At 37.8% G+C, this 72,089-nt stretch overlaps 1 protein-coding gene across 2 annotated transcripts; it reads right to left on the bottom strand.

Annotated features, from left to right (window-relative positions):
* Positions 1-29,314: 29,314 nt before the first annotated feature.
* On the bottom strand, positions 29,315-67,011 carry TRUB1 (TruB pseudouridine synthase family member 1). Of its 2 annotated transcripts, XM_036898830.2 has the most exons (8): positions 66,682-67,010; positions 63,524-63,622; positions 59,938-59,993; positions 52,620-52,701; positions 44,472-44,544; positions 43,108-43,247; positions 32,675-32,731; positions 29,315-31,922 (listed from the first exon to the last, which is right to left on the bottom strand). In XM_036898830.2, exons 1-8 carry the CDS (start codon positions 66,965-66,967, stop codon positions 31,663-31,665), a joined length of 1,053 nt encoding a protein of 350 aa, XP_036754725.2. In that variant the 5' UTR covers positions 66,968-67,010; the 3' UTR covers positions 29,315-31,662. The 2 variants fall into 2 exon arrangements, with proteins under 2 accessions (XP_036754725.2, XP_036754726.2); XM_036898831.2 differs by lacking the exon at positions 32,675-32,731 and having other exon boundaries at positions 66,682-67,011.
* Between the last annotated feature and the right edge of the window lie 5,078 nt (positions 67,012-72,089).

The raw sequence follows: 72,089 nt of genomic DNA, 5'->3' as shown, positions 1-72,089 counted from the left end.
TTGAAAATTTTTACCAGTTTTTGGGTGGCTGCTTTCTTTCGAGTAATAATGCTTTCACCTAAAAACAAACAAAATAAATATGATCTTTGTGATTCTGTTGAAGAAGGAAGTAGGACATTGTGAGCATGCTTTCTCACCAGCCTGTTCTTGATAAAACCTGGTTTAGGTTGGTTAGGACTCTGTGACTGCTTGTCTTCCTGAGTAAGTTACCTTCAGCTTAGACATAATAGAAGCCAAAATCCTTCAAAGAGATTAATAAAGACCTCTGTTACACCGCCTTCAAAGCATCTGCCTGCTCTCAACGTCATGCACTAGCTCTCATACTAATTAGAGCAGAACAAAATGGTGCCTTTCCTTTTTGGTAGAAAATTAAAAATCAAGAAACTGTTTCCCCCTCTTTTGATGTAACCTGACACTACTGTGCATATGAAGAATCTCCTGTATGGAAATGAAGAATAAAGAGAACACCAAGGTGCTAATTGAATTCATATCGTCTCCTCTCCCAGAAGCCAGAAAAACATAACTAACAAAGCAGTTTCAGTTCTCAGAATCTACACAACCCAAATGGACCCTTTCTCAAATTAAAATCCTTTTTAAACATCTAAAACTGCTGCAAGTCAGATCTGTTACTTAATATTGCTGTGTAGAAATGTTTCTGTGGAGGAAATTCCCAAAAAGGAAACAGGGATATTATTTAAGCAAATAATTTGTTTTATCACATAACCCATGATATGAAATCTGTGAGGGCCTAATTAAAAATTGCCAGGAGCACTCAAATCAAGTCAAAATAAAGAACAAAGATGAGTTTCTTTGATGAAGATAGGTACGACATGTTTAGTTAACTTGAAAGCTCTCCACTCAGTAAGAATGTCTGCATTTAAGTTTTAACATTTGTATTAAATAGTTGTAATACAAAACTATAACTCTTAAATAAATCTTCAATAGCAGCTACTAATTGTCAAGTACCTGCCATACCAGATGCTATTCCTGGCGCTTTTTGTAAATATACTCTTCGCTGTAAGCCATCAGTATCCCACCTTACATATGAAGAAACAGAGGCTGAGAGATGAAGTCATTCAGAGTCGTTCACTAAGTGGCAGCACTGGGATTCGAATCCAGGTCTAACTAATCCTAAAGCCTATGCTTTAAATAATAAGAAGCATTTAAGACTATGAATTTGACAATAAGGACAATTTTGACTACATCCCATAAACTTAAATATTCATTCTCCTTGTTATTTTCCAAATTGTCTGTTGCAGTTTTTATTTCTTCCTTTTCAGACATATCTCTTGAGGTCTTACTTTTTTTAAATGTATGGCTAAAAGTTGTTACACTGGAGAAGTATTAGTATTTTTTGTTTATTGTATCTCTCTTAACTATTTCCTTCTACTTCAAAATACTGCTCATCAAAAATCTACTATCCCTAGTTAAACATTCTGACATTTTTGTTTCATTCTGGACAGGAGAATTAATAGGTGGTAATAACTAATTAAGAGATGATAGGTGGATATGAGGTTTAAACAGACTAAGCAATAACTAGTATTTTGGCTTTGTTTTGTTTTAAATGCTTGGTAGCAACGTAGTAGACAAATCTGGAACAAAGTGAAGACACAGCCCCTCACCCTCAGAACTCATAGTGAAAGGAGGCCATCATAATTAAAAAAGTGATCTGAAGTCAGCCATGACATAACCTTCAAAGATTACAAGAAATCAGGAGGAGAAAAGGCCTTAAAGAATGTGACTGCACAACTAAATGTCATTTTGACAGCTACTTTCTTGGAGGTACATTTAAGATTATTTGAATTGTCACTTTCTCTAGGAAGACTTCACTTTAATTACACAAATACTGAATATTTTTTGAGATAAAAATTGTAAAGAATTTGCTTTGAAGTCTTTAGCCTTCAAACATGATTACGTGAAATCCTCATTGCAGAAACAGTGAGGACTATGGAAATAAGTACGATCTCGGCCTTATAAGTGCAGAACTGTGAATGTTAATGGTGACTTGTACCATGAATCTTTTAAAGGGCCAACGGAGAGGCTTTATTATATCAAATATCACAGATCGGGGAGCTCCCTAAGGGAAATAGTGATAAATATTGACACGATGCCTATAAAGACAGCAAGGCAAAAATAAGCCAAAAGTTTGAGTTGGCCATTTTAATAAGCTGCCTAACCTTTCATTTAATTGCCTTTTTGAAGCAAACCAGAAATAAGATCTGAATGCAAAATGTGCTGGTTAGTCCTGAACATGGTCGGAAATATCTTCTATAAGGAAATTTAAAGTGCAATTGCTTTGTTCTCAGCACAAGTGCAACCAACTGAAGGAAAATTGGATTTTGGTCTGCTAGTGGCAGTGTGTGTCTCTGTGCAGGGATGGGGGCAGAGGGTGGAGGGGGATCTGGAACGAGTGATGAGCAGCCTGGAACAGTAGAAAAAGCAAGACATGCATTCAAATCCCAGCTCTTCCATCTGGTTGTTGAGGATACTACATTAAGTTACCAAACCTTTCTGAGCCTCATTTCCCCTCATCTATAAAATGATCCTATTAATATCTAACTCGGAGACCTATAGTTAGGATTAAAAGACATAATACATTCATTCAACCAGTACTTATTGAACACTATGGGTGAAGCTCTGTTTTAGGCTCTGAGAACAGCAGTGAACAAAACGGGCTGACATTTTAGTGCAGGAAGACAGACAAGATAGAAAGTAAGTCAAACAGCATGAGGTGAGAAGTAAGAAGAAAGTGTGGCCGGTTGAACTGCTCATACCCGGTGGTAGCGACATCTCCCATCCCAGAGACTCTGACCCTTCTCCAGTCAAGACAGTCCTTTGTTTCCTCCCCTTGGCACTGCGTGGAGGTTTGTGACTTTGAGCCAGTGGAATACGTGGCAGTGATGCAATGTGAATTCCAAGACTGGGTCGTAGGAGACAGTGCAGCTCCCACCTTACCTGCTAGAACGCTCACCTGGGCAGCCTAGCCACCACGTAAACAGCCCACTACCCTGGGGCCTCCATGCTGTGAGGAAGCTCACATGCAGAGACCACAGGGAGGGACCCTAGACTCTCTGAAGGGACACAGAGATATGTCTGTGAATCCTACTTTGCTCTCATTCTAGCCACCATCTGAGAGATCCAGAAGCCGGAACCTCCCAGCTGAGCCCTTCCAGAATTCCTGACTCTCAGAGATGATGAGAAATAAAATGTTTGTTGATGTTTTTTAACCCACTACATTTTGGGAGCAATCTGTTACATAGCCATGGGTAACTCGCACAATGGAGAAGGGGGACAGAAAGCATAACTTTACATAGAGGAGAGAGAAGCGGCACTGAGGCGCCGACCAGTGGATGGGGAGAGTGGGGCGTGAAGGAAGATATCTGGGTGGGGCTGCGGCAGGGAGTGTCCCAGGCAAAGAGAGCATGTTTGCTGTATTCAAGGAACAGAGAGACGCAAGTGTGACTGGAGCAGGTAAGGGAGGCAGCTAGGAGCAGCAGGTGAGGTCAAAGGTCAGATAGTCTAGGGTCTTGCATGTCATCGTAAAGACTAGTTTTTACTTTAAGTTGAGAAGCGACTGGATGGTTCTGAGCAGATCAACAACAGGGCATGATTTGTGTTTTCATCAGAATACTCTGGGTGCTCTGCTAAAACTGGTACCCTGATGATTACTTTCAATTACAGCATTTCTATGAAAAGCAAAGGTGGGTTCAGTAAGGTCAAGTAATCTATCCTGTCACAAAGCTACTAATGGCAGAGCTGGAATGCAAATCTACATTATCTTTCTCAGGTCCTAAGAGAATGAGTTTTACAGCAACTTTACAGCTTACCCTAACCTTGGGGCTGGTGGTTACCATCGCCTGAGTGCTTCTTGTGCTGACCCCTTTCGTGGAGGATGTAAAGCGTGATAACTACAAACTTGGACTCTGGAGCCAGATGCAGTTTAAATCCTGGCTTTACCACTTAGGTCCTATGTGACATTGGGTGACTTACCTACTCTGTGTTTCAGTTGTTCATCTGTAAATGAGGATAACTGTACCCGCCTCAGAGGGATCTGAGAGGTTCAAACACAAGTATCCAGGCGCTTAGCCCAGTGCCTGACATACAGTAAGTGCTCAGTCAGGTCACCCTGATTATAAACACAGACGTCCAGGCGCTCCCCAAATTCTGCCTCCCTCACGTCTGCATTAGACAATCACCCATCCTACCCTGAAACCCCTACTTGCTGCCACCTCCACCCACAGCCTCTTTCCTTTCTGGCTCCACAGCATCTTTCCTCACACTGCCCTATTAGAGCTTCTCATCTCACCCTCCCAAGGACTTCTACTTACCCCCTCACAGTGATTTCCAACTCCTCTGGGACCACTTTGGCAAAATCTTAGGAGAACAGACCTTAGGGGAGCCGGCTTTCCTCTGCCCCCTCCCGGCTCCTCCCGCCTCTGCCTTGGGTAACAGCTTTCCTTGGGTGGTCCTCGTCGTCTGCATATTCCACCCATTCCCCAATCTGTTCTGCTGCTGGAACTCTCTCACCTTCCTGGATGAGTTAGATGCTGGTTCATGGTCTTTTTCTCTGCTGTTATTCTGGAGGACATCCAACATCCCTGCTAATCGTGTTCCCCACGCCCCGGGCTCATGGTTCACCAAGCTCTCCACTTTTCATCACCTTTACCTTGACCTCCTGTCAGTCACACCACAGGCATGGCCAGGGCACTGCCGTCATGGTTTCTCAGCGCTGTCCCACCTCGGTGACTGCAGGAATCTGCTCAGGTTGCTGGAACAGAATACACAGACTAGATGGCTTATAAACAGAAAGTTACTTCTCACAGTTCCGGAGGCAAAGAAGTCTAAGATCAAGGCACCGGCTTCGGTGGCTGATGAGAGCCCACTCCCAGGTTTGTAGATGACTGTTGTCTTGCCAGGTCCTGATGTGGCACAAGGGACAAGGTTGCTCTCCGGAGCCTCTTCTATAAGCTATTGATGAGGGCTCTGCCTTCATGACCTGACCACCCCCCAACCGTCCTACTTCCAAATACCATCACATTGGGGATGTTTCAACATACGTATTTGTGGGGGACACATTCACTCTACAGCAGTGATCTACGTGGTGGAGGCAAGAGTGCCGGCTAACAGTCCAGAGCCCTGACATGCTGCTAACGGACTTTGCGGCTTGAGCAAGTCACTCTCCCTTTCTGAGCCTTAGTTTTCTTTGCTGAGGAGACAGAGCTGGGGCATCCACTGATCTGGAAGCTTTAGTCTAGCTTATCTGTGTAACCTTGAGCAAACCATCTAAGATTTCTCCATTTTTCTTATTTATTTGTAAATTGAAGTGGCTGGAGGAGATGGTCTTTGATGACTCCTACAGGCTTGAAATGTTTACGGTCTCTAAGATTTAAATTCTATTTTGGATCCCCTGTCCTCCTTCCTGGCCCCTACTTCTTCAATCAGAAGGGAGCCGTTTTTTGTTCTCACTGTGGTTCGGTCTTCATCACTGGCCTTCCCACCTCCTCCCCAGTACATGCTGAGTCCTTAAGAGCCCACTTACAGGTTCCCAGGTATCCATATCTTCTCCCTCTGTTTCGATCTTAGTACGGCCTTCGTATGCAAAACCCTTGCCCACTTCCCCAACACAGCTCTGAGTCCACCTTCATAATCCAGCTCAGAGTCACCAGACACCTTGTTTCATTATCTTCTGTCCGTGTCCGTCGCTTCCTGTTTATCTCTATCATAGCCCTTGTGCTGAGATCATCTTTGAGACCTAGGATGGTATCAGTCATTTTTGTGTCCCCAGCTCCTAAAGCAGGGCATGGCACATGGCACTTGGGAACCTGCTACTCAGTAAGTGAAGCGATCCCAGCACACCAACAAGGGTGCCTTGTCTCTTGAGTTATGGCCTTGCAAGCACTGAGCAGCATAACTGCAGAGGCAGTAACAAAAGTCTGCTTGGAGAGCACTTTCTTTTTCTCGATCCTGAGTGTCCTGGGTGCTTCTGCAGCATATAAAAACACAGGCAAGTTGGGACCTATTTCCCCAGGTTGAGGTTACATAACATGGTATTTAGCCTTTTGATGTAAAAGTTGCCTCCTGCTATGAAGAACCTTGCGGAGGGGAGGTGTACTTATTTGTACAAGAATGCAGGAACTGTTACAGTTAAATTGTGTTCCTCCAAAATACAGGTTGAAGTCCTAACTTCCAGCACCTCAGGATACAACCTTTTCTAGAAAGTAGGGTCATTGCAGCTGTCATTAGTTAAGATGGCAAACTAATGGCAAACTAATACTAATGCCTTGACTTCTGGAAGTCCCAGAAGTCTTCCCAAGATTCTAAATAATCCCTGTAGTTGAGAAAAGTAAAAATTTCCCTGAAATAAAATATTTTGAAGACAGAGACTGTCAAGAATGGGGGCCCAGCAATTCCGCAGCTGGGGAGGAGGGCTGGTTCTGGTACAGCTGGTGGCTAGCCTGGAAGCTCATGGACATTCAGCCACTCAGACAGTCCACCGGGTGCTTCTGGGGAAAAGGACTGACCCTGGGCATAGGAACAATCAGCTGGTACTCTCTACAACTGCAGCAGTTCATGGCTAACGTTCATTCTGGTTGTTCAGTGCCCATGCAATACTAATATTTAAATATTTTGATATCAAGCCTGCTATAAATAGTAAGTTTAGCATGGGGCAAGAACCTGGCCTGGCAAGGGTACTATTATCCAGATCCAACACACCCACACAGGGCCAGTTTTCAAAAGTGACATCGTGCACATGACAAAGGTCCCAGTCTTTCTCACCCTGAGATTTAGGAGATTGACACCTTACAGTAAGTTCCTGGGTTGAGAAAAGAAAGTTCTCAAGAAGATACTGGACCTCCTGCTGATGAGGGAAAGTGCAATTCAAACAGTTAGAAAAATAAAAGCAATGTTATTTTATTTGTTTCTCAAGTTTAAACACTGGGTGATAATGGCAAACACAGAATGTAGGGAACAATAACATTACCTGCATGCTTGCCTGTGAAGGATGAAGTGTTTCAGGAAGAATAGATGGGAAACTCTATTATTGGAAGGTTCAGAAGAGATTTTCTGAGACCTGTAGTCCAGTCTGTTGAACCAAATCTCTGAGCGGACTTCAAATAAAATCTCCTTTCTTCAGAAGTGAAGCTATTGCTCAAAACCAGCCAAGAGCAAAACAGCCATATTACAGCAATGGAAATTGGCCAACTGTTTCCATGCAGAACTGAATTCAGAAAAAATATTCATTTTTCTCAGCAATAGCTTGTCATCAGCTATAAGTTCTGCTTGGAAAAAGCCAAGGGATGCTCACAGTCCAAGATTTCATGGATAGAACATGGATGCAATAATCACTCCTCCATGAGCAAAATAGACAAGCCAGCAAAAAGTGATTATAGGGTTCATTTGCATCCCCTGCATACTCACGATGGGTATGGTAGTGTCTAGCTTTGTTATGCCACCTGCTTCACTGGGCCCTTGGTGGGCTCTGCTGGGAATATTAGTGCTGCGGATCTTCTGTGTTAAAGTGGGAGCTAGCTGTGTGTACATATATACTGATACGCACTCAGTAAAGTGCTCAAAGCACACTGGCTGGTATATTACTGAATGCATAAAGGGGGCTTTAAAGGATTATAACTCTTGAGGATGGTGGCAAACAAATATGATTTTCCTATGCACCAGAAAAGAGCATAACTTTAGGGAGAGTGACAAAAGGTAAAGTCACAAAACTGAGGATCAGAATCCTATAATTATCACCCGATGGTTTATGCTCTATTTCTCTGCCGTGTTTCCTTGTTCAGGTCATTGATGATCCAATTTCTCCCTTCTATAATGAACATAGAAGCCCTTATCTCCAGGGGTACTGGACGCTCTACCGAGTTAATGTCTCCTATGGGAATTCATCAAAACTAAGGTGCAAAAAGAGTGAACTAAATACAAAGTGATGAAGGATTATTACTTACCTTTTTTACCTTCTTGGATACTATTGAATAAGTAAGAAAGTATGCTTTTTCTACATATGAGTCTTATTTGCCCCTCCTTTTCATAATTCCTCTTTTTCTTTTCCCTTGATCTCTTTTCCATGAATATACACAAAAGACCGGCTGTACCATTTTTTCTTCTCTTTCAGATGCACTCATACAGATACCTTAAGGGCAAGATGATAGAAAAACAGATTTGTTCCTTCAACAAATGTCTGTCTATTTCTTTCTACAGATAAGGTACATGTTAGCTATTATGGAAGATAGAAAGTTGTGTAGAGCACCATTTTTGCCTTTAAAGAGGCTAAACTCCTTGGGGGCATAAAGGCATGGATACAAATAACATAATCAAGTAGTGTGAGTACCAAAAATATTCATGAAACCAAGTCCTTAAGCTTTCAGAAAAAGGAAAGCTCTTGAAATTAGATCTAGCTTTTAAAATTGGATATAGGCATGGGAAGATGAGTGCAGGATGTTCCAGAAAAAGGCGAAAGTGTGGGCAAAGGCTTGGAGGGGTGGTGTATTTGATTTCCACTGGTGACAACAAGCAGTCTAGTTGTGTGCAGGGGGTTGTCCATAGTGGTCTGGTAGCATTTTAGGCTGGGAAGTCATTTAAGGTTTGGTTGAAGAAGGCATTAAGTGTCAGGTTAAGGCCAAAACAGTAATATTGATAACATTTTTTTTTTAGCTTAAAAAAATTACTATGAACTAGGCACAGAGCTACTCTGGCTGATGTGTTTCCTCCCATTACATTCACAAACTTTGGTGCCTTTAAGGGCTTTTGGAACCCTTAGGACTCAGCAAATACCTTGTATTTGCTGAGGCAAAGGGCAGCTATTTCTATTTCACTTTTTCTAAACACGGAGATGACAAAAATTAGAATATTCTGTATATACACCTGATAGCACTTGTGAATTAGTTGGCAGTGGACAGACTAGAGACAGGAAAACAAGATAAAATGTGCTGACAAAATGTTTGGCATATCATAAGCGCTCAGTAAATATTTGCTGGATGAATGAATAAAAGCAGGGAAGGAAATATAGGAAGATATTGTCAAGGAATAATTGACAGCATTTGCTGATTTAAGTCATAGAAAAATTCAAGGTTAAAAGTCTGGGCTCCTGGGAGAAGGGTGGCAGCTCTAATAGGAAACAGGAAAAGTTTAAGAACTGATTTGGTGAGAGATCGTGGACCAGATATTTAGTAGGTGAGATATACTGAAGAGATACAATGGGAAATTGAAAATGGGACATTTGGAAATGGGAAAGTGGGATTTAGGAGAAAGACTAGAGTTATTGACATAGAGGTAATAAAGTAATTAATACACACTTATGGACAAGATGGTTTAAAGAAGTCAGTGAGGTAAGGCAGATTCAGGGAAACAATGACATTTAGGGGATGGGAGGCGAGAAGGAAGCTAAAAATTAATGGAAAGGTTGGATTAATGGAAAGGTTGGAGAGGAAAAGAAAACCGCTATCAGATCAGTTCATGTCATAAAAACTAAGTGAAGACATTTGAGAGGAGGGGAATGACCAACACGGTCCAAGGAAAGGTCTCTGTACCTGGAACTTCTCAGTCACCCTCGGAAAAAGCTTTCAAGCAGTGAGGGAAGAAGTTATCTGGATTAAGGCATAAAAGGATGGGGAAGAAGGGGAAATAATGATGTAGACAAGGCTTTCAAGAATTCCAGCAATGAATAGAACAAGGGAATCAGACAGTAACAAGATTGTGAAAAGTGTCTGTCTTTGTTTTTTCAAGGTTGGGAGAATTCTGAGCATGTTAACAGGCAAAGAGGCGAAGGGGAAAGAGTTGGAAGACGGGCAGCTGATGGCGGGTGGGGGGTGAGAGGGTGAGGATTACTGTCATGTGAAATTCTCAGAGTGATTAAAGTCATACTCTTCAAAGCTGGAGATATAGTTAGTGAAAACAGACTGGCTGAAATGTGGACATAAGTTTTGTAATTGGACAATTATTGCATTTCAGGCTGCAGCTTAAGAAATCCCATGAAATATGTTTTACCTGGGAAAATGCTCATGTGAAAGCAATTAGTCATCTGGCAGAAGACAAAGCAACAGTTCTTTCAGTTGACAGAAAACACAGATGTTTACTACCTTGAAACAGTGTTAGGAGCCATTATAACATTAGGCTTTCTGTACAGCCCTTGAAACTACCAGCTGTAATGCTTAAAGGAAACTATGTAACATCCTCGGACTCTACATAAAGCAGACTAAAACTCAGTCCTCGCCAACAGGAGCCTAAGGAGGCATGAACACCAAAGGTACGGTAGCGTCTGTCCTGTGGCTTCCTGGGACAGAAAATGGACATGAGGCAAGAACTAAAGAGACCTGAATGAAGGATGGACTTCAGTTAATAACAATGCACCAGTATTGGTTCATTAATTGTAACAAATGTATAAACTAATGTAAGATGCTAATAATGATGAACACTGCCTGAGGCATACAGGAAATGTCTGCACTGTTCTCTCAATTTTTCTATAAATCTAAAACAGGCTTAAAAAATAAAGACTACTAGAAAAAAAAAAACTCAGTCCTAACGTCAGGGCCTAGAAACCACACCTTAACTCTAGCCATTTTCATTCTGTTAAGACATTAGAGCATACATGCATGAGCCTCCTGGAAAATAAATGAGGATTTACCACACGTAACTACACACTAGTAGGGTATGCTCATCATGACACTATTTCTCTGCCTTGGGATTTTCTTACTAAAGTCAGGTCTGAACACACTGTTTTGGCTACTGGAAAACAGAGTCAGACTGTGGCCCACTTCTGCCAGTGCTCACAGCACATGTATTCGCTTAGTGCAGCGGCAGAGAACCACAGGCTCTAGAGAATGCTTAGTTCAAATCCTGTCTCCACCACGTTAGCTATGAAATTGGGCCAGTTGCTCAGCCTTTCTGGGTCTGTTCCTTATCTGTAAAATAGGCATGATAAGAGTGCCTGGGAGTATGTGGGGGACAAATGGGTAAGGCAGGTATAAATTTATTTAAAATTAAAAAAAAATCTGAATGTGTTACAGATGTGTGACATACTTCAGTGAAAGGGGTGGAGCAAAATTTACCCAGTGACTTAGCACATGGTAGACTATGACTAGAGGCACCGGGCAGAAGCCCTGTCCTCTAGTTAGGAACGCTGCCTCCTGGGGGGCCACTGGTTCACGACGCTGATCCCACTCTGCACGTGCATGCTGGGACCGAGCAAACAAGCAAGCAGAGGATGGATGGGGTAAAAAAGAAGAGAGATTTTCTTTAAAAACAGAAAGAAGTACAACTGGAGCCCTTCCTTTGTACTGTGCCGAAGGCACAAGAGAAAACAAGGTCTAGCTCTTTCCATATGGCCACACTGCACTATACTTTTTGCTTTTGTACTTGATCTTCCCTCCTTGCATGTAGTATTCCCCACTTAATCTTCTGAATTAATTTGTACTCCTCAAAAAAAAACTTGTGCCTGCTTCAGAGGGTTGCTGTGAGGATTAAATGAATTAATATATGTAAAATGCTTAGGATGGTACATTGTAAGAGCTCCGCAATGTTAGCTATTAATTTGTGGTACTTTACGCATTAGTCTCAACCTTTGCTTTATTCATTTCCCAGCCCTCATTTTGCATGTGCCCCAATGTGTCCTTGCTTATTTACTTTTTATTCCCTTTATTCTGTCCTTTTGGGTATACTTCATTAAACCATTTTGAGTCTTTCATTATGTTAATCTTCCCCCAGGTAATTGATGATTGGTTGTGGAGCTTCCTCCCCTCAACCCCTGGTGGTCACCATCCTACTTTCTATTATGATTTTGACTAAGTTCCTCAAATATGTAGAATCATACAGTATTTGTCTTTTGTAACTGGATTATTTCACTTAGCATAATGTCCTCAAGATTCATCCATGTAGTACCATGTGTCAACTTCCTTACTTGTTAAGGCTGAATAATATTCCATTGTAGGCGTAAGTATATCCCACTTATCTACTTATTTGTCGATGGAAACTTGGATTGCTTCCACATTTTAGCTATTGTGAATAATGCTATGAACACAGGCATGCAGATCTCTCTTCCAGACTCTGTTCTCAGTTCTTATGAGTATATACCTACAGTGAAATTGCTGGATCATATGGCTGTTCTATTTTTTTTTTTGAGGAGCCACCATACTGTTTTCCACAGTGGCTGCATCACTTTATATTCCTACTGACAGTGTACAAGGGATCCAATTTCTTCACATTCTCTCTAACACTTGTTTTTCTGCAGCTTTTATCTTTTCTTTTTTTTTAATAGTCTCTATACTAGTAACATGTTATCTCGTTTACTTTAGAGTTGCATCCCTAATGATCAGTGATGTTGAGCATCTTTCCATATGCTTTGGGACATTTCTATTTCTTCTTTGGAGGAAAGTCTATTCAAGTCCACGTGGTCCATTTTTGAATTCAGTTATTTTGTTGTTGAGTTTCAAGAGTTCTCTTTATGTTCCGGATATGAGTTCCTCATTAGTTATATGACTTGCAAATATTTTCTCCCATTTTGGGATTGACTCTTTATTCTGTTGATAGTATCTTTTGATGCACAAAATTTTGAAATTTTCATCAAGTCCAATTTGTCTTCTTTTGTCTTTTGTTGCCTGTGCCTTTGGTGTCATATCAAAGAAATTACCATTAGATTTATTAGCAATTTTTGCAGTACAAAAACACAAATGTTATATGCATGGTTGGTGATAGGATGTAGTTCTGTATCCTGACATTATTTTAATATAATTTCAAAATGTATGGTTTTGTTTGTATATATATTTTTTAAGCAACTAAATTCAGCCTGTTGAAGAAAACGGTTAACATGAAATACATTATTTTGCTAAGCTATGCTGAGATCATTTTTATATGCTTAAAACTCCCAATATAAACTGCATCTGTTGGTCCAATAAACAAACTGAATAACTCAAGTCTCCAAGCAGGTTTACTCTACTAATTTTGCCTGGTGATAACGGATGTCAGCATTAGCTCAACTTTAACTGTGACCTCCTAGGCAAAGAACTACTAATCTGATGCTTGGGGTTTAAGGTTTAGCTTTCACGGAGCCAGAAGGATGTGCCCACTAATATTTTAAATATGAGAGGCTCCTATGTTAAGTGGGAAGATTAAATGCACCATTCAATAAGCCAAGTTCTATATTAATACTCCTTTAGGGAATCAATGTGGAATTTGTTTAAAATAAAATTATTTAAAAAATAAAACTGCTTTAAAAAACTGGGTCTGTTTTATAGTTTTGCATTATTGGTTCCAACAAATAATCTTAACAAAGATTTTTTTCATTGTATTTAGCATGCATAGAAATCTCTAATCCATCTCCAAATTATTCAGTATAAGAAATGAGGTACGGAGTAAGCTTATTACTTTCCCAGTGACTAGCCAATTATATCTAAATCAATTACTGCATGATCAATTTTCCCCCAGTGGTTCACCATGTTATGCTAACTTTATATTACATCACTTCAAGCATTTGAGTCTGTCCCTGGACTTGATGTCTCCCTCGTTGATCTGCTGGCTTATTCCTGCACCCGTTCTAATTTAAGGACTATTAGTTCATAATACATTTTAATATTTTGTATTTTCTGTTACAGAAATTTAATTTAACATTTCTTAGGATTGGAATCCTTTGCTGTGCAATGCTGGGAAGGACTTAGAATGGTGTGGATGGTTTGCAGGGAGTGCACTTTAACCCTTTTATAGCACCAAACTTCTCTAATACAGTAGCTTTTTTTCCTTCTCATCTAAGACAGTTGAGTTTGTAAAGTGAGTAGTAAGAAATCCTGACGTTCTGCCAGGGAACTGTCTGCTCGCTTTCTCTCATTCTGCCTTCATAATACCTTAATTATATCAGCTAAGCTTTACACTCTTTATACTCTATTATAAAGTTGAGCTTTAAACTCTTCCTAGTTTGGAAGAGATGGGCAACCGTTCCAGGTAGGCTCAGCACCTGCTATGGATTTATAGTTCTTTGAATTTCCTGTTAATTCTACTCACAGCTCTGGTTACTCAGAAAGGATCAGATAAGAGCTTTTTATAAATTTTGTTCCATAAAAACATATGAGTATAAACAATGTTTTCTGATGTTGTTTTCTAAAAATATGTCATTTAGGTTATTGTTTTGTTTCTCTCATACCTTTTTTTTCTTTCTTCTTTTCTCCCTGTCAGTTTTTAGCAAGAGTTAGGTAACTTTGCATTGCTATTAGTGTACTACCTAGCTTACACTTTCACTCTTACCATTATCAATTTTTAGCTCTTTTATTTTATTCAGTAAAAGGTGAGTGGCTTCCACATCTTTCCATTTTCAATAAAGAGGGAGAAGCAGAAATCACAACATAGAATAAGCTCTGAAGATGTAGAGCCCAGAAGGGAGGAAGGGAGGAAGGAGTTTATGCCTTCCCTGTTGGGTGGTTGTCAGGAGGGGTGTCAAATCCTGCTATGCTGTCAGAGAATCTATTTCCTGCAGGAAGAAGAGGAACTTTCCATCTGCTCTCTCCTTCCTGCTAGGAAAGGCCCCTGTGTCTCACTTTGCAAGGAGGGGATGACTTTCCAGTGCACTGTGTACTCCAAACTCTGATTCTAAGAAAGAGAGAGAGAAAAGGAGACCTGGTAAAGACAGAAGTGTCAGTGGGCTCCTGGAGTCAGAGGCCTTCCTATGAAACTGTCAAGATGGACCGAGAGGCCCTGGGCCCTTCCAGTGAACCAGTCTCTGAGAAGGAGATGGTGACAGCCCTTTCCTCGGAGCCTGGTTCCATGCTGGCTTGACTGTTAAGGTGACCTGGCAGACTGTGAGTCCCAGAAGATGATCAAACTCCTGTGCCAATGAATGGATGTGGAAAGACAGCCCTAGGGAGCAAAAGAGCTGGCCTAGAGTTTCCCCCTCAGCTGGCAGCTCAGAGGCTGCTTCCTACAGGAAGCCCTCTCTGACCCCTGGGCTGGATAGGGAGAATTCTTACAGCCAGGGTCCCCTCCATCCCAGTGTGGATCAAGCTTCATCAGACATGTCTTGTCCACTACTCCTATGCTTCATGGATGCGTCTATGTCTGTTTTACCCCTTTTGCAGCCTTGGGCCAGTGACTCTATCATCCATTGCTCACACCCAGAGGGGCCTCCTTCCTTCTACTTTCTCCTCTGTCCATGTTGGGTACACATTAGTTCCTTGCACTGTAACTTGCATGCTTTCAACAAGACAGAAGTGGTCAATATGCTTTGTGAAATATTATGGAGGATCAAAATAGTTAATTTGTTACTGGCAGGCAGTCAAAACACAAGACATAATGGAAAGAGAAGCTGTTATAAGCTCTATTAGAATAGCCAATTAGACCTAGAAGATAATGAGACACAAGGAGCTTGATGACAAGAAGTGAAAACTGGTCAATAAAAATTAGACATATGCATTAAATCCTAAATTAGGGAAACTGATAATTTGAAAGAACACAATATCAGCTATACTGAACATGTTTTTTTTGCAGGAATAAGAAAAGAACTAGAGAACATCCCACAGATACTCGATTATTAAAAATCATACTTAAAAGCACTAATTCCAAAATATATAGTAAGATAGATATGAAGGCTTGAGAAATAAAAAACAAGATCTGAGACAACATAATCTAATAGTTCTCCGAAGAAATTCAACACTGAAATAAGCTCTTTTTTGTCACACATAGCAAAAAATCTCCCTACATTGGGCTTTAGAGTATTTTCATGGAGTATGATTTTGGAATCACACTGGATATGGTGCTATATGTACAACTGTTGACAAAATTTTTAAAAAGAAAAAAAAAAGCAGATTAATTTTATCAGATTCATGTAGGAATACAGACATAAAGACCAATTCATTAGCTACATGTAGGGGTTCATAGCCTCATAAAAAGGCTATCAGTGTTTCTATACTTAGGCTCCATAGTCAGAGCCTGCAGGCTCTTACACAGGGTTGGGAAGAAAAGCCCAGTGACACATCCCAGCACCTCACCATCCCGCCTGAGAAAAGGTGGTAACTGGGACCACTGCCAATTGCCCCCTTACCCAACACTGGGCTGCTGAAGATGAGGATCCTGCTCTGAAGCTCATAGCTTCTCTCATTTCCTGTTGGAACCACAAAGGTGGGGCCTGGGCTGAGCACACAAACGTTCAAGAGGCACCAAGTCCAACCTCGACATCTATAAAATTGTTCTTTCAAGAGAATAAACAAGGACACCCAAGGCCTTGGGGTAGCTTCTCTGTCATTGGGTCCTAGGTGATTCCAGAGAATCATTTGCTGTTTGGCCCAAAAGAACATGACTGTCAGAGGTAAGAAAGTCAGGTGAGCTGAAAGCAGCAGTATTTAAAGACCTGCAAGAAATGAAGCAGAAAACAGCTGCTAGAGCAGCAGCCCCTGACAATGCTGAGCAAATCCTCCCAGGCTATTAGCGCATCATTGTATCACTCTACTGAATCCCTTAGTGTAGTTCTGAGTTGTTTCCCTCAGTCTGGGATTACTCCTTTACAGTACTGTGCTCCTGAGGTGTTGATAAATCAAATGAGTACCTAAAGTGACCAGTACAAAATCCAGCGTATGTACGCACCCAGTGAAATGACGAGAACCATGCAGTATTTTGCTGCAATTAGGATCAAAAGACTAGATATGCACATAGAAACAAGGATAAATCTTAAAAACTGAGTTGGGTGAACAAAAAAAAGATATAGAATGCAGTACCATTATGTAACTGACAATACAGATTGACACAATTTGTAAGAACACATACAAATAAGTAAGAACACATTCAACGTATTAGAACAATTAACTATGGGGGGCGAGGGGAGGGGGTCAGTGAGAGAACAGGAATGGGGAATAAACATATGAAACAAGAGCAGGGATTGGAAGACATGACAATGAAAACTTGCCAGGAACTGAGGGTATAATTAACTCAACTCCCTGCATCTGAGGTTAAAAATAAAAGGATAATAATAGTTATTATTAATACTCTGAGACCTTCCACATCCTTTCATCTGTAAAATGTTGGAATACCCTCCAGATGACACCCTTCTTGCACTTGCTCAGGCAGGGGGCCATTTTCCTCCAGCCTTCTAGGCGATTTAACACACCAGGGAATAAGTATATAAAAGGGCACAGTGCTTTCCTGTGTAGCCATTCTGGACTTCAGAGCTAAATTACAGTCAGTTCTACACATGTGATCTGATCTATGAAATTGGGGCAAGTTAGAAAACTGACACAGTAAAAAAAAAGTGATTTATTATATTGTTACGATCGCTTACAAGCAGTGGGACAACTGCCCCTTTTTGCCCATTAATTCAAGGCAAGATTGACCTAACGTGCCTATTATCACAGCCCTCAAAAGCACACTGTGGTCTGATGGCTGCAGGAGCTGTGTGCGTTCCCCGTCCGCGTGCAGAGGGACACAGTGAGGAGTTGTGGCGTCCTGGTGGTTGCAAGCTCTTGTACTGAGCTTGATCAGTGCTGGCACAGCAGAAAAGAAGAGATCGAAAAATATTTGGATTTCAAAGGTAACATAAGTTGGAAACACAACTACTGGCCAAGTCTGAGAGGTTTGGTGCAGACTGGGGCGGAACCATATTTTTCTGCGGACGGCTGAAAATGAGTCTGGTGTCAGTCGCGCTTCTCTCCTCCTTTACTCAAGGTTACCCACAATTCTAATGATCAGTTCTCTTTGGAAAGCAAGTAAATGGATTTGGAGGTTGAGGTTCATGTTGTTCTATCAGCCATTATGGGACTGAAAATGTCGTTCCCCTCCCACCCAGCACCTTGTTTCCTGCTTGCAAAGATACTTCCGGATGCTGCACAGGTGCACTGGCACTAAGGTAAACGCCGTCTGAGCAGGCCTCAGAGGAACCTTTCCTGCTGCGCCCAGCAGTGCTGGCCACCTCTTCTTGGACTACAGTCCTATCCCCGTTCTTCTCTGACTCTGACTGATGCTCTCTGACAGCTCGTTCTGTTCCACTTTCTCCTCCCACCTGCCTCATCAGACACTCCTGTGTGTGTTTCCAGTCTGTGTACAGACACGTATCAGAATTTGGGAGTTGAATGCAGGGTACGAAAACAAAGCAACGCTTTGTCCCGTTGCTTTAATTTCAGTCACAATATTCAATATGACTTGGATTATAAATAAATTAAGGGAGGATATGAAGTTCTTATGCTCATCAAAGGGAATGTGAGTTTTTCAGTCTTAAGAAACCTGGATTTATCTGTAGATATTTTTAGGAGTTTAATCTCCCGCCAGTGATCAGCTCAGTGATCTGTTATTGGTGGGTCTGTGTCTTCCACACACTTACTTTTTCTCTCCCCACCAATCTCACCCAGTTACAGCTTTAAGTTTTACTTTGTTTTAAACAATTCCTAATTCTTGCCTGGGTTCAAATCCTAGCTCTACAGTAATCAGCTCGTGTAATCTTAGGCAAACTACTCACATTCTCTGTGCCTCAATGTCATCTGTAGGGAGGAGACAACAGCACTTACCTTACAGGGTTTCTATGAGACTTACCTGGGGGTAATGCAGGGGCAGGCATGCAGTAACTGCTCAGTAAGTACTTACTGTTTTTCTGGTCCTTTGGCCTGGAATAAGGCACACACCCAACAAACCCTGCAAATAATTTCAGCAGCTTCTGAACATATTATTTTCAAGATCATCACTAACTCGAGTTCTCCAGGTCCAATGATCACCTCTCTGTTCTCGTCTTATTAGTTCCCTCAGCAGCAATGACCTCCTTCTTGAAATACTTTACCCCTTGACTCTCAGGATTCCATTTTCTCCAAGCTTTCTTCTTCTACATCAGCCTGATTTGGAAATCAAGACTCAGAGACCATTTAGCTTCTCTATCTGCACTCTCCCTAGAATGATGACCTGACCCTGTCCTATGGTTTAAAACGCCCATCATACACTTAAGAATCTCAGCTCTTCAGCCTCCATCCCTCCCTTGAGACTCACCTCACTGCCAACTCTTGAATATCTAGCACTTTTCAAACGAGCAAATATACAACAGAGTCTGAATCTCCTCTGGACTTCCACCGCTGCTTCTCCCCAAGTCTCACCCCTGCCAGCTGTGTGGAGAGCAAACTGGTGCAGGAAGAGAATGGGGCACACTACATGAGTGCAGCAGTGAGATGTGTATGGCTTGGACTGGAGTTGTGCAGCAGCAAAGATGAGCAGTGAGCATATACTGATTCTTTCGGCAATGGATGGGGTGAGGAGCCTAGGAGCCAGGTACCAAAGGCAGCCTAGGAGCCAGGTACCAAACTCAGTGTAGGCACGACCGGCAAAGTTAAGAGAAAAAATAAAACTCACATCCAAGACTTTTCAAGGCAAAATTACAGGGCAGGTCCTGGGGGCCCAAAAGAATGTGTCTTTTGCTGCCTACCATTGAACAGCTGTGGCAGAAAGAAGACTTTTTTCATGAGAGGGTTTTGAGGGAAGCCAAGTTACAAAGTGAATCGAATGTTACATAGAAGGGTGAAGTTATCACAGATCCTCATAACCAGATGTAATTTCCCAGTTCTCTAAATTCTCAAGGTACTGTATATAGATATATACAATCCTTGAAAAATTTTTTAAATTATAAGATACTTGAAATGCAGAAAATTATAGACTAGTGTTATAAATATCCTTACACCTACCACCCAGCTTTAATGTATGTAACCTTTTTAATGACACCTACCTATATACCACTCTATAGAAATAAATAAGGCAGGGGCTTACTCCCCTCTTTGTATCTTGGAGGCACCTTATACAGTGCCTTATATATACTCTATTATTTGTTGAACTGAATACATTCTTGGAAGACCTCAAAGAGACCTTCAGGAAAAAGGGAAGTGTGGTAAGCAGCATATACTATTCTTACAGATTTGAGAGGCTGCAGCTATTTTTAACAGTTATTCCTTCTGTTAATTCAGAAGGAATTACTGTTAAGTGAAAATAGGATGGTAGCTGCATCTTGTGGCACATAACAGTGAAAATATATGTCATTTGCTGACATCCTTGACTATATAATTTCTGATTCTGAAATCAAAGCCACCAGCAACCCAAATCCCAGTTTTCCTAGCAGGCTATCAGTTTCTGTGCTCTCCTACATGCTAAATTTATTTGATTTATTAAGAAAGATGTTTAGCCAATAACAACAATTTACCACCAATGATAAAAGGTTTATTATTAGACAATGATTACATCCTTTATCAAGTCCCATGCCTTTTACCCGCTACCAATCCAGAAAAGTGTTGTACTGCCTGAAATATTAGAATTCCTACCTTGACACAGAGCTACATCAATGACTTACCAGAATTCCCAGAAGAATTTGCTGTATATCACGGTAAATGAGACCTTGACTAACAGTGGCAAGCTTCCTAGTTAGGGTAATGGCTTCTGATTTGTCCTGGATGGTCCTGATTTATACCTGTTGTAGATCAATTAATGTCTCTTAATTATTTTGGCACTCCTGTTTCACTCCCCAAAGCATTTGTGTTTAGATGATAAATTATATGATCACCCTATTAATTACCCCATCAAAGCTTTTTATATCTCCTCATTGCCTTTTGCGGTTGGGCCCTCCATTTTTTAATATGTGCAGTGTCCTCACAAATGGACTAAATAAGACTGTATGCTTTGTTATAGGAGGCCACACTACACATGACAAGTCTCACTTTTTGGCAAGCTTTTGAGCAGAACACAAACTAAACTAAATCCATCCAACCAGATGTTACCATCCCAAATAGTGCTGACACAACACAACTGACTTTCCATGGGGAAAGAGTAAACCATCAAAAAACAATAGGAACTAAAATTTAAATTACACAGTAAAAATGTTCAACATTCAAAGTCCAGGGCTATGCTTACTAAATTTAAGTTAAAACCAGCTTAAATTTCAAAAACAACAAAAATAGATGGATTTCTCTCTTTTACTTCATCTGCATCGGCTCCAAAAATGAAAAATAATACATTAGAGTAATATATAGTTATAACCATATTTACAGCCCAGCAATTTCAGCCCAGTTTTCAGCAGTAACACTTCATTAGAATCGAACATTTCCTAGATGATTTAAAAACACAAATGAAAATGTGGGACTTTAGGAGCTTTTGTGAATATAGCTCTGACTTTTATTTTCAAAGAAAAATGAGATTTAACATTAAAAAAAAAAAACCAAAGAAATGCCCCCAAAGGTTCTTTAAAAAAAAAAAAAAAGGATAATCAACCTGCTGTACACATTAAATAATTCAAATCAATGAGCCTTTTAAGCCCTTAGCAATGCATGAACCAATAGGGGAAAGCAATCTAACACTTCATGCATTTAGGGGATTGCATTAGGAAGACTTTTAGTCTTGCTTCTGCTTTTATAAATGCAAATGTATGCAGAGCAGACAGATTGGGATCTGTACAATTTAGCAATGATCAAAACTTGTAATTTTTGAAAATGGGACAGATGTCCAGACTAGTTATATTAAAATGCTTATTGAATAAGAAACCAAATAAACAATCAAATTCCACCTCCTCCTTAAAAGGGAAACACATAAACAATGCCATCACAAATTAGAATAAGTTATATACCATCTTGTTTCTTCCACAGATTCTTAAAGTTGAGAGGCAGCCTAGGGTACTGGAATAAATATTTCTAGTATGTATCACTGCATTACTCATCTTCCTGTCCCTAACACACAGAAATGCGGGGAAATGTTTCCCCATTCAAGGACTAGAGATGGACTAAAGGTTAGAGATCAGCTAGGTCTCTGGTTCTATGTACTATGGTCGCCTTGAACTACAGACAGGAAAGCAGCCCGAATAGGAAGTAAACAGTGAATAGATATGTGCTGAATGAATGCCATCTTACTGTTCCACTCACTTAAACCTGTTGAGTGTTCACATATTCCCACACTTGGAAGATCATGGCTCCGAAGGTTTATCTGATGATGTTGAATGTCTAGAGTGTGCCAGGCACTGGGGATATGAAGATGAAAACATAGCGTTGGCTCAAAAGCCCAGAGTCTTGGGGGAAGACAAGTAAATGGAGTGCTCAGTATGGTCATGAACATATGGATGAGGTTCCTTGGCAACAAAGAGGAGGATGGGTTAATTCTGACTGGACCACCAAAAGGCTTCATTACTATAAACTTTGAGTCTTAAAAAACTGCTGGATGCACAAGGGAAAAAGCCACCTTCTGCACAGAGATTAAGTAAGCTCCATGGCACAGAGAAACAACTTGAGGGAGTGGGAGGCAAAGAGTTGCATGCATTCAATCAATCTTCACTGAAGAATGTCTATATGCCAGGTAAGGTGTGAAGACCAGGGATAAAGTAAAAAAAATAGTCCTTGCCATACTTTATTCTGTAGGTACTAAGAATTTAAACAGAGGAATGACATGATGAGCCATGTTTCAGAGCAGCTGCTCTGGAAGCAAGGTGGATAATGGCATAGGGAAGAGGCTGGAGGTGAGGAAGCCTAATCACGGCTCCTGCAACTGCCCAGGTAAGAGACAATAAGGGCCTTAGCTAAGACAGAGACCCTGGGGTAGCAAAAGGATGTCTGGTCATGAAACAGACTCAACCGAACTTGTCCGCCATTCAGCCCCTGCTTCATTTTTAGACAGCTTCAATGGTTACATTACAGGGTCCATCCTTACACTGAGCTGCAATCGGTCTCACTCCAACTGCCATTTTCTGGCCTAGTTGTGCACTCTGGAGAAATTCAGACATGACAGGTTCACAAATACTGGGTCTGTGTTCATGCTTGACTGCCATCAGTGAAATTCAGACAAAACATATTCCTCCAGCAAACAAAAGAACAGAGTTAGGGCCTATATTCCCAAATGCTCCTTAAATCTCCTACCCTAAACATTCACCTGCAAGGTGAAATGGGATCTGGAAAAGGAGAGAAGACTTAAAAAAAAAAAGACTTATTTTAAACTTCAGCTTCATAGATGTTTGCTGGGTTTCGAAATCTTTCACTTTATGCATTACCCCTCTGCAAGATTTTCAAACTCAACCAAGAGGAGGTATTTCTTCATTCAAGAGAACAGGATTTGGTCACTCCAAAGGCACCTAGACCTCTGTGATGGTCAGTGTCTTCCATGAACAAGAGAGAGCAGTGAAGGAGAGGTCAGTTGCTAGCGGTTCAACAACCCTGCCCTCTGCTCTTTCACCTGAGAAAGTCTACCTCCTGAAGCTGCCACTAGAGGCCTAACATTCTAAGAATTTTCCTGGATTTCCACCTAGTTTTAGAAGAGTCAGTCCTTCAGCTCAGCTGGACCTACATCGCCAGAGCATGATGTGTAACAGCGGCGTTTATGCGCACCCTTGCAGGCGCTGGCTGCCTGAGTGGCAGGGAAGGCTTTCCCGAAGGGAGACCAGGCATTAATGTGCTACTGAAGTTTGTTCAGGAAAATTAAAGTTTTTTATTCTGGAAGTCTCCAAACACACGTAAAAGTAAAAAGAAGAGTAAAATGAACTCATATTACCATCCTTCAGATTCGGCATTGTCAATATTTTGCTACACTCGCTTCACTATCCATTTTTTCCCTTGCTCCCTCTCTTTCACTCCCTTTTCTTCCTTCCTTTTTCCCTTGCTGTTGTATTTTTAAGTAAATCTCTTACATCATGTTGCTCTACTCCTATATTTCACAGTAACAAATGACATTTTCTTATACAACCATAATACCATTATCTCACCTGACCAAGTGAATAAGTATTCTCTGTCATCTCCTAATTCCTGGTTCCCAGGGAAGTTTTAGAAATCATAAGGATTAATATTTCTATTGCTTCTCAGGGGAAAGCCATGCCACAGACAGCCTTAATAGACTATCAGGAAATTTTTCTTTATACTCAGCTTAAATTTTTATCCTATTACTGCATGTTATGCCCCCATGTATTTTGTTTAAAAGTTAATCTCCCTTTTGAATGTTTATACTTTTCAGATATTAGTATACATTTAGCTTGCTTTTCCCGAGTCTTTGCTTAGCTGAGCTATACATATTTAATTCTTTTAATATTCCCTTATTAATCAATGCCAGCAGCCCCTTAATCGTTTTGGAGCTTTCCTTTGAACCTCATCCAGATGGTTTCCATAAGCCTCGGAATGAGGAGCCCAGAACCAGATGCAGTGTTCCCAGAGCAGTCTCACCCAAAGGAAACTGCTCCCGTCTCTTCTCTGAATGCTCAATCCCAAACCACAAGAGCCTTATTTTCTGTCATATTATAACAGAAACAAATGTCTTGTTTTTTGCTCTTACTCCATTACTTGTTGGCATCACACCATGTTTCATTCCTCCCACTAAACATCTGTGCTTCAGATCACTTTTCTCCAGATGTAACATAAACAGCATGTTGGAATCAGAAGAGTACAGAGACCCAGCTCTGCCACTCTGGCTATGTGACTCTTGGCACGCCACTCCAAATTATTCACCTAAATAACAAATACTGATACTTCCTACTTAACAGGATTGTCAGAGGGCCAAATGAATGAGGTAAATGGAAGGGGTTTAGTAATTTTAATGGTGTTTGTGTGTATGTGTAGATAGATATATATACACATACATATATTTGGTAAACTTTAGTACATTTCATATACAAAAGATGAACATGTATATTCTCTAAAGACTTTTTCTACTTGCATCAATAGCCTATTGCATCCTTTAATAATCTTTGCTTTCAGGAAATTCTGTTTCAGCTCAATTCTTCCCACCAAAACAGTATCTTATATGGCATCTTTGAAATATACACTTTGAATACAAAAACCATGAGAGCCTCAGATTTATCTTTCTCTTACCTTATATACCTTTTATGTTCCTTACATAAATCAGGTATATGGTATTTGCTTCTATTGCTATTTGCTAAGTTCTAAGAATCATGCTAAACACTTTACTTAAATGATCTAATGTAGACTTCTTAATTTTATGAAGTACTCTTAATATCCTGTTTACAAATGAAGGAGCTGAGGCTCAGAAAAGTTAATTAACTTGCCTAAGGTAATCAAAGATGCCATATGATGTTAAGCAATAGAGCTTGGAAAACCTACAGCTTAAGAGCCCATGCTCTCAACCATGAGCATGATTTAGTATTTCAAATAATAATTGAGAATCCCTAACTATAGATTAAATTCAACAACCTACTATGTGCCAGACACTTTGGACAGAAGTGAAAAGGCATGGTTCTTTCCAGGAGGCTCACTGTTTGGTCGCAGAGGAACTCGTGGCTGTTGAAAGAACAAAGCATGGTAGTCACTGTTATCGTAGGCAATTATACCAACTACCCAACACCCAAGAAAGTGCTACTCTCATAAAAGAGAATTCAGATTCATTCCGTTTAAGAAAAACTATTTGATGGCTATTGTTAATCATTTTTTCCTCCAGTTCCTTGGCCCTCAACAGTCTAATAAATCACTGAATACCATCAATTTTCCTTTAAACTGTCCATTCAGACATCCATTATCTGACAATACTCTAGTTGGGAGTTTTTTATTACCTCAGTCCTAGATTACTGCACCACACCCAGTTCAAACTGGGCTCTCTGCCTCCCATTCTATCTCTTCAGTTCTTGCCATACATCACTGCCAGATTCACTCTTTAAAATAAAGCTTCCATAAGAACAAGTCCCTCCTCTGGAGCTTTACTCAATTCTGGCTTACACAGCTCCAAATGATGTAATACCAATCTGGCTTTCCAACCACATATTGACATAAGTGCTCCTCTTCATCCAGACCATTCTTTCCTGACTGAATATGCCTTCCACTGAACAGTGCATGTTTGCTGCAACTATTCTTCCCCCTGAACTGCTCTTTTCTCTTAGCTCTTTGAATATTTATCTATTCCTCCGGGCCTTCCTTCTCAATGAAGCTTTCCTGATCACTGGCCATCCTTTCTCCCACTCTGTTCTCAGTAGAAGCTCAACAGATGTTTGCAGAAAGTAGTTATTGCTCCATTAAACATCACTAGCACTTTGTGGCAATACACTCACTGATATTTTTGTATTGTCTTGTACTCTTATCTTTTTATGTGTACATTTCTTGAGTTCCCATCTCAAGTATGTGGAAGCTTCTCAAAGGCCTGGACTTCAAGACTTCTTTCGTATGCTATACAATTTTTCCCCACACAAAGGCACTTGTGAATATTTGACAACTGACATATTTAAACTATATAGAATAAAATCACCTAGTCATCACCTTAAATGACATAGCCAATTGTGAGCCAAAATATTAATGACTTAAGATATCTGACCTCTTAAGTCCCACCCTTACTAATGCATTAATTTGTAGTTGGAAAAAATTACTTTTCTTTTCTATGCCCTAATTTTCTCACCTATAATGGAAGAATTTAAAGTCAAATAATTTCAAAGCACCCTGAATACACAAATGCTAATTTATTATTAAATGATTTGCCATTCGTCAGTGGATCAATAGATGATTTTCTAAGGAAATAAAATTAACTACAATGTTATGGTGTTGCAAGTCAGTTAAGTTTATCTAAATACTCTTTTGGAGAGTTCCATTTCTAGCAAAAACAGTGGACAAAATAACCTCAAAACTTTCACAGCTATAAAAGCTGGAAAAAATATAAAAGCATTATTTAAGGTTATGTTTCCACTTAGAATGTAGAAATTCCAAGAGGATGTCAATTCCACCCCATAAGCAAGAAAAAGCTGGAGAACTTCCTGAGCCCATCAGAGAGCTGAGGTTATAAGGCAAAATGAACTCAAAACCATATGGCCTAAATATCTACTATTTAGCCCTTGACGGAAAAAGTTTGCTGATCCCTAGTCTAAAACAATAAAATAAAGACAAGAACAAGAATTTTTTATAAACTCTATTATAGGATTTATAACATATGTAAAAGCAAGATGTGTAGAAACAGCTTAAAAGATAGGAGATAAGAAATGGAAATATAATGATGTAAGGTTTCTACATTATATATGAAGTAGTACAATGAAGGTAGTAAGTTAAAGATGTCTATCATAAATCCAACAGCACACATGAAGGAAATTTTTAAAAGATATATAACTAACAATACTTAGATATAATGAGCGAGGTAATGGAATACTAAACACTCAAAATGGAAAGCTAATCAAGTGACCACCACTCAGTAGAATGGATAAATGGTATATTCACTCAATAGAATACTAAACAATGAGAATAAATTGCCTAGGCAACATATGAATCTCACATTTGTAATTTTGAACAAAACCAGAGTAAGAGAGTATATATTGCATGCTTCTGTGTATATAAAGCACAAAAGCAGACTAAATTAATAATCTGTAACATGAGAAGTGGTTACCTTTGGTGATGGAGGGCGTGTGTGGCTAGTGATGGGAAGAGAACCTCTGGTTGGCTGCCAGTGGACTAGTATTGTGTTTTCTTGATTTGGATGCTGGTTACATGTGTTTGCTTTGTAGAAATACATCAGGCTATATACATTTATTTATGTTATGTGACATTTTCTCTATAGGTATTAAATATTGGTAAAAGTTCTATATATAAACATACATAAATATTTATAAATATAAAAATGTATTAAAATCATAAATATATAAGCTATATATAAATTAAAACCTGACGAAAGAAAACACAAAAAAGAAGAATTTCAAAAAAAAGATAATGTTCTCAAAAATTTTTTAAACACACTGATTATTGAAAGCAATATATAGGTAGCCAAACAGTAAATTGTAACAGCAGAAGGAAGATTTCAATATTTGGAAAAGAGATTCAAGGGAATTCCTCCAGATGTAGTACACACAGATAAAGAAACGGAAAATATGAAAGAGTAATTAGACAGATAGAATAAATATAAATCAAATAGGACTGCTAGATAGAAGAGATGCAATATTAAGAGAGACAAAGGATGAGAATTTCAGAATTGATAAACTATGAAAATTCGGGTTCATCAAGAATGAATTTCTGAACAGAATAAATGGAAATTACCTACATTCAGAAACCTGCTATTTAAGTGTTGGAAAAGTTCTTGGAGATAAGACTAGTCAGTCCATCCCCTTTGTTTCAAAGATAAGAAAAACTGAGGCCCAAAAAGGTTAAGTGATTTGCCTACATCAAAAAGTTGATTAATAGTAGAGACAGAAATAATTCTGATACGTTGTTTTAAGGGTTATGGATAAGAAGAGCAAAATATAATTTCTGACTTCCACTTTCCTACTGGTATCACCATTTATAACAGCAATATGAAATACTCCTTTCCATAGAGTATTTAACTCAAGTTGAAAATATGAAGGTATATTGATTCAAGTGCCATGTAGTACTATTTAACAAATGGTATTTTAATGAATGATTAGGCCAAGCTAGAGCCAATCACACATGCCTTAAAGAAATGGTTTCAAGATAAGTCTTCTATTTAGATTTAACTACTAGTCCATTATAATCATTTCAATGCATAAACTTTGTATCTATTATTCTTCTATTTGAATGTTTCAACATTTTCCAGTGCTTTTTGAATCACATTATTCTATTATATACGTCATGATATAACATAAATTACTTTCTTGCTTTGAAACAGAACAATTCACCACCTAATTGAACCTCTAAATGTCCACTGTAAGTCTGATACAAATTTCAAACTGTTCAGAGAGGCATAAAATGTACTGAAGACCTGATATAAAGCACTCTTATACAATGAATCATTTCTGATGATGGATCAGTAGCTTGTAGTAACTCAGGTATTTAAGATGAAAGATCTAGTCAGTATAGGAAAATGTGAGTTCAGCCCTTATTCAAATTTTATAATTTTTAACTAGCAGAGAGCAAATGTGTATTATTTTAATGCTCATGGATTTTAAAACTATAAGTAAAACAATTCTCTGACCACTTCTGATGACTTTTAAGACAATAATGTTTTTCAGAAATACAAAAACTTCAAAGTGTCAAAATGAAGTAATCTGGTATGTTTCAGGTTGGAACAGTTTTAGGTTGCTAATACATCTCTTTCTTACAAGTAAAACAAACATGTCATGAAGCTGTAGGCCTAGGAATACATAAGGCACAGGAATTTCTTTAATATTTTGAATTAAGTGAGAAAGGCAAAACAACAATTGGTACTTAAATACTAGACTTTCAGGACAAAACTAACTTGTTTTATGGCTGAGTCTTAAACTTTTCAGGGCATCTTGACCAGTTTCACCTGCTTATGAGAATTAAGAATAATATTTTAAAGTTTAACATTTTTTAAACTATTCATACGCATAAATCTAACAACTATACAAGGGGAATAATTATTAAAATTAGCAAATTTAGTGAAAATGAAAAATGGAAACAAATTTAAAAAACAATAGGTCATGAAAATACTTCCACCCAATATTTACTGTTGAAGTAATTCATATAACTTATAAACCATTAAGCATTTATTTATACAAACGAACAAAGTATATGGAAAAGTCACACAAAAGCAAATTAGAGCAATTTCGAACTTCTCTTATACTTAATAAATTAGCAACAACATGTAAAATCCCCAGCCAAAGCCGTAAACTTTTAGTGAACTGATATGCTCAAAAGGTGACAATGTAAAATGTTACAATTCTTTGGGAAAGCAGTAAGGCAAACAAATTAAAAACCATAAAATAGTTCATATTACCCCACTTAATAATCATATCCCCAGAAATTTATCCTAATAAAATTGAAATAAGTGTTCATCAATAGGGAAGTAGTTTAAATAAAATATGAAATGACTGAATAATAATTATCAAAACTAATACAAGTAGAGTCAGAAATGAAATTTTAAAATAGCCAGTTAAGAAGTATAGGTGTCTTGAGACTGTAATTATATGAATAAGAGAAGTATAGGTGTCTTAGGACTGTAATTATATGAATAATAGAAGGGAAACTAGGAATACAAAATTCAAGTTCTCAAGTCCCTGCATCAGGATGGTGAAGATTATGGGTAATTTTTCCACTAAGCAAAATTTTTCTCAATTAAAAGAAAAAGATTGGCTACCATTTTATGAAGTCACTTGTCTTTTCAAATAATTTTTATTCTTCTCCACTAGTAAATTATACAAGTCAATGTTTAAGGTGAAAAATAGAGTAGAAATGCCCCAGTTATTTTCTAAAAACTAAATATTTCTATATTTAGACCTTAACTGGTAATGCATAAAGATATACTATAACCTGTATTATTCCAATCGAGGCAGTCCCTGAAACTTTCGGTTGACACAAACTGCAGAGCACTAGATATGAATAAATTGTAAACTTTCCATTTATAGCTTTGTGTTTGGTATTTTATTAACGCATCAAGATATTAAACTATTTTCCTATTATCTTCTGTCATACTAAGAACTAGTTTTAAGATTTTTATTTAAAATATGTTGCCAATATGACGAAAATGCTCTACTGAAGCATAAAATTTTTATATTGAGTTGTAATTAGGCTAACCACAAATAAAATCATGTTAGTTTACATGTTTACAAATTTTCAAGTTAGACGTTGCAAGCATCAACCACCTTTAAAAGGTAATCCATAACAATTTTAAAACTCCTATTTTATGAAAATGTTAATGATTACTTCTTTTGAAACTATATTTGTTTGAATAAATGAACCAAGATTTGAACATTTCTACAGACTGACTGCATAATTATATTGCTTTCCCATAACAAAAATATGAAAAGCACTCATTACATATGAAATTTCCTATTTTATAATATAATTATGTTTTCAAAAATTATGTTGAAGAGAGGGAACTTTCGTATGTTATTTGAATGAAAATGTTTGAGAACAGCTGTTTTTAAATATTTAGAGCAAAAGAGACTGGAAACGCAGGGCAGCTATCTCAATATTTATAAATATCATTCGAAAGAGCAAACTAAAAAAACTGTTTCATGGGGACTAATACCCTATAAAAAGGTACAAATAAATATTAAAGAACAAAGAAGTTTTTCACTGAAGACACATTGTTTTGTTTACTTTTAAAAATCAAGTTATTTAGTGACTTGGTACAAGGGTAGTTGTGTTGATGAAACTATCAGGAAAAGATATAGCTGCCAAAATATAAGCCATAGGTCTGTCCTCTAAGTTAATGGTAGAGGTGAAGTTAATTAAACATTCAGTCTTCTATTTACATCCTGTTAGTGAGAGCAGCAATAATTTGGTTTACTTACCAATACTTACTATAAAAGTTTCTTAGCTTCCATTACTAATCTAAATAAACATACCTATTACTAAGTACAGCTTTATCAAATAAATTTTCTTAATAATTGTAAACTTTCTAAAACATAAGAAAAAGTGAAATAATGGTCTTTTCAAATATAGTTAAAGAATTTCATGTAATAATGCCACTAGGAAGTCGAAATAAAGTCAAAGTAACACTAGTTTAAATTAAGTTTTGTGACATAAAAGAAATGTATCATCTATTTTTTTCTTTGATTAGAAAATGTGCTCAATATTTTCCTGGCTAAGACTGAAGAGAGATCAAAACCAGAAAGCTGATTTTACTGAATCCCGTCTAACTACACAATAAACATCCTAAAAGAACATACCATAGTATGGCAAAGAACTGAACACCACCAAGGCTATTTATAATGTACATCAGGTAAATTGTTCACTACAGAAATTAACTGATGGACATTTTTCTTCATGTGGAAAAAAAAAGGAATAGTTGTTTGTCTTTTGCACATAGCTCGCCATTCTGCACACAGGATTCAAATGTCAACCAAGAAATGATGATAATTCCAAGCCAATCTTAGAATGTCTTAATTATATCATCTTCTCCCTTTGTTTCATTTAGAGTTATACATTCACAGCTCAAAACTTGTCCATTAGACTCCTCAGATTTTGATTTTTTAAGAGCCAACTCTGCTGGGAGAAGAGATGAACAATGCTCAAGAGACTGTGCAATGTCACCGATTGTCCATCTGTCTTCAGGGAGGGCGTGCTCCTCTAGTGTGAATGGCCCTTGTCTGGTTCGGGTCAGCTCTAGCACATTGGCGCAGGAAGAGAGTTCTACAGCAACAAAAAGTGTAAAGAAAGGAAAATCCACAAGAAAAAGGATTCAGTACTTTGGTCTAGAATTTTTCAAATGACAGAAGAACTTGCTTCAAACCTCTCAAAACCACCCCAAATCTAAAATTATAATAATCTAATACAAGAAAGAAGAGCCTTGAGATAAATGACTGAGTAGCAAAATAATATTTAACAACTCACCTTATAAATTGCTTTAAAGCCTATAAGGAACTTGCACACACTTTTTTTTATTTAACCCATAAAACAACCCCATGAGGTAACCATTATTCTCACTTTACAGATGATGTAATATAATGTTTCCAGTGTCATGCTGCCAGCAAATGGTGGAGCCAGACCTGAAACTTCCTAGTTATTCATAAGACTATGGCTTCTGGTTTTTAAAAATTTGACTTGTGTCAGTGAAAATAACTTTAAGAAGGATAAATCTTTTTTAAAATCCCTACTTTGAGTTAAAATATTTTGTACTTGGAAAACCGTTGGTCCTTACATTCGTTATTCCCATCTTCATTTTCTGCTCCTCTCTCTCTCCTCTCCCATTACAAGCTTTTCACTGCAGCTGCTGATGCTGACAATGTGCGCCATAAACCTACAATGCTTCTAAAGCTGATGGCAGCGACAGCACAGTTCCTAAGGCCAGAACTCAGAGATACAAAAAACAGAAAATTCCCTCTTCCCATCGCAAAGGAATATTACTCTCTAAATGATAATTCAAAATTCATCTCTACACTTACCTTTGCCAATGTCACTGACCAAGCTTCTGATATAAAAACCTCCTCCACATTCAACATCTGCAATGTTTACAGTGACATGGTAAATTGCTAACCTCCTATAAAATCCACTTTACATAGAAATGATGTCCCTAAACAAATATAAAAATGCACTATGCAAACAATTGAGCGATAAAATATTTATGCGCTAAAACATAAATTATTCATCCAATAGCATATGTGTTTGTGAGATTGAAAAGTCAGTGTGGAGAAAGCACATAGCAGAAACTCCTGAACACATTTTAAATTAACTGGCAAGTGATATCACTTTAATACTTCAGCCTTGCTCATTTAATAGGTTTAAAATAGTTAGAAATCTCATAGATAGCTTTACTATCATAAACTATGATTTTATAAAATATTTTCAGATTTGTTCACTTAATAGGTTTTAAATGGTTAGACATCTCAAGCTTTGCTATCATGAGCTGTAGATTTTTTAAATAGTTTCGGATTTGTATACTTAAAGAATACAACAAACAAACAAAGGAACCCTTTCAGGGACAGGAATTATGTTTGGGGTAATGCTACATGGAGAGCTCAGCATATTTAAATGTTCTTTTGGAAATATCTCTGAAGAAATCATAAAGTAACTAAAATTACACAATATCCCAGAACTGAATGCATACATAAACATCTTTTAACACAGTATATACAAGTTTATTGGTTAAAAGCAAAGCCCTGGATTATTTTTATTCATTCACAAGACATCCTGAATTCCACACAAAAGGACTATATTCCAGCTGTTTACAGTCTTAACATACAAATAAAGCCATTTGAAATAATTAATGAAGACTCACTACCTGAGGATTTTAGCTCTTTTTATTTTTTTCCCCATCAGCTCAAGGTTGGGAGCTACTGCTGAGTTTAAAAGTAAGAACTAGGATCAGAAAGAGGTGTGCTAACAACATTCTTGCATGTTTGACTCTGATGAAAAGACAACTCTTCTGGCCTATTACAACCTCCAGTGAACAAAAGTATTCACAACTTACATGCAACTGGAAAAACTTGAATTTTCCTCATTTTCATAGATAACATCTACCGTGCCAACCCAGTGGCTGCATTTTCTAGGGATGGAGTGAAATACTGCCTAGCATATTTTTCTCATTATTTGCCAAACACTTGAGAATCAGGAAACTAAAGAAAAGGCACTGTGAAATTAAGAGTAGGATCAATTTTTTTGTGTAGTAGAGTATAAGATACAGAGAGAAAAGTACACATATCATAAGTATACCTCTTAATGAATTCCTGCAAGGTGAAAAAATGGACATAAGGACCACACAAATCAAGGAATGGAAGATTACCATACTTCTGTAAGTCTTCCGCACCCTCAAAATCACTATTTGTCCCTCCTTCTCAGAAACAATGAATCAGTCTTCTGACTTCTAACAACATGGATTTAGTTCTGACTGTGTTTGAACTTTATACAAATAAAATCTCAATTAGGCATGCATTGTAAAAAAAAAAAAAAAAAGAGAGAGAGAAGGATCAATTTAAAGGAAACTGAAAATTTAGAAAAATGTTTTGATTCTTCATGGCTATTACATGTTCAAGGCTTCAGTTACTATTTTCTCCAACTGGGAGATCATAAAATTTCCAAACAATAGAAACAAACTTTAATTTCTAACTTTTTTCCAAATATGGATTATAGAAAAACTCAAATTGATAACCTGAATTAAAATTTACCCCATGTTCAAGAATACATTTTTGCCTTACCCATTATTTCCATACTTTCATGATCTTCAGTAGTAACTTATAAATGGAAAAATCACTCCACTTTTAGAATTTGTTATCCAAAAATTAAAAATGCTTTGTTTTAAAAGGACTTATCAATGTGCATTTTAAAACTGAAAGTAAACTGCCAGGTACTAGTCAAAATGGGGAAGGTATCCATAAGATAATAACATACAAAATATAAAACTATGAAACTATATACTCCGTACCTACTCTTCTCCATAGCGATCCAAGGTATGTCACTTCCAACTCCATGGTAAGATAATACAACATATGAAAACAGCCTATTTGTAAAGGCACTTCTGAACCTCATACAGCTATAGGTATTCTCATTAAATGTGTTACTAAAGAGGGGTTAACAGGAGGGGGCGGAAGATGGCGGCGTGAGTAGAGCAGCGGAAATCTCCTCCCAAAACAACATATATCTATGAAAATATAACAAAGACAACCCTTCCTAGAATAAAGACCAGAGGACACAGGACAATATCCAGACCACATCCGGACCTGAGAGAACCCAGCACCTCGCGAAGGGGGTAAGATACAAGCCCCGGCCCCGCGGGAGCCGAGCGCCCCTCCCCCCAGCTCCCGGCGGGAGAAGAGCAGGCAGAGCGGGAGGGAGACGGAGCCCAGGACTGCCGAACACCCAGCCCCCGCCATCCGGGACAGAGTGCAGGGCCCTCGATACTGGGAAAAGAGGGCAGCAAGAACAGTGAGCGGGCACTGGAGGCTGGGCGACAGAGGACATAAGAAAAGCGCGCGACCATTTTTTTTTTTGCTTTTTTGCTGCTTTGTTTTGGCGAGCGCTTTTTGGAAGTCTTAAAGGGACAGGGACCCCAATATTAGGGAAACAGGGCAGAAAGACCGGTGAGCAGAGGCCTGAGGCTGGCACCGGAGAATAAAGAAAAACGAACGACCACCTTTTTTTTTTTAATTAAAAATTTTTTTTTTTTTTATTAAAAAAATTTTTTTTTTCTTGTTTTTTTTTGTGGTCGTTGTTTTGTTTTGGCGGGTGCTTTTTGGAAGTCTTAAAGGGGCAGGGCGGGCCACTTAATCCAGAGGTAGGGAATCCGGGATCTCTGGGCACCCTAACCCCTGGGCTGCAGGGAGCAGGGAGGCCCCTTACGGAGATAAATAGCCTCGCAGCAGCTCCTGCTCCAACGCGACTCCACCATTTTGGAGTAGCTGCCCGAGCCAGGCCACGCCCACAGCAACAGCGGAGATTAACTCCATAGCAGCCGGGCAGGAAGCAGAAACCCTGTCTGCGCGCAGCTGCGCAGCACAAGCCACTAGAGGCCGCTGTTCTCCCAGGAGAGGAGGGCCACAAACCAACAAGAAAGGAAGTCCTTCCAGCCGTCACTCGTCCCAGTTCTGCAGACTATTCCTATCACCATGAAAAGGCAAAGCTACAGGCAGACAAAGATCACAGAGACAACACCAGAGAAGGAGACAGACCTAACCAGTCTTCCTGACAAAGAATTCAAAATAAGAATCATAAACATGCTGACAGAGATGCAGAGAAACACGCAAGAAAAATGGGATGAAGTCCGGAAAGAGATCACAGATGCCAGAAAGGAGATCGCAGAAATGAAACAAACTCTGGAAGGGTTTATAAGCAGAATGGATAGAATGCAAGAGGCCATTGATGGAATTGAAATCAGAGAACAGGAACGCATAGAAGCTGACATAGAGAGAGACAAAAGGATCTCCAGGAATGAAACAATATTAAGAGAACTGTGTGACCAATCTAAAAGGAGCAATATCCGTATTATAGGGGTCCCAGAAGAAGAAGAGAGAGGCAAAGAGATGGAAAGTATCTTAGAAGAAATAATTGCTGAAAACTTCCCCACACTGGGGGAGGAAGTAATCAAACAGACCACGGAAATACACAGAACCCCCAACAGAAAGGATCCAAGAAGGGCAACACCAAGACACATAATAATTAAAATGGCAAAGATCAAGGACAAGGAAAGAGTGTTAAAGGCAGCTAGAGAGAAAAAGGTCACCTATAAAGGGAAACCCATCAGGCTAACGTCAGATTTCTCAACAGAAACCCTACAGGCCAGAAGAGAATGGCATGATATATTTAATACAATGAAACAGAAGGGCCTTGAACCAAGGATACTGTATCCAGCACGACTATCATTCAAATATGACGGTGGGATTAAACAATTCCCAGACAAACAAAAGCTGAGGGAATTTGCTTTCCACAAACCACCTCTACAGAACATCTTACAGGGACTGCTCTAGATGGGAGCACTCCTAGAAAGAGCACAGCACAAAACACCCAACATATGAAGAATCGAGGAGGAGGAACAAGAAGGGAGAGAAGAAAAGAATCTCCAGACAGTGTATATAACAGCTCAATAAGCGAGCTAAGTTAGGCAGTAAGATACTAAAGAGGCTAACCTTGAACCTTTGGTAACCACGAATTTAAAGCCTGCAATGGCAATAAGTACATATCTTTCAATAGTCACCCTAAATGTTAATGGGTTGAATGCACCAATCAAAAGACACAGAGTAACAGAATGGATAAAAAAGCAAGACCCATCTATATGCTGCTTACAAGAAACTCACCTCAAACCCAAAGACATGTACAGACTAAAAGTCAAGGGATGGAAAAACATATTTCAAGCAAACAACAGTGAGAAGAAAGCAGGGGTTGCAGTACTAATATCAGACAAAATAGACTTCAAAACAAAGAAAGTAACAAGAGATAAAGAAGGACACTACATAATGATAAAGGGCTCAGTCAAACAAGAGGATATAACCATTCTAAATATATATGCACCCAACACAGGAGCACCAGCATATGTGAAACAAATACTAACAGAACTAAAGGGGGATATAGACTGCAATGCATTCATTCTAGGAGACTTCAACACACCACTCACCCCAAAGGATAGATCCACTGGGCAGAAAATAAGTAAGGACACGGAAGCACTGAACAACACAGTAGAGCAGATGGACCTAATAGACATCTATAGAACTCTACATCCAAAAGCAGCGGGATATACATTCTTCTCAAGTGCACATGGAACATTCTCCAGAATAGACCACATACTAGGCCACAAAAAGAGCCTCAGAAAATTCCAAAAGATTGAAATCCTACCAACCAACTTTTCAGACCACAAAGGCATAAAACTAGAAATAAACTGTACAAAGAAAGCAAAGAGGCTCACGAACACATGGAGGCTTAACAACACGCTCCTAAATAATCAATGGATCAATGACCAAATCAAAATGGAGATCCAGCAATATATGGAAACAAATGACAACAACAACACTAAGCCCCAACTTCTGTGGGACACAGCAAAAGCAGTCTTAAGAGGAAAGTATATAGCAATCCAAGCATATTTAAAAAAGGAAGAGCAATCCCAAATGAATGGTCTAATGTCACAATTATCGAAATTGGAAAAAGAAGAACAGATGAGGCCTAAGGTCAGCAGAAGGAGGGACATAATAAAGATCAGAGAAGAAATAAATAAAATTGAGAAGAATAAAACAATAGCAAAAATCAATGAAACCAAGAGCTGGTTCTTCGAGAAAATAAACAAAATAGATAAGCCTCTAGCCAGACTTATTAAGAAGAAAAGAGAGTCAAAACAAATCAACAGTATCAGAAACGAGAAAGGAAAAATCACGACGGACCCCACGGAAATGCAAAGAATTATTGGAGAATACTATGAAAACCTATATGCTAACAAGCTGGGAAACCTAGGAGAAATGGACAACTTCCTAGAAAAATATAACCTTCCAAGATTGACCCAGGAAGAAACAGAAAATCTAAACAGACCAATTACCAGCAACGAAATTGAAGAGGTAATCAAAAAACTACCAAAGAACAAAACCCCCGGGCCAGATGGATTTACCTCGGAATTTTATCAGACATACAGGGAAGACATAATACCCATTCTCCTTAAAGTTTTCCAAAAAATAGAGGAGGAGGGGATACTCCCAAACTCATTCTATGAAGCTAACATCACCCTAATACCAAAACCAGGCAAAGACCCCACCAAAAAAGAAAACTACAGACCAATATCCCTGATGAACGTAGATGCAAAAATACTCAACAAAATATTAGCAAACCGAATTCAAAAATACATCAAAAGGATCATACACCATGACCAAGTGGGATTCATCCCAGGGATGCAAGGATGGTACAACATTCGAAAGTCCATCAACATCATCCACCACATCAACAAAAAGAAAGACAAAAACCACATGATCATCTCCATAGATGCTGAAAAAGCATTTGACAAAGTTCAACATCCATTCATGTTAAAAACTCTCAGCAAAATGGGAATAGAGGGCAAGTACCTCAACATAATAAAGGCCATCTATGATAAACCCACAGCCAACATTATATTGAACAGCGAGAAGCTGAAAGCATTTCCTCTGAGATCGGGAACTAGACAGGGATGCCCACTCTCTCCACTGTTATTTAACATAGTACTGGAGGTCCTAGCCACGGCAATCAGACAAAATAAAGAAATACAAGGAATCCAGATTGGTAAAGAAGAAGTTAAACTGTCACTATTTGCAGATGACATGATACTGTACATAAAAAACCCTAAAGACTCCACCCCAAAACTACTAGAACTGATATCGGAATACAGCAAAGTTGCAGGATACAAAATCAACACACAGAAATCTGTGGCTTTCCTATATACTAACAATGAACCAACAGAGAGAGAAATCAGGAAAACAACTCCATTCACAATTGCATCAAAAAAAATAAAATACCTAGGAATAAACCTAACCAAAGAAGTGAAAGACTTATACTCTGAAAACTACAAGTCACTCTTAAGAGAAATTAAAGGGGACACTAACAGATGGAAACTCATCCCATGCTCGTGGCTAGGAAGAATTAATATCGTTAAAATGGCCATCCTGCCCAAAGCAATATACAGATTTGATGCAATCCCTATGAAACTACCAGCAACATTCTTCAATGAACTGGAACAAATAATTCAAAAATTCATATGGAAACACCAAAGACCCCGAATAGCCAAAGCAATCCTGAGAAAGAAGAATAAAGTAGGGGGGATCTCACTCCCCAATTTCAAGCTCTACTATAAAGCCATAGTAATCAAGACAATTTGGTACTGGCACAAGAACAGAGCCACAGACCAATGGAACAGACTAGAGAATCCAGACATTAACCCAGACATATATGGTCAATTAATATTTGATAAAGGAGCCATGGACATACAATGGCGAAATGACAGTCTCTTCAACAGGTGGTGCTGGCAAAACTGGACAGCTACATGTAGGAGAATGAAACTGGACCATTGTCTAACCCCATATACAAAAGTAAACTCAAAATGGATCAAAGACCTGAATGTAAGCCATGAAACCATTAAACTTTTGGAAGAAAACATAGGCGAAAACCTCTTAGACATAAACATGAGTGACCTCTTCTTGAACATATCTCCCCGGGCAAGGAAAACAACAGCAAAAATGAGTAAGTGGGACTATATTAAGCTGAAAAGCTTCTGTACAGCAAAAGACACCATCAATAGAACAAGAAGGATCCCTACAGTATGGGAGAATATATTTGAAAATGACACATCCGATAAAGGCTTGACGTCCAGAATATATAAGGAGCTCTCACGCCTCAACAAACAAAAAACAAATAACCCAATTAAAAAATGGGCAGAGGAACTGAACAGACAGTTCTCCAAAAAAGAAATACAGATGGCCAACAGACACATGAAAAGATGCTCCACATCGCTAATTATCAGAGAAATGCAAATTAAAACTACAATGAGGTATCACCTCACACCAGTAAGGATGGCTGCCATCCAAAAGACAAACAACAACAAATGTTGGCGAGGCTGTGGAGAAAGGGGAACCCTCCTACACTGCTGGTGGGAATGTAAGTTAGTTCAACCATTGTGGAAAGCAGTATGGAGGTACATCAAAATGCTCAAAACAGACTTACCATTTGACCCAGGAATTCCACTCCTAGGAATTTACCCTAAGAATGCAGCAATCAAGTTTGAGAAAGACAGATGCACCCCTATGTTTATTGCAGCACTATTTACAATAGCCAAGAATTGGAAGCAACCTAAATGTCCATCAATAGATGAATGGATAAAGAAGATGTGGTACATATACACAATGGAATACTACTCAGCTATAAGAAAAGGGCAAATCCAATCATTTGCAGCAACATGGATGGAGCTGGAGGGTATTATGCTCAGTGAAACAAGCCAAGCGGAGAAAGAGAAATACCAAATGATTTCACTTATCTGTGGAATATAAGAACAAAGGAAAAACTGAAGGAACAAAACAGCAGCAGAATCACAGAACTCAAGAATGGACTAACAGGTACCAAAGGGAAAGGGACTGGGGAGGATGGGTGGGTAGGGAGGGATAAGGGGGGGAGAAGTAGGGGGGTATTAAGATTAACATGCATGGGGGGGTAGGAGAAAAGGGAGGGCTGTACAACACAGAGAAGGCAAGTAGTGATTCTACAACATTTAGCTATGCTGATGGACAGTGACTGTAAAGGGGTTTATAGGGGAGACCTGGTATAGGGGAGAGCATAGTAAACATAATATTCGTCATGTAAGTGTAGATTAGTGATAGCAAAAAAAAAAAAAAAAAAAAAGGGCAGTTCCTGTGTGGTAACCTCCAACGAGTTCTACACAAGGGTATAAAGGGCATATAAAAGTGTAGGCAAAGGGTCTGTTTGTGTTTATACAGAGGATCAAAGCCTAATTGGGCTACCCCGAAAATGAACTAAGATACGATATGAAAAAGAACTTCCAACATCTGCACCCTCTGGAAGACTCATGCCAGAAGATGATCATCAAAAAACCCCAACAAAGATCCACGCACTGCTACAGCTGTAGATGCACTCATCCCACCAGTTCCTGGACCTGCCATGGGAATGAGGAAGGAGATATCTAAGCTGGCCTGTGCATATAGTAAAACAACAAAATTGGACTGGATCTATACTGTTGGAACTCAACCAAGAATTTGGAGAAGTGCAAATTGTAGCGCTCCAAAATCTTACAACTACAGACTATTTATTGTTAAAAGAACATATGGCATGTGAACAGTCCCCAGGAATGGGTTGTTTTAATTTGTCTGATTTCTCTCAGACTGTTCAAGTTCATTTGGACAATATCCACCATATCATAGATAAGTTTTCACAAATGCCTAAGGTGCCTAACTGGTTTTCTTGGTTTCACTGCAGATGGCTGGTAATTACAGATATGCTTTGGTTATGTAACTATACTCCTATTATGTTAATGTGTGTGTGCAATTTAAGTAGTAGCTTAAAACCTATACATGCTGAAGTTACTCTACAAGAAGATATATCAAAGAAATAATCAATCTTCCCAAGTTTTCTTCCGCCTGCTACTTCTATAGCTTTTCTTCTTCCTTCCTAATTACAACCCTTAAATAGAATTCGTGCCTCATATCAAATTTACCGAGTATCATAATTCTTCCAAGTGGTAAAGATACCTCTAGACAAATGCTGGGCATAGCAGCCACAGGGCATAAATATGCAAAGAAGTAAAAAGCTAACTTTTTCAAACAATAAGGCTTCTCTCTCACTTACCAACTTCACATTTCCCTGTATGGCCCCAGAAGATGACTGGTTAGCCAGAGACGGGTAAGATTCCTCAAGGGAGGAACAACCTAAGACAGGCACAGTCGCAGGGGGGCCATCAGGTGAGAAATTGGGGATCAACAGAGGTGAGGCTTAGAACCTCACCCCCCCGTTCTGAGAGAAATCTTCTGCATACGTGGATGTTTTATTGCCCTGGTCTAGCTTGGATTAACACATAGTCTACAGGCACACACCTGATCATCTACATGTGCTCTCTTACAACACTAAACTATGTTTTCTACCTTTATCTTGTATCTACCTACCACTTCAGCATTTTATTAAAAATAATAATAATAAAGAGAGAAATGTGGTATCCACATATAAATCAAGTATAAAAACCAAATGAGTATTCATATTTGAACTGACTGTTTATAGTTCATAATGCATGAGCAAAACCGAAAGTTTCTGTGATGACTGCCCTTGTACTGTTCACTATGTAACTTATTCATTATGTAAGAATTTGTTCTACATGTAAAAACTTGTTTGTTATGCCTCAGAAGATTGGAGACTGACAAAAATTAGGCTTGGGGTGGAATAATGATTGTGCATTGAGCATTGACTCCCCTATACAGAATTTTATTGTCGTTAACAACCATTTGATCAATAAATATGAGAGATGCCCTCACAAAAAAAAAAAAAAAAAGGACAGACTTCCAATGGTAAAATAAATTAGTAACCGGGATGTAAGGTATAGCATAAGGAATATAGTCAAGATATTGTAACAGCCTGGTAGGGTGATAGCTGGAACCTAGAATTATGTATATAAATGTTCTACCACTGTGTTGTACACTTGAAACTCATGTAATGTAATACTGTGTGTCAACTACCCTTCAATAAAAAATAATTATTAAAAAAAAAAAAAAAAAAAAAAAAAAAAAAAAAAAAAGAGGGGTTAACAATTCCTAACTTTCCTTAAATCAAACATTTAAAAAAATCTCCAATATCCTATGGTATGAATCCATAAAAATTACACAAAAGTAGCCACATACAAAATAAAGGTACATGTAAATACAAATAATTTTGAATTTCCCCATCATACCTAATGTGAAAAACGGTGGCTGGAATTTTTGAAGGGAGAGACTGTATACTGTCACTGGCCTGGCAGGTTTTGCTTCCACTACTTCACCTCTCTTCATCAAAGTTGAAAGTCTCTGCCCATCTTTCTTTAATGCAGAATAGCTGTAAGATAAGAAAGGGAGAGAAGGAAGGTAGGAGGGATGAAGAAAGATTGAGAGAATAATTCCAGATTAGAGTATGGAAAAAAGCATGAGTAATAGCCCTCAAAACTGAAACTCCTCCTAAAAAACAAATGAGTTTTTTCTTCTTCTCTACTTCACAATGGTGTCAGGAATAGTTCCTAAATATAATATAGCTCAATCTGGCACGTAATGAGCAATGTTGTCAATTTTATCCTTTAACCATCTTCCTGAAGATGGTTTATTCATGTCTTCACTAGTCTTGCTCTAGATTAAGGGCAGAATGCCCCTGGTCACAGTGATTTCAGTTATATTTACTTGAAGCAATTTCCATTACAGTAGTAATTCATTTTTATATGAAACTTACCAAAATATTTCTAAAAATCAAATAAACATAATCTACTTAACGTATCTTACCTTTGTATGATAAAATTTTATTACACCAAAAAATCCTTGGAACATTCACAGAGAAGAAAATTCTAAAATGGTTCATTATGATTAAATATAAATGTTTGATTGCTTTTAACAGTAATAATCCAAAATAATGTTTATTCATATCCTGCTATAATTTAAAAATATTTATATTTGAGGCAAAATTAAGAAGACACATTTCCCCATAGATATTTCAGTGTTCTTGAAAAAAAGAATACTAAATTCTAAAAGAACTATAACTTATCATGATGCACCTTATAAACATTCAGCCATTTTTAAAAAAGAAATGATTTGCTTGAAATGGTAAAGTACATAAAAAATATGGAAAACTGTTAAGCCAATATTCTCATATTTTTAATAAAAGTTATAACTCTCATCATTTCATTTGTTGCAGAGAATTGCAGTGCATAAGGTTCTGGGCCAAAACGAATGGTCCCCAACACTTGAAAGGAAGTGCCACTGGACTCTGAATTGTAGTTGTACACCCATATCAGACAGGACTGGTCCCTTTACAGCAATTCTAGGAAAAATGACATTTCTGCACTCCAGAACTGTCCTGATTTGGGTAGATGGAATCAGTAAAACCAGTAAGTGCTGGGAGAGCATAGACGTCAGGCTGTGACAATATCCAGCGACAGAGGCCATATCCCACTACCTCTCAGAGAGGATCAGAAGCTCTGCAACCTATCTGAACGGGCTCACCTTTACTTGATCATTTACCATGTCATATTTAAAACCTGTTAAACATTTACTGAAATTCAATATTTGAACTTACAGGGGAGGTACTTGCATTATATTCCCAGTAAATTTCTGCAGAATGCCTTCAATATCTTCTTGTGTTATTTTATCTGCCAAAAATGAACAAAAAAAGTGACAGCCACAGAAGTACATGGGCCATTTTCATAGCACTGAAATCTCTGAAGATTCCTACAAAAAGTTTTTCAACAAAACATATATAATAATGTAGGTTTTACAGGCTCAATCGTACCTTGTTGAGGTGAATAAAACACACATTAATGAGATAAAAGGGGGAGAAAGTCTTATATTGTCTAATATTAAGACTAGATTTCCTTTGCTTCAGTAAAAATAATCGAATCATTGTACATGCATTTAGTTTGTTCTTACTATGGCCTTTAGAAGACCCAAAAAATGCTGCATCAGCTGTAGAAATGGTCTTGCAGTGATCAAAATGAGGAGAGCAGAAAATAAGTAGAAAAATATTCATAAGTTCTCATCTAAGTTTCTACAGGCACAAATAATTGTAAATAACCTAATGTGGTATTGAAAATTGTAAGTATTAACCACATTTAAAACTTTACCTGTGGGATTTCAAAACTGTCCTACAGGTATGGTATAAATTTTACACACTTGCATTCACTTTTGTCCCCAAGTTGTATTCATCTCCACGTTTCACTTCACTGCTCTTAGAATTTCTCATTCTCTTAAATGAATACTCTCAGTCAGGAGTCTGACTTTTGCCTCAAAAATAAGCCAGTGCAAATAGAGAATAAACACAGCAAGGACTTTAGCATGATTACTAAGCATTTTTAAAATAATGATTTTAGAAATTTGCATGCAGACATAAATAAACCTTTGAATATCTGTCACATAGTCATATTTTCAGCTTTTGTTTGTTACTCTTTCAAACAAAATGATGCAATATTAAAGTACAGTTCTATAACTTTACCAACTGAAAGCTATACCACACTGAAATTCATTATTTGGGATATTTGTACTTACAGATGACTGTACATATTTCATATTAAATAATAAACTAATTATAGAAATATTCTATAACTTGTTCAGCTCAGTCAATGGAAAGAAATTACACTGCTCCTTTTTCACTTTGTAAGAAATTTATTTTAATTTTTATCCTGGTATATACATGTTTCATTTGATTTTATTTGAACAATATTAAACAAAAATGAATTAATGTGCTTTGAATTACTGTTCTAATACAGAATAAAAATTAAAAGACAGCACGGAATACTATGTCCACATTTCAATACCAACACAGCAAGACTGTCTTAACCTCAGTGTAACCTTGATCTTCACAAGCTGAACAAGAACAAAAGACCAGACTTTACTAGACTCAAACAGAGAAGAGCTACAGAATATTCAAAAGAATTTCTCCAACACCTAGCAGCTCCAAAAAGACAGTTCTCAGATGTCTATTACATTCACACTGTTTTTCAAACAGATGGAGCTTACGATATAGATAAGGATTTTTCCACGGAAATTTTTTGTTTTACTGCAACATTAAAATAATTACTGATGGCAGCCTTATTTATGTAAAACTTTCAAATCTAGAGATCCACTGCCATCACAATGCTGGTGATTGGTGAAAGAAATGCCACTGTTGATAAAATTCAATAGTCCATAACTTAGCAACACATTTAAAATATAAGACCAAACAGCTTTCTACTTTGGTAGGTTGGTCTCTTTACTGACATTCCTGCCAATGTGTCTCCTTTGTCCTGCTCAGTGGCTCTCTTTTACAGATATTCCCCCACACCAGATGACAAGATGTGCTCTTTTTCATTCTACTTTTGCCATAGCAGCTCTTTCTCTGACTTAATCTCTTAGGCATTTATGGTTTATGGTATTTATTCTGCAATTAATTATATACAATTTTTAAATGTTGCCTACTATATACACATGAAGGTACTATTTCACTGGTGAAGTTCTAAGCTCCTTAAAGGCAAAGACAGTTTTTCTTCTTATATAATGTACACAATTACAACAGCACTCAAGATATTCTTGCCAAATTTAATTTGTTGAGAAATAACAGAATCTCAAGGGCACTTTAAAGTCACCTAGGCCAATTATTCATCTGATGTTTGATTCACCTGACTGAAAACCTATGCAGCAAGTTCTTTTACAATAGAAGTGAATGCATTATTTTAGAATAAAAGTGAATATAATATTTACAGAGCATGTAGTGATGTGTGCTGGCTATATCTAAAACATGATAGTTGTCTAATCCAAATGATAATCATTGTCCCTATGACATAAGAATAAAGACTCCTCCAAAGGACTTAAAAAGAATTAAATCTCTAAAGCAAGTATAACCAGTAACTAGCCAGAAGTACTTTGGTGATAGAACACGGGTATGATACCAGTGCCACAGGACTGGGTAATTATTCTTTGGTTAGCACATCAATACATCATCAATCTGACAGAATTCATTTGAAATTAATCTTTCAAGATTATTCTCATAAAATTAATATATACAATATCATGTTATACACTATTTGCTTAAATAATTTAAGCAAGTTTTATTTGCTTAAAATTTAAGCTCCTCCAGTGAACTTACGATGTGATAGTTGAAACTTAACTGAACTATGAAGTTAAAAGCAATATTGGGCCATGATAAAGTAGCTGTTACTCAACAAGCCCTGTTTAATTGGAAAAAATATATATAATATGATAAACAACTGTTTTTGACCATGAGACAACAGGCAGCAAGAGAAGGGAAGAGACAAGGCATGGCTCAGGACCACGTGCTTGTGCTTGGAGGTGCTTCCTGAACTGGGGTGCAGGGAGGGGGATCCCGAACAAAACACTGTGATCTCACCAGACAGAAATTGGGATTCGGGGAAGCAGCAACAGCTGGAATCTGAGAGAAACAGATGTCTACAGGGGTCCATCTGAGACTCTGGCTAAACTCCAAGCTGCGCATGTACACAGTGAGTAGCCACAAAATTAACCAAAGAACTGCTACCAAGACAAGACTAGAAGATGTTTGAATTCGAACCAACCCAGAGCACTGGACAGAGATGCCTGAAAAGCCATCTCTTAGGAGTAAGGCTAATTGAGACCTAGAAAAGTCTAGTTTTGACCTACCCTGACAATGAATCTACACAAAAGCTACTGGAATTCATGAGTTTAACAAGGTTGAAAGACATAAGATCAACATACAAAAAGCAACTTAATTTCTATATAGTATCAGCAATGAACTATCACAAATTGAAAATTTTAAATATAATGTAAAATAGTATAAAAAATATGAAGTATTATCTAGAATGACACACGAAGTAAAAAATATTAAGTTTGACATTTAGTAAAGAAATCCAACATGACTAAAAACCTTCCTAACAAAGGAAACTCCAGATGTCTACCAGTATATTCTATCAAACAATAGAAAAATAATGCCAATCTGACACAAATTCTTCCAGAGAACAGAAGAAAAAGAGAATACTCTCCAACCCATTTATGAGGTCGGCATAACCCTGATAGCAAAACCAATCAATGAGGACAGTAAGAGACAGGAAAAACAAGAGGGTAATCTCATTCACAAAGATGCAAAAATCCTAAACTAAATATTAGCAAACTAAATCCAACTACTTATATAAAGGATAACTTATTATGATCAGTTTGGGCTTATTCCAGAAATGTAAAGTTAGTTAATATTTGAATAAGGAGAAAAATCAATAGATAAAGAAAAAATATTTGATAAAATTCAATGTCTGCTCGTGATTTAAAAACAACAGCAGCAGCATGTTAGGTATAGATAGCCACCTGCTTACTTTGATAAGAAATCAGTTAAAAAAAAAAAGAGAGAAAATCTGTAAGAAAAAAGGTAGAAAGACTTGTTCTTTCAGATTATCAAGATTTATTCTAAAACTATAGCAATTAAGATGGTTTGGAATTAGCACAAGGATAAATAACAGACCATATAGAAGGAAGTGGTAGATTGTACATGTAATATGAAAGGCAAAGCAATAAAGCTTCTAGAATATAGGAAAATATCTTCATGCCTTTGGCGTAGGAAAAGTTTTTGTAAACAGGGCTCCACAAGGACTAACCATAAAGGAAAAGACAAGTTGAACTAAATTAAAACTAAGAACTTCTGTTTTCTGAAAGATAAAGTTCAGAGAGGTAAAAGACATGCCACAGAGTAGAAGAAAGTATTTGCAACACATATAGCCAAAAGAAGAGCACATATCCAGAATATATAAAGATCTCATAAAAAAAAAAAAAAAAAAAGGCAACTCAATAGGGGCAGAAAAAAACAATCCCAGATGGGCAAGACACCTGGACAATACATGAAAGAAGATGGCTAAGGAGCCAACAAACATAGAATAAAGTGCTGCATCCCATTAGTAATCAAATTAAAACCACAATGAAATACTACTACACACTTAGCAGAATGGCCAAAATTGAAAGTATTGTTATTACATGTATTGTCAACGATGTGGATAGAGCAAGTGGAACTCTTACTTATTGCTGGTGGTACAGAAGAGTTATACAACGACTTGGAAAACTGCTTGATAATTTCCAGTACAGTAAAATATACACTTATCCTCTGACCCACCAATTCCACTTGTTATATATCCAAGGGAAATTACTGCATGGGTCTACCAAAAGACAGGTTCAAATATGCACAGCAGCTTTACTCATAAAGCCCCAAACTAGGGGTCAATCCAAATGTCTCAACAGGACAATGTGTGTGTGTATATATGTGATATTTTCCTGTAACCTAGGAGCTTTACTGCTTTGCTTTCATATTACATGTCTGCATACACACATTTTATGTATATACATATACATATACATATTCACATAGTGTGGTATTCACACAGTGGCACACGCAACAGCCATATAAGTCCAAAATACTGAGTCATGTAACAAAATTGATGAATCTCAACAAATACAGTAAGTGGAAGAATCCAGACACAAAAGAATACATATTGTTCAACTCTATTTATATAAAGTTCAAAAATAGACAAAACTATACTTTTGTTTTAGAACTGTCACCATAGTGTTGGAAGTTAGAAGAGCAGTTATATATGGAGTGGTGGCTAGAACGTGACATGAGAGGGGTTTCTAGAAATCTCCTATTTCTTGCCTGGAATGGTAGCTGCACAGATGTTTGCTTTTTGGTAGTTCATTGAGCTGTAAATTTAAGTTTTGTTCACTATTTTAAATTGGGGTAATACTTTATAATAAAAAGGCTTAAATACAAACAAAAGGCACCATAAGATGATTGCTACCCAGCTACACACTAGCCCTTCTATAGTCTGTGCCCTATTCATTTAAATCACAATTTGAAACCCACTTCAACTCGTCATCTTCCTCCAGGAAGTGTGAGCAGCCAAACTGCAGTTCCAGAGGGGCCGCTCCCATTACACAGAATTTAGCCACCTCCACCTGAGAACACCTGGTAACATCCTATCTTGGGACTTGAGGGTTGTAGTGCTTAGTTAGAATAAAAGGAGTACCATGAGAAATCACTTTCTTTTTACTTTTCTTGCCCCCCAATAAAACAGACACAAGATTGACCTACATCTAAGACAGGCTGGGAAGCCATGGTCCTAGTATCCTGAGCTCAGTGGAGAAAAGATGAGCACAATGAAGCCATGTGTCCTGGGACACCAGCAATGGTACCTGACACTTAACACCTGGATAGGGATGAAAAAGCAGCAGAAGGTTAGGAAGATACTTTGTCTCTCCTGTGACTTAGCTGCAGCTGACCTTTGGGAATACCTTTATTGCCTTATTCATTCATTCACTAAATGCTTTATTCTATATGCCACACATTGTGCTGAACACCAAAAATACAGTGAGGACCAAAAGAGACATGGTCTCAGTCCCACAGCTTAGGGATTAACGTGTGAGTATGTATTTATAAATGGTGAAAAAGGCTGTTTATGATTAAAGGAAGGTGTTACAGAAGAGAATAACATAACGGGAAGGGCCCTATTAATAGGGTTTGAACTTTAAGTCTACTGAGAGTAGACTCATTTTGAGACCCATTTTCTTATTCTTCAGCTATCTGAAACAATGCCGAAAAATAGTGTTTGTCTACGTAGGACAAAAACGACTTAAGAGCATTCATTTGCCATTGACTTATGTACTGTCTCAATTACTTCATCCATTTGTCAGTTGTTCTTAACGGGTCAATTAAGAACTACATTTTTTATTGTTACAGTGGTTGGGCAGGGAGGGCAGTGGGTGGCAACATCAGTGGCATTTAACAGGTGTGGAAGTGGGACGTTACGTGTTCTGCAAGCCACAGGACAGTGCCGCACGATGAACTGGCCTGTGCACTACATGACTTTCCGATGTCTGTCAGATAGTTATGTAGATGAAAAACCTGTTTATAGTTATTTGAGGCTAGGACCTAACTACTTTCCATTTAAACACATTGGCATTTTTGTGTGCTTTTTGTCATATACTGAATTTTCCAATACTAAGTCATCAATACAACACAGCTATATCAATCTGCATTTGTATTTGTGGCATTCACAGCAATTTATGCATAAGTGTAAACATCTGACTATTTCATTAAGACTTTTAGTGTAGTAATGTCTGTGAATTTACATATCAAAGTACCTATTAACTATAAATTACTTTTATTTCTTCTTTATATTCTGTTGACTGTATTATACTGATTTTTCTCCTAATGTGTAGGTAGGTTAAAACATCTCTGAATTTTATTCAAGATAGTAAGGAAGGTATTACAAAATATTGGTTACAGGTCTCAGTATTAGGCCTCAAAGGGTTGAGAGCATATGTCCTAGTTCTCCATTAGACATAAGACAGAAGTTCCTTATTTATCTCCCCCTTGGTACCTGCTAGAGCAGCCTAAACATGTGATACATGTTTGCTTATTTACTGAAATCACACAGAAAAATTATGTCAATCTGAAAAATTCTGTAAGCTTTTATTTTCTAGGACTACAAATACTAGTTAAAAACTATGGGGCGCTCTCCTTTTCAGGACCTGGAAAGAGTCACTTAGTTTTTCCATGACTTATTTCATGATATAATGAGAATTATAACAAACTAAGCTTTATTTAAGGTAAGTAAATAAGATTACAAATAGCACAATACAGAGATTTTTTTTTTTTTGATTCTAAAATGCTCAGGGGAAGGCAGGGAGGGTATGTATGTTCAAGTATTCTCATTATCCTGGCCCTCTTCTAGTTTCCCCCATTTAATAGCACAATCGTATAACCAGTTTTAAAAGCCAGCAACCTGGTTCATAAGTGAACAACTTCTCTCTTACTACCTCATAATAATAATAATAATTTCAAGGATAATTCGACATCTCCTTCTTAAGAGACTCAAATCAGAGATTTTTCTTTTGATTCTGTTGCTTACTTAATCAAGTAAGATACGAAGCTACATACAAATGTCAGCAGGACAAGTGAAAGCTACAATGGACAAGAAAATGATTAGTCTCAGGGTGGGGCAATATGTAATATGTATGAAAGACACTCAGCACAAAAACACAGAGAAGCCAGATGACATAATAATGTAGGTGCACTGACTACACAAAACTGCTGCATTATAAACAGCATAAGCACTGTGAGAGTTGCTAGGAAACCATTTCATTTATCCATTCTTTCTTAAAGCAGTGAAAAAAAGAATGGTAGAAAGATCAAGGTGGGCCCCAGCAAGCTCAGCTTTCTTTATTTTCAAAGAAATAGCTCTCCCTCTGTCATATCTTTTTACATAGTCCAAAAGCACAGGAACAGGATTATTTTTAAAGCATTAGACCTGGTACATTTACTTCAACTGCTAAGAAGTCATTGTAAAATAAATAAATAAAACACTAGCAAGACACAGGTAAAATCTAACAAGAGAATCTATCTGCTTTATTCTTAATTTACTAGGAAAAAATGTCCTAAATTGTAGCCACAAAGGTTTTTGGACAAGGGAAGTATTTGGAGGAATTCTGAACATTTAAAAAACTTACTATAGGAAAAGAGGCAATTATAATAGTAAATTTTTATTAGCATACTTATACCAAATAAGCAATGTGATAAACAACTTCTGATCTTATTAACCTACAGAAATATACTAAAAACTAAAATCACTGGTAATATCAGGTTAGAGATTTATTTTCAAATTCTGAACTCATAGAAACTTTCTCTAAATGTTAAAAAAAAGAACACATTAGATGAACTTCGTACCATAAGGTTTTTCTTCTGTTACTTTCCCTGTAGAATCTAACGTGTCGGTAGCTTTACCCAATTCTCCAATGGCAACATACCTCTAGAGGAAGAAAAAAACAAGGAGGAAAAATAGGCCATAAGGTACTATGCACATCTTGCTATATATACAGAATTTCACTAATAATATCAACTTGATATAAAATAAAGGCAAAAATAATAGACTGCAATTGTTTTGTTCATTTTTGGCATGTGGGAAGCACTTGTGTAAACCATGGAACATTCACAAACTTCCCACACCACCCAACATGACAAAGAAAAGCCTTATTCCATTGATAATTATGTTTAATAAACACACTGTTGTTGCAAACAATTTCTAAAACCAGTGTTACACAGGCAGTGTAGAGAGAATGACATAATAAACCCTTTCTTGGCCATCACAACATTCACCAATTTTACCAACATATAAATATACAATTAAAATTAATTTTAAAATAAAATCAGTTTACTACTTCCTCTATGAAATACTAAGACTCATCTTAGTAACTTGATTATGCATTTAAGCAAAAATTAAACATGTAGAAATGGGCAAAACTAATAAAGCAGAGGTAAGGTACTTAACTATTATGTGTTCTAATAAAAAAGATTGCTATTTCTTAAGCTCTCTCAAAGGAGAAAAGTCACTTTTAAGAACTGATCATTATTCCTAAGTGAAGAATTTGACCATCCTTAGTTAAGTGAGGATTGTTTTACTTCTCATCTCAGAACATAACTGTACTATGTATTCTTTACACTCCTCTATTTTGGTCAAATTCAAATTTTATATGAAGCATCACATGAAATGGTGAGAAAATGCCAGGAATATAATTACCACTGAAAATAAACTATAGTTATGTGGGCAATTTTTTGAAGAGGAAGCTCAAAATACTTAGCCGAAATATACAGATTTTTTAGGACATTATGGTAGTGAAGGGAACAGAGACTAAAATGAGAAAAATATTAAAACCTCAAATTCCCATAATCAGACATTTTGTATTGGCCTAAGTGCCCACTGATGAAATCACCTTCTGTTGTACTTTTTTTTTTAAATACAGTATAGAAGGGAATGTTCCAAAGTATTTGAATTAATTTTTAAAAATGTCATTAGTATTGACAAAAATCAGTTTCTTGTAACTAAACATTCAATCTCATTATCTGAGATGCCCCACTCCTGCTTCTATATTTTGGAGCAATCAACCTTGATCAAGCATTGTAGGTAGAAGTACAGCAGGGTACGTGGGAAGAGCACAGACTTGAAGGTTTGACTCCTGATTTCATCATATTTAGTAAATAAGTTAGTCTTTCCTTCTGGAGCCTCATTTCCTCATCTTAATAACAGTACCTCGTGAGAGCAAAGTTTAGAACGGTGCCTACCACTAGTAAGCAATGGAAAAAATAATATTACCGTTATCTCTATTAAAAAAAATAAGATACAGAATGATTCAAAGTAACAGTGGTTAGAATGACTCATTAGGTTACAGTGAGTTTTCACAGAGAAAAGTAAAGTAAGAAAATGCTCTCTCTGATTTTCCCCTTAATAATCTGTCGAGCTTCGCAAGAAAAAAACAATGCAATCATTTATAACATGCCTTGAATGTTTTTGTGCTATTCTGCAATATAACAGAAACTCCAACAAGCTTTCCAAGTGTGTGATGCTCATTCTAGTCTTTGGATTCCAGGGGTTCTGTGCCTTGGCACATGCTACTTCCCTAGCCTTAAGCTTCCTCTCTTCTCTAGCAATCAAACCCTAAAGCCTGTTAATCCATCGCAAGTTCCAATCACCCACCCCCGCAGTAGATGCTCAATATAAGTTTCTTACATAAAAAAAGGCCTGTATTAAACCCACATCAATGATACTCAGTCATTCACTAGTAAATTCATTCATTCATTCAATCTTGTTTCTTAAGGACTATGATGCACAAATTATTTTCCTGGTGCTCCTGAGAGATACAAAGATATATACTAAAGAATTCCCTGCTTCTGGAAGGTTACACTGTAACAGGATAAGACATCAATAGAGAAAACACAGGAGAGTGAGTATCAAAGATGATAACAGATAATAATGTCTGTTGTTCTAAGTGGTTTATACTGCTTGGCATGTGATCACCAACAGATGTTGTTTTCCAAGCACATTTTGTATATTGATCCTTTTCTTCCCAAATTATAAAATTGTTGTTCTGTTTCTTATTAGAAAGAAACACAGTAGCAGCTTAATAAAAAGTTGCTGATAGAATTATATATGTGTGGGAGAGGACCCCTGTGTGCAATTCTTCATACGTCATCACAGTTTTAAACATCCAGATTGTATCTGCCAAGTTTAAAATTCATTCCAGGTTCTGTGGTTACACTGAGTTTGGTTACATGCTGGATTCTTTTTAGGGGAAATAATACCTAAACCAGCAGTTCTCAAATATTGTGGCTTTAGCACCCATATATACATTTGAAAGGTATTGAGAAACCCTGGCACAAAAATATTTTTTCATATGTGTTCTATCTGTTGACATTTAGAAATTAAAACTGAAAAATGCCTAAAGCACTAAATCACATGTGCACCTTTCATTAGCCACCAGAGCCATGCCATCACTGCTCAACAGGAACAGGTTGTGACACAAAGCCTTACCACCAAGCAGATTTGAGATAGAGGGAAAAAAAACATGGGAATGTGTGTGTACACACACACACACAGAGAACCCTACCGCTTTATCCTATGGAGTCTAAGTATTTCTATGCACTGGCCTAAATTCTATACAGAGACAGAATGTATACTTGGGAATTATCAATTCTATTAATATATTCATTACAACATAATTCCTCTACAACAAAACAAACGTCCTGTGAAATTTTTAAAGAAGTTTCTTTTGAACTGTGTGCTCTCTGGGGTTCATGGTTTCTCACTGATTCTAACACAACTCTACTTCCGGCTTCACTAATGTTCAAGTTCCCTGAACCCCACGGCAGATATTAGACAGCTTTAAGAGCAAATTGGCTTTCCTACTCTCAAGAAAGGAGAATGTCTTCATAACAGAAAGTATACACAATCATTTCCATCTCAACCAGGCAACTGTTTTTCTGAGGTTTGAGTAGAAAGCTTGTGATTCAAAGCTTCACAAACAAGCAAGCAAGGGTATCATTTAGAATAAGGAAGAACATTATTTTTAAAAACCTACCAAATTGAAAACATGTGACTGTAAATGTCTTCATTAAAAAGGAATAGCTCTTTACAGTTCATAAGTGTAAGCCCTTCAAATACAGTACTTATGAAATGCAGAGTATAAAGAAAAGGTACAAATTAGACTGTCCTCTGGAGAAAACGCATTAGAAATGCTCAGGTCTAAGCTGGCTAAGTTTCACAGGAGCATTATTCAAGTCACACATCAGAGCTGACACTGACTGACTGGTTAACCTAAAAATGCTCCTGCATACCTGGGGAAAGTGACTGCCCTTTGAACACATCCAGGGTGGAAAAGTTTGAGCAACCCAATGACAACTAGCACTTGTTCAACTGTTGTAGGGGATACAAAGCTGCTTTCTGAGGAAATCCTGGCTTTGCCTACAGGTTCTACTTTGGTTTAATCTCCACACAGATATGGGAGTAGCCTTTTATCTGGAAAAATGCTACTTAGACTCTTTATATGGCATCAGTGATTTCATAATAGAGCATCAAACCTTACATCTGCTTATGTGGTTTCTAAAGCATATATAAGTAAACTACCTTTAATCAGCAAGATAGAAAGCTAATAAAGATAATACTGCAAAACCTTATCAAAGTCTGTTACTTCAAAGTACATCTGCTATCCAGCTTCTGCTGCATGACTGACTCAAAGAGAAGTATAATTTAGGGAAGACAGCAGAGGGACTGTGCATCCACTGCCTTTCTTTCTCTAGGTAATCTAAATTTCATAGTTAATTAGATTAGGTTAGACCAAAGGGACACATTAGCTAACTTCTCTCAGAATCATTTTACTTGAGTTATATTTTATGTACATCCACTTCTCCATCTGTTGTAAAACTACATTTGAGAACCACCATCTATCTGTCATTCAATATCCCTCACAGTAAGACAATTCTTTCTGACTTTAATGTCCAGAGGAGCTGTTTTCCCTTAAAGAACTGGTATGTGTCCTCTCTCTGGTGAATGCCATGTTTTGCCCAGGTCACCAGAAATCAAAGATAGAAATGAGAGAACGAAAGTAACTGCATTCATTGCTGGGATACTTGCTGGGATAAAATAAATGTCAGGTGTGTAAGGGACATGCAGTTAGAGAGCTCCAACATGCCTGGAGCTCAGAAGACAGATTTGGGAATAGGTAAAGTATTTGGCAACAGTAATAAGAGCATTTATTGAGTAATTTCTGTATATGAGGCAATGTAGATAAAACCTAGATGTTTTTCATACACACCCTACATGTAATCCCAAAAGAGCATACAGTGGGGAAAAAGGAAATGACTCAAGAGAAAAATGATCACTGGCAGAGCAAAGATTACTATAAAACAAGAGGATGACAATGAAGAACATGGGGGGAGGAGTGGGACTTTTAAATCATCCTCTGATCTGAATGGGAAGGAATGCGCAAGAAAGAAGTTGCGTGGTCTGCATACTGGTCTTCACAGAATGCAAACAAAATAATCTGATGGCACAAAGACTTTATTAAAAAGGTCAGCACTCCATCTGCTAACTGACAGTGGTTGTATGAAGTGGCATTATGTGAAAGGATTCTAAGGGTGTGTCTTGGTGCAGACGGAAAGGGTGTTAGGCCATGCCAATTAGTAATGTCTCTAATTAGGACTGGATGGTGAGGGAAGGGTGTTTCGTGATATGGCTGTTAACATGAACACTGAATATCTGCCACCCATTAGAAATAATTCTACTCTTGAAGTAACTCCACTGTACACAAATTACAAGTCTATATTTTCTAGTAATGCTGTGATGTAAATAAAAAATTCATCTGTAAAAGTAGGAAGTGGGAAAAGAGTAAACATCAGGTCAAATAGTATATCTGTGCGCAGTTAGGAGGCTGCAGGCACCTTTAAAAAAAAATGAAATAGAAGGAAAATATATCGAGTACATCATACATAGGGTTAAAGCCATTTGATGCAATTTTTGTTTTTTATATGTATTGTGTATATAAAGGTCACAATGTAAAATGAATTTCTTACTATGGGTCTTGGTCAAAAAAATTTGAAAGCCACTAGATAAAAGAATCTCTAAGATTCCTTCCAGGTCTAAAACAGAATCTATTTTTTTTAAATTCATTAACGGTTTTTAACTTTAAATAAAAACGTAATATTCCATGTACTTAAAAATGACTTAATTTTCTCAACAAATGCATAATCTAAAATTAAAAATGTAAGAAATATAAATAGCTAACAAAATAGTAATGCTATTTTTGAAATGTGAAGCACCCAAAAACTAAGGTTTCTGTAATAAGATGCACCTGGGATTATGAATTTATGTTACAGTCAGTCATCTGAGGGTCTGTAATTTTACCATTTGACATTCAGCTTTCCCAGCTGAATACCAAAATGGTTTGTGGTAAACAAGACTTAAATCAGAGTCAATGATATATTTATGTTTCCAGTCATGTATCTGGAAATATGCCTGAAATTTACAAGTAAAACTTTTCAGTGACATATAGTGTGTTATGTGTAGTTGTGGCTTCGCTAGGGAGGGCTGGAGAATGAGTATTCCAAAGAACTCAAGATATTTTATTTGGGAAATACAAATTCCTTAAAGTAAATATATCTTTTTGTTATTATTATAAAAGGAACATGTTCACTGTACAGATTTGGACAACATAAACAAAGTGAAAAATTAAAATAAAAATCATACATAACCCTGTATCAAAGGAACCACTGTTTATATTTCAGAGTTAAACAAATACTAAGCAACTGGCAAGACCCTGTATCAGAAACAAATTCTAAACTCTGTATATTTAACCATAATGTATAAATACACTATGAAACAAGTTCCTTCATTCTAACATTTTTTCTCATCCGTGATTTTTTTAACATGAACACTTAAGATTACAGAGCAAGCTACATTGAAATTTTTCCATTTATCTAAGATACTAAGACCCTCTCCAACAAAATGACACAGGTTTTTAGTTCACTTAATAACTAAAATAGGATGTCAAAGGCAATATGATCTCCAGGGATTTTTATTTTAAGAAAAGCTTACTTAGACCACTGCTGCTCAGAGTGTGGTCCAAGAGCCAGTATCCAAGAATAAACAGGGTCAGAAAATGAGGGTGTGTATAAACTTATTTAGCAACTTTATGTCACCATAACATTTAAAACATACTTTCCAAAGTCATCAATCAGTCTGCAATGAACTGGAATTTTTTAAATGGTCACATTTTTTTAAGAAACAATTTAGACAAACTCACTTTTCCAACTATTTATATTCCACTTAGATCAAGCATTTTAAAACAAAGTCTAGTTTAGGAACTTGCTGAACTTCTCTACCTAGTGGCACATTAATCTTCTTGTCATAGGCATTTTCTCTGCCCCACCCCAGCTATTCTAACCCTCCCAAGTTGCTAATTAGAATACAGATATTACTGTCTTTTGTAGAGCTGGAATAGACACAAGAGGAGATCAAATCACTTTTCCTAAGGAAAAACACAGAGGGCCTGAGAGGGTAACCCCTCGACAGGCTGACTTCTGTTTCAATGCTCCTTCTACCTTGCTGTTTTGCATGAATAGTTCTCACCGAATGTCTGAAGCAATCTGCGGGTTTACACCCTCTCCTACCTCTGCATAACCCCTTCTCTCTTTCCTATCAAGCACTCAAAAAGTGCTTTTGGGTTTAAGCAAGGTTATTCATATATATGAAAGATGTAACTTACCATCCTAAAGAAGCCCCACACCTTTCCTTAGTAGACATTTTGTAACTAGTGAACAAAGCAGATGTTTTTTGGAGAGTGCCTAGTTTACAAAATGGTGGTGTTTCTATGAAATTCCAAGGTGTAAACAAAAAAGTCTTTTTTTTTTAGTGATCTTTAAGTTCCCTTTCATTTAAGAAATGTGATTATTTAAAAAGCCAATATAATTTTTTAAAATTATGGGCACTGCAGAGGTTTTGCTTCCATAAGTCAAATTTGTTTTTTCAATTAAGAATTTCCTAATTATAGTCTCAGTATTCTGAAATCTCAGTTTTCATGACAGACATTGTGATAATACTCGAGAATGACACTTGTTGATGTAATATACAGTTTATTTTTTATTGATTAAAATCCAACACATAGGTCTTATGAAAAACTAATGAAAAAAGAAAAACAGAACTATTCCATACTCTTACCTTGGACCCAGACAACATACTGGTCAACATTTTTGTTCCCCTTCCAATTCCAATCACTACAAACCAAAGAAAGAAATATTGTGACACTCCATTCTGAAAACTAGGTGTTAAAAATACCTACATATTTAGGTAATAATTTTCTGGCGTAAGTGACGAGAAGTTGGAAAGAGCATATATTTAGCATAATTTGAGGGCTCCTATTACTCTAATCAGTTGAACTTGTCATGCAACTAAGAAATTCTGAAGGGAGAATGGGAGACTTGCTTTTACTTTCTCGAAGTGTTAAACATGATAGAAACCTAAACCCAGACAATTTGATAATGAAAAGTTTGAGAAAAATATCAAGGGACTCACTGGAATTTGATATGGGCATCAGTAAAAAGTACAGGGTACAATTAACCATAGTACAGTAAAGTCTTTTGACAGAGTTCATTATTAAACAAAGCAAAAGCCATTATCATAGCTAATGAACCATTTAAAGATGATTAGTGCTCAGCAGTATACAATCAAACAGAAAAGTAACAAATCAACCCAACACAAGGAAGAATATAGGGCAAAATGAGAACCTGGAGAATGTCTGTTCACACAGACCACATATAAAGTACAATGACACCCTTGTCTGTTCCATTACAAGCTTTATTTATCATTTGTCTTTATCACAACACATTTCACCAGGTAAGGATGAGAGTTTATAAGCATTTCTTCACTCAATAGCAAGCAACTTTTTGTAAGAATTGAAGTATTTCTCATCAATGAATACAATTTTGTAAAAGACCAGAATATAACCACTACAATTCAGAGTTACAAGAGGAAACAAGAAGTGATTGGCAAGCTGAGAAAATTATGTTTATAGCAAATATCATTCATTGAGTTGACCATATATCAATTTCACACTAAATGCTTGCCATTCATTAGCTCACTGAATCCATATTAACACCCATAGGAAGTAATACAATAATTCTTACTTTATAGATGAGGAAATTGAGGCAGAGAGATACTAAGGCCTTTGCCCAGCATCTGACAACTAGTACACAGTGGAGTTAATACTCAGACCAGAGTGTCAAACAGCGACTCCCTTCCTTTTTCATCCTGCCACCTTACTCACCTACACTTTATTCCCTTATCTATGCTTTCTTCCCACTGCCACCAGCCTAAATCGGCCTAAACTGCTGCAAAACTGTTCTACATCCTATCCCTTCCTCTTCCAATTCATACTATCTCATAACCATTCCTGAAAACCTGTATCACGCACTACAAAGCCCTCCAACAATCCTCAGTAGGGTCCCAATGCTACCGTACCAACTCCTTAGTGAAGTATTCAAAGTCTGTCCTTTGAAACCCAACTCAAATCCCAACTCGTTCATAGTCTATCCCAAACCCCCTCTAAGCTTCTTTGACAGTAATACTAGTTCAAGGACTAAGATAAGAAGTGTCTGCCTTCAGTACCCTCTGCTGGGCACAGCATTCTTCCAACAGCACTGCTGCTGCCAAGGCAAAAACTCTGTGTAACAACGAAGATCTGGTGCAATTTTATTTAAGAAGCCCCAATCAACATTTCTTGAGCAGCTACTACACATACAGTCACAAGAATATTTTTAATGGGACTGTACATTTCCTAACATTGAAAAAGCTTATAATTTCATGGGGAAAATCAAATTCAGACAAGGGAAATCACAGGTGTTCCAAAAAAGCTGCCTTAATTAATAAGTAAATAAACACTGAATAACAATATGATAGTATATGATTAAGTGTCCAAATGGACAGAGAGAATAAGTGCTGCAGGAGGTCAAAGAAGAGAGTACTCTAAATGGCTCAAGAGGCCAGAGAATGCTTCATTCAGGCATTTCAGAGTTTGAGATAGGGTCTAAAGGATATATAGAACTTGAACATACAAAGAGAGAAACATGTTCTAAAGAAGGGACAAACTGCACAAATTCTCAGACACAACGATGAGCATAGTAAGTGTTTAAAAAGCAGAGTGCAGGGTGTCTTAAGAGCAGGCTGACATGTTTGACTTTACCATGGTTAAAGTGATGAACTAATGATTTCTCTGCCAGTTCCGTGATCCAGAATGACAGAATTTAAAACAAGAAGGCATCTTAGAGTTACCCTGTTTAACCCTCTCATTTTATATCCAAGAAAACCAAGGCCTATTGAAGTTGATGGTTAATGAAAACAGAACTTCAGGAAGATGAATGCAGAAGTGGCAAGTAGCAAAATTATCTGCAGATGAGACCCAGCCATCCAGCAGCCTTTAGTTCAAGTGACAGTTTACTGGACAGAATTTTACTCAGCTTTTTCCCATTCAATCACCCAAAATTTTACTCAGTATTTAGCATATAGGCACGAAAATAATTAAGACTGGTTTCAGTCCTAGTCAGTTATTGAAAACAAAGAAAAGAATGAAGTTTTACATTAGTAATAGAAAAGAACAAGTGGTCAGGCTTCACATATAGGAGAGAGCATTTCAGCTGGAATCTGGAAACATCAGGATTTACAACTAAAGTAAACAGAGGTGAGCAGTTTGTCTCAAAAAGAAACCATGAGCAAAGATACAACAGTCTGAAAAAGTGTGCAGTATTAGGCGATGAATGAAGAACAGGGTTTTCCTATTTCTGCCTCAACTCCTACTTCACCTTCCAAATTTTCTGTGCTCAAATTTCTACCAATTTTCTATCAATTTTCCTCTACCATAAGATGTTCAACTAATATGTTTCCAAGAGAAAGTGACTTTGCCTCATGAACTGTAATGCTTATCTTCTTAAGGGGGCTGATCTCAGAGATTAGATTTGGCATAGGTAGGAAAAGAGCTATATACCTGTTGGGAGCACCAAAGACCACCACCCCACATTGGGAGATCCATACATAGCTAAGGTGTACTACAGTGACACAGTACTGTCACATGGCAGGATCATAAGGGAAAAAGACACTAGAGAAACCATGCACAGGTTTCCATATTCTCTCTCCCTCCTATTAAGAAGGGTAATAGTGTATACTCCTTTCTCCAACAGTGGTAAAAGCAGTAATATACATTCAATGTTCCTACTCAGGGAAGCTCATTAGAAACTCAACACCCAGTTTTCACTGGAGGGGATGAGAGCAAGGTTACCTAGGCACCCTCTGCCTAGTGGTAGGACAAAATTTCAGATTACTAGATGGAAAGCAGGGTTTCAGCATAAACTACACTGTTCATATGAATAATCGAGGCAGAGCAAGCCACTCTTATCAAATAGTAAAGGATGAGAACACTCCCAAAATCCAGGTACCCAGATGCCATCCAAGGACAAGCCTTGCAATCATGACTTTCTCAAGACAGCAGTTTCAGGCCTGCTATGTTAACTCTCTTCTGCACAGATACAAATCCTTTCTCAAAGTCCTGTCCATACATAAAGTGGCTAGTTCTAATAGCTTTGTATACCTTGTGCCATTTAGGGGCTTCTTTAGAAGATGGCATTACAAATCCACTAGATCTGAAATATTCCAAAATGGACTGAAAATGACACAGCTTTAGTCAATCTTATCTGTTCTCAATCAATATTTCTTTCTGACCTTAAGAGACAGTTAAAGTTTCATTCACATCTCTTACCCAGAACTCCTCGGGCTGCACTGTCTAGAGTCCCTCCGTGTCCAATTTTCAAAGTCTGTTTTTTCCTCTTGGTCCATTCTGGAGAAGGCATTCCTGCTTCTAACAGAGTAATTTGGATGAGAAAAGGTAATTACCAAGACAAATGAAGTGCATCTGCATAAATACAGGGGTTAGGATGGATGGAGCACTCAAAACAATGAAGAAGTATTACACAAACTTAACATGTTAAGACTATAACAACACTGCTAGCAAAGAATAGATTTTAAAATGTACCAGCACTCCTGAAATTACAAAGTACTCCAAAAGTAGTTGTGTAGAAACTGGAATTCATTTCCTAAGCAAAAAAAAAATTTTAACGTGAGCACCTATCCAGGCTAACCCACAAAAATCTAGTAAATTCCTTATAGTGGTGAGATGTTAGATAATGATGAAAGGAATTTAGTTAATAGAGGCAACTAGTTTTGGAAGTCCTCAATTTCACTTCTAAATTTCTTTCAATTCCTGGTATTCTTTCCTGGTACCCAGCTACCTAGCACTGGTCGTACATCTCACACAAGGCTACTTCTAAGAACACTAAGTTCCCAAACTGTGTTTATTGTCCTCATCCCTGAATCAAAATTCTCAATTCCTGAATGAAGCTAATCTCAACAAAAAGTCATGTGGGAAGGAGTTAACAGTTAAGTTGCCTCTTAACCTCCAAAGCATTTACATTTAAAAAAGATGCTAACCTGGCCCCTCTCATATTCCTATTATAAAAATAAACTGAAATGTTATCTGGAAGTGCTCTGGAAATTACAAAGTACTATAAGCTGTTATATAACAATATATTGAGAGAATATTGGCTACTGGACTTCAAATGAGAAAGAAGAGCAGGAACAGCTGTGCTGACCTGTACTTCCCAAACCCATCAAAGCTTCCTTATAACCACTGACACCAAAAAGACAAAAAATAAAGCAAAAGAAAATGAAAAGACAGGATAGAGAAAGGAAAAGGAGATAAGCAAAGCAATAATGGAGAAGCTAGATGAAATGGCCAGAAGGATAAGCTGGATTGCTCAGCCTCGCCGCATAATTACCTCCGTGCTGATACAGAACCAGCGTCAGGAACACAGTCCTAGTGCCACTCTCTGATAATGACATCACTGCTTCAACAGAAATCCCCACGGCCAGGCCTAGGCTACAAAGCCTTCACCTTTCACTTGCAATCCATTATGGATCTCGAATCCATGAATTTATAGAAACCTTTTAGGGAACTCTTTGTATTTTTCAACTTGACATTCCGTGGAGTATAAAGGCCCATCAATTTACTATCTTCCCTTTGTGTCAAATCTACTTCTTTCAAGTCTGAAAACATACCACACCTGCTATATTGGAATTTGGTTCACCCCATTAGTATCATTCACGTTTGAATATTTATTGCGGTCTTTTCTAGCGATAAAATTCTAGTAGGTTTGGGGCCTTGACGGATTCCAACAGACAAAGAGCAGGGATTTTAGTATGACATGAATCACTATAAGGAAAGGCAAGGAATGTTAATAGAGGCCATGACAAAACTGTGGCTTAAATCAGCGGTTGTCAAACCTGGCAGGCAATAAAATGTGGTGCCTTGGAATGTGTATCTTTAACAACCTTCTCAGGTAATTCTGACTGCCAGTGAGAATGGCATTTGGGATAGCCAGCATAAACACAGAATAGGCCAATCACAAGCAATATAGAAATGGAGAGTAATGGGAATGTCCGGTAGTGAGTGAGTGGCTTCCAGAAGATGGCCCAGCAACAGCTTTGAAACAATCAGTTTTAATCAAGTTTCCACTAAAACTCCAGTTCTTTGAGGTAGATTAATCAGAAGGTCACAATATGGCTTTGGTCCTAGCAGAAATCTGTCTGAAAGAATGAATGGTAATCACGACCTTGAGGATCAAAAGAGCTATAGTTTAGCTAACAAATCAGGCCAAATGAAAGCACTTATATGAAGGAAACAACTCTATGATGACACCGCAAAGTTGCCTTTGATGCAGTTCCTTCCTTCAACATACCCTATGTGACTTATTCCTACAGATGACAAGTGTAAGAAAAGTATAATAAAAGAATGAGTAGATATAACACTGGAATTAAACATCTGCAAGAGTGTACCAACTGCCAGTGAATATTTGAATCTGTATTGCGTCAGTGTTAGTTAACAAATTCTTGTCAGAATAATTTATTTGCTTTAAAAAAAAAGTGTAAAGTTTGCCAGGGAACAGTAAACAACGGTTTAATGTAAAGACAGGCCAGGGCCAAATTTTGGAGGGCTTTGGATACCTAGCAAACAGGTTTATCACCAACAGCCACAGAAATTATAATGCTATGGGCTCAGTTAAGAGAAGAGACAGTATGTTTAATCTTTGAGTCTCTGTAGGCTAGCACAAATCTGGCTTTTTGTAGGTGTCCAAATCTAAGGTTCACTGATTGACACTCTGAAATGATCTACTGGGCTGATGACCTGAGAGATCCTTCAGGCTTTTCAAATATTATCCCAGTGTATAGGAAGGAACAAACAAAAAGAATGCTGTTAGAGAGAAGTGACCAAGTTTTACTCAAGTGTTCCTCAAAATATGGTCCATAGTCTATGTACGCCAGAATCACCTGGAGGGACAGTTTAATAAAAAAAGTTTTCTAAAACTACCCCTCAGAATTACAATCTCTGGGAGGGCAAGAGTTAAGATCTGCATTTGTACAAGGGTCTGTAAGTAACTCCTGTCCAGTATGTGAAAACCACTCTTAGCCTTGGTTAACTAATACCTGCACTTCCAACATATTTTTAAGAAAGCAACTTTGGGATTTGACAGCCAATGCTTCCTTCAGGAGGGGTTCATCTACATGAACAAAACAAAAGGCTCCTGGGGGATCAGATTACAGAAAATTGGTCTGCATGACCAAGGGCAGATGTTTATTTGTGTTATGTGTGGGGTTTTTATGTTTTGTTCTCCCTTAAGAACAACTGATAACAAAGCTACAGGAGTTCACGCGAGGGCGGGGCCAGGCCAGAGCTGCCCCGTTTCTCCCGTTCCCTTCCTTTTCTCTCTCGAGCCCTGAGCGCGCAAAAATGCCCATTGGCTCTCAGCGGCTTTCGCTGTCGCGGCGCCCGCCTCAGCTGGGACCCCTCCCAGGCTGCAGTACCTGCCAGCAGCTTCTCCTTCAGCCGATTCAGCAGCTCGGCTGAAGTGGGCCCTTTGGGCTTGTGCACGGCGAACACGCCGCTCAGGGACAGCAGCTTAGTAGCCAAAGCGGCCTTGGAGACCCTAGCTTCGGATCCGGTCCTGGCAGCGGCCGTAACCGCCGCCACTGCAGCCATCGCTGGCGAGGTGGCAGCCGTCGCTGCGGCTGTTCCTGCAGCTTCAGGAGTTGCAGCTGTGTCTGTTTTCAAAGACAACGGCGACACCACTACCGCCTCAGCAGCTGCCATACTTTAGTAGCTCAGAGTGGTTTTGTATCCTGGAGTCCCACGCTAGTGACGTAACCAGAAGCGCGCCTGACATCGCGCATCATTCCTAACTTCCAAGCTGTGTAGCCCGGGCGTGCTGGGGGGGGGGGGGGAGCGGAGGGGCAAGGATTTGTGGGAATTGTAGTCCATGCCTTTTCCGTGCCCTCTGAGGTGACTGTGCCTTGTGAGGGCTCTGATGGACTGACTAGTTTTTCTCCTGTAATCTTATCTGCTTCTCAGGTGGGATTAGTTCAGTGCCTCAGGTGTAATTGGAGTTGAGTCCTAAACTGCCTAACTCCAACAGCGAATCTGTGTATATTTTCAGCGGGAAATCTCTTCATATCCCACTTGCCCAACCCCTTCCAGAACTAAGAGAACCCAGCATCCAAGAATAGAAAATAAACATACTGACTTTTGCTGCAGCTTGTGAAGAACCATGGCTCCCCTTGGTTCACTGCTTCTTTCAATTCATTCTGTCCTAGGATTCATGGTTCAGAGGGTATTAGAGCCCGGAACCTACTTACCTTGTTCACTGCTTTATCCCCAGTTGCCTCACACATAGTAGGCACTTAAATATTTGGGAATAAATAAATGGAAACAAGTTCTTCAGATTCCCAAGAGAAACTTCTAGGCCAAGCCAATGCTAAATCACTGGGGCTTATTTTGATGCACTCCTGTTCACCCCCCACCTGCCACAACCTGCACTGTAAATCCTAATAGTTCTAAGGTTTTTAGTACTAACTCTTCTGTGTATTGTATCCCCTAGTAACAAATTGCTTAGCTATCAAAAGATATTACTGCAATTTGTAAAATTAGACTTTACTTTGGATTTGAGACCCTCTCTCTACAAGTTATTCACTTCCCAACAAAATTGGGGAATGTTGTTCTGATCTTGGCACAAAGCAGAGTGGAGAAAAATTCTTCATTTTACTTAAGATACTTATGAATATTATAAAAAGTATTATGAGTATTCTGAAACAGATAAAGTTTGTCTTCATTGTTTCCTCAAAGTTCCTTACAGTCACCCTTTCTCCTCATCCTCTCGTATCTTAGTATCTATTATCTTAATGATGCCTCTTTACTGCTCAGAATTACCAATTATGGAACTCTAATTGAACTTTCATACAACAAACATATGAAAGAATAATATTTCTTCTATTATTTTCATCCTTCCCCATTTCATTCAGATCCAGACTCTCACTAAATCTTGGGGGTGCTCAACAATGTAAATGTACTTGATGCCACAGAACTATATACACTTAAAAATGGTTAAAATGGGAAATTTATGTCATTTATATCAGAAAAAAAGTCAAAAAAATCTTTGAGGAGTTCTTTGCAAGGTAGAAAGTGGAAATTCTTGAAAGTAACTTACACTATTGGTCTATAATAAAAGCCTAAGCTAACTAAAAGCATTATACATATGGTGGTGCCCTGGAAGCCAGAAGAGAATTTTTTGAGAATAAGGGAAGAGAAACTGAAAGATTGACAGGTCCCATTATTAGTGGATACCTGAGCTTGCGTAGGATTTTCCCTTTTCCAGGACATGGCACCACTTCAGAAGAGAAGGGAACAAAGCATCCTTTAGCCTCAACAAAGAATTCTGTACTCTCTTCTTGGCATAGAAGCAAAAAGCCAAAATGGACTTTAACAGAAAGTTTAAAGCAGGATTGAACAATGGTGACTTGCAGATTAGAGAGACTTTCCTCAGCTGTCTTGATTTCAGCAAGCTTCTGTGATTCTTTTGTGACTCTGGGGTGGGGAGACCGGAGGAAAGGCAGGCTAGAGGTGAAAGATAATGCTTCCATTTGAATTTTCCACAAGCCAGTGCAGAATCAGAGGTTATTTGATAAAAAGAAAACAAACCATTGAAAAAGGATATTTCTTGCATGTTTTGTTTCTGGGAATCTAAGGAACAGCAAAATTAATTCTATTCTGTTGTCAAATTTATATTCTTGATATCAGAAGCACCAAGCTCTAATTTTTTGAGGAAACAACATTTCCCACATTGGACAAGTCTCAGATTTACAGCTTTCCTTTCTTAAAAATATGTATCAGTTAAGATTCTTTGTTTGGGAGCAACAGAAACTGATCCATCTTAGGATTTTTCAGACAGATTTTTAAAGAGTATTACTCAGATGCATACTGAAATGTTGTGCAGAACCTGGAATGTTTTTCTCTCTTGCCACATCCTCCTTTTATGTACTTTCCTGTGATTTCTTTATTCTTCTCTTTTGCTCCTAACAGTCTGTTTTTTCCTACTACTCATTCCACATTCTTGGTTTAAGCCATCCTTTTTGATCCAGTTCCAAAAATATCCTGGATGAAGTCACCACTGGCCACCTAGAGAATATAGTACTTCACTTATTTCATTTCTCCGCCACAGCACTATCCTCACTTGCTTTCCTGCTTGATTTTTCTCCATAGTCATTTCAATGGACATACCAAATATTTACTTATTTTGATAAATGTCTTATTTGCTCCATCTGAATGTAAGCTCCGTGAGGAATTTTTATATATTATATCCATTGCTATATCTCCAGAACCTGGAATAGTGTTACATATAGCACTCAGTAAATTGTTGTTGATTAAATGAATGAATAAACATGGCAGCTCCAGCAGAAACCATGTGGATAGAAGGAGTGAGTGCCTGTTCCCAGGAAAGCAGTGCTAAACACATAAAACAATAGATGTATATTCCAAGAGCAGCTTCCCTCATGTGGCCTCAAATGCTTTTATCTCCATTTCATATAAGTGGAACTGAGGCAAAGAGAATAAGATCAGCATTAATGCTATAGGATTAGGCTCCAGCTTTCTGGACCAGCTTCCATGTTGCCTTTAACTACCCATCTGCCTCCAAGGGTTGTTAATCACAAGACTCAACAATTGCTAATACTTTCAGGTTTTATTCCAGATGTTCACTGGCTTTGCCATATTTGCGTTCCTTAGGCACTTCTATGATCCTTGACATAAGCACATGCATCTGGGAAAGCTCTTTACAAAGTCTTCTCCAGTTGTTGCTCATCTGTGCAACTTCCTATAGATGGAAGAATCATAGAAAATAGTACTTGGTGAGAACTTACAGACCATATAGTCCAAGTCCTTCATTTTAAAACTGAAGCACAAAAATATGTTCCTGATTACTACAAAGAGAAAGCTGGAGATGCTCAAAATCTGTAACATGGGCTTGAGAGAGGCATATATTTTAATCATTCAGAGAAAAGATGGGTGTGTTTTGTTGCATGGCATTTGAGAGAGCTGGAAAACTGTCAGAAAAAAAACCTTTCTCTATGCCATTGTGAATTATCCAAATAGGGAAGGGAATTAAAGAAACCAGTGATTGGTTGCATAAGGAACTCTGCTGTGAGTTAAGATATCTAAAGGAAACATATTATTATTTCTTTAGAAGTAGACTTCTAAGAAACCTTTACTTTCTAAGGTATAAATATTTGAATGTCTTAATTTTGACCATACTTTCCTTTGGTAATTACAAAAGATAGTAGCAGTAAAATAAATTTTTTAACTAATCAAAGGATTTTTTAAGAGTAGATAATAAAAGACTGATACTAGAAAGTATAACAAACATGGAGTAAGACCAGAAAAGCTGAAGTTCAAATGATGTGAGAATGGGGAAAAAGAATAAACCCCAGTGAAATTAAAAGAAAACAAAAAGGAACTTTTAAAGAAGATCAAGGAAGATCAGCTTATTGCTTGAAGACAATGGGATGACAAAGCCCAAGCAAAGCTTTTATTTTGCCTGATTTTCCATTCAGAAGAATGGTTTGGGGATGAAAATGAGCTGATCAAAAAATTAATGAGAATGGTGTCCAGGAGGGGTGAAAAAACTGGACAAGGGTATCTCTGTACTACTAATTGAGGTTTGGTCTCAGTCCAGAAGGCATATCTTGGGATGCAGAGGAAGGGGAGATATGAGAACTTGCAAAAAAGATTGCTTAAGGAAATTTTTGTTGAATGTTTTTATTTATGCTGTATGCTGGCACCTTACATTGTCCTGGAATTTTTTAAATAGCTTTCATGTTTTGCTTATGGAGAAAATTAATTGTAAGCTGGGTGTCAGAAGTCCACTATCAGGAACTATTATTATTATTATTATTATTATTATTATTATTATTATCCTCATTTACAGTTGAGGAAAATGAAACTAAATGAAGTTAGATCATTTGACCAAGGATATATAGCTGGCATAGAGTAAGCGGATGTGTCAGAGGCACCAAGACCAAGCTCAGACTGGATTCAGTGGGACTGTAATAGCAGAATTCAGAAAAACTGTAGTACTCATAGTTACAGTTTATTACAGAAAAAGGATAAAGATTAAAATCAGCAAAAGGAAAAGGCACATGGCATGAAGGCACTAGGAGAAACCAGGCACAACTGCCCAGTTATCCTCTCATAATGGAGTCACAAGGACAGTAATGAAATGTGTCAACAAGTGTTGCCAGTCAGGAAAGCTCACCAGAGCCTTGCTGTCTGGGGTTTTTAACTGGGGATCAGTCATGTATGCAGTCAGTGCCACTCAGTCCCAGGCTCCAAAAGTCAAACTGATACCATGTGGCCCAAGGTCTCAGGAGTACAAAAGCAGGTGTTTTGCCATAAGTCATTTTGTTAGCGTACATAAACTATCGTGAGCAACTGACAGTATAGACTAAGGCTTCAGGCATACTAAAACATCCTTAGCAGGCAGAATAGCCAAAGGCTCAGAGGTTATCTCCCAGGAACCAGTTGAGGGCTAGTGTTTTCTTTGAAATGTGCAGAATTAGCCAGATAACTCATCTGACTCACACAAAACTCCAAAACCTGAGAAATATTATTGCCTTGTAAAAATCAGGAAATTCGGTGTCAGTAAGATTAAGCAGCTTGCTGAATGTCCAAAACTAGGAAGTGGCAAATTAGATTTAGTAGATCCAGGTTTCCCTGTCTCCAAAGTCCATAATCTTAACCAGTACTCAGTAACCATACCAGTATGGATAGGCTAGAGAGCTAAGCTGAATTTAAGTAGAATTTTTAAATGAGTTTTTATAGAAATGAACATTGTTAAGTCTTCAGTGCTAAAAACCAATTTTCAGGGGCAAGTCATAGAAAATAAGGC

This window comes from Manis pentadactyla, chromosome 8 (genome assembly GCF_030020395.1).
Source record: "Manis pentadactyla isolate mManPen7 chromosome 8, mManPen7.hap1, whole genome shotgun sequence".
NCBI classification, from domain to species: domain Eukaryota; kingdom Metazoa; phylum Chordata; class Mammalia; order Pholidota; family Manidae; genus Manis; species Manis pentadactyla.
The sequence above is the reverse complement of the archived record's forward strand: the minus strand, read 5'-3'. Positions and strand labels throughout refer to the sequence as shown.

Excerpts from the sequence above, each read along its gene's own strand:
- TRUB1 (XM_036898830.2), bottom strand. The coding sequence starts at position 66,967 with ATGGCAGCTGCTGAGGCGGTAGTGGTGTCGCCGTTGTCTTTGAAAACA. Across the intron at positions 63,623-66,681 it reads GAAGGAGAAGCTGCTGGCAG|AAGCAGGAATGCCTTCTCCA; the intron begins GTACTGCAGCCT and ends TTACTCTGTTAG. Across the intron at positions 52,702-59,937 it reads GTATGTTGTCTGGGTCCAAG|AGGTATGTTGCCATTGGAGA; the intron begins GTAAGAGTATGG and ends TTCTTCCTCTAG.